Source organism: Musa acuminata, chromosome BXJ1-7 (genome assembly GCF_036884655.1).
Source record: "Musa acuminata AAA Group cultivar baxijiao chromosome BXJ1-7, Cavendish_Baxijiao_AAA, whole genome shotgun sequence".
NCBI lineage: Eukaryota > Viridiplantae > Streptophyta > Magnoliopsida > Zingiberales > Musaceae > Musa > Musa acuminata.
Window position 1 is genome coordinate 36,274,757 of NC_088333.1, and position 72,089 is coordinate 36,346,845.

General features: G+C 39.2%; 3 protein-coding genes and 3 non-coding genes across 6 annotated transcripts in view; all 6 read right to left on the bottom strand.

The window, feature by feature from the left end:
* LOC135679177 (ethylene-responsive transcription factor RAP2-13-like) overlaps positions 1–465 on the bottom strand; it is a 2,038-nt gene extending 1,573 nt beyond the window's left edge. Inside the window, exon 1 of the mRNA XM_065192652.1 lies at positions 1–465. This exon is cut by the window's left edge and continues 1,573 nt beyond it. The gene's annotated coding sequence lies outside the window, so the exon portion shown is untranslated.
* Positions 466–19,925: 19,460 nt separating this feature from the next.
* Positions 19,926–21,152, bottom strand: LOC135679178 (chlorophyll a-b binding protein CP24 10A, chloroplastic-like). The gene is made up of 2 exons (XM_065192653.1): positions 20,686–21,152; positions 19,926–20,588 (listed from the first exon to the last, which is right to left on the bottom strand). The coding sequence occupies exons 1-2, from the start codon at positions 21,135–21,137 to the stop codon at positions 20,039–20,041; spliced, it is 1,002 nt and encodes a 333-aa protein (XP_065048725.1). The 5' UTR covers positions 21,138–21,152; the 3' UTR covers positions 19,926–20,038.
* A 14,895-nt stretch (positions 21,153–36,047) lies between these two features.
* Positions 36,048–36,131, bottom strand: TRNAY-GUA (transfer RNA tyrosine (anticodon GUA)). The gene is given in 2 exon segments: positions 36,048–36,083; positions 36,095–36,131. It is a non-coding gene; the product is annotated as a tRNA-Tyr (tRNA).
* Positions 36,132–36,384: 253 nt separating this feature from the next.
* TRNAY-GUA (transfer RNA tyrosine (anticodon GUA)) lies at positions 36,385–36,468 on the bottom strand. The gene is given in 2 exon segments: positions 36,385–36,420; positions 36,432–36,468. It is a non-coding gene; the product is annotated as a tRNA-Tyr (tRNA).
* Positions 36,469–36,734: 266 nt separating this feature from the next.
* On the bottom strand, positions 36,735–36,818 carry TRNAY-GUA (transfer RNA tyrosine (anticodon GUA)). Its single transcript is given in 2 exon segments — positions 36,735–36,770; positions 36,782–36,818. It is a non-coding gene; the product is annotated as a tRNA-Tyr (tRNA).
* Positions 36,819–42,202: 5,384 nt separating this feature from the next.
* LOC135679179 (UBP1-associated protein 2B-like) lies at positions 42,203–44,063 on the bottom strand. Its single transcript, XM_065192654.1, has 2 exons — positions 42,537–44,063; positions 42,203–42,413 (listed from the first exon to the last, which is right to left on the bottom strand). Exon 1 carries the CDS (start codon positions 43,974–43,976, stop codon positions 42,537–42,539), a length of 1,440 nt encoding a protein of 479 aa, XP_065048726.1. The 5' UTR covers positions 43,977–44,063; the 3' UTR covers positions 42,203–42,413.
* Between the last annotated feature and the right edge of the window lie 28,026 nt (positions 44,064–72,089).

Here is a 72,089-nt window from a genome sequence, read left to right on the forward strand (position 1 = left end):
GCAATTGGGTTTCCAGAGAGGTTTAGTTCAAAAAGGTGACCTCTTTTAGTTCTAAAGAGAAGAAGTAGAAATCTGAAGAAAAAACAACCACAGGGTACAGAAAAACAGCCCTCTTGGTTGATTAAAATCCAACAAAAATGACGAAAAAAATCCAGAAAAATAGATCTGGATCTCTGTTCTGAAATCTCCGTCTTCCTAAGACAAAAAGGAAGAAAAAAATTGCTTCCAAGGCTTCCTTTTTTGCTGAAACAACCCAAAAGGAGCCTCAAGATGAGATCTTTCTTCCTTCTCTCTTCTTCTAAACGAGACAGAAGACGACAGAGGATGATCCAGACGAGGAGGAAGAGGTCAGAAGACAAACCTGCGCTTTCTTCGGAAGGGGGTCGCTCAGCCTCACCGAAGAGTGGGAAGGGATGATGGGTTCGCCTGTGAAGGTGGCGTTCGCTCTTCTCTGGGGGTTGAATGACAGAGGCTACATAGGTGTATATAAAGCCGACCTCTCGGCGTCGTTAACCACCGTGATTAGCGTTATCCTGTTATTAATTAAGCCTCTAATCCCACGCGCGTTGGGGTCGCGTCAACCCAACGTCACCACGAAGCAATGAGTGAAGCAACTTCCAATCGGAACCCGCCACGTGCAGAAGTTTACCGGCAGGTGTCCCGCGGCTTACCGGCTAGCGTCGGGATGTGTATACATGACCACAGCTTCGGCTTGTCTTTTTCTCAATTGACACCCTCGTCTTCACTTAATTAAAATAAGCCCCCTGAGGTTTCTATTTTTTTCTCAATGAGGTCCCTATGGCTTACGTAATCTATCATCAAACTAACATCCATAAATGTTGATATCAACACAATCCGACATCACTCATTGTTGTTGGTTTATTTCTCTAAGCATCCACAAATAGTGAAGTTTTTTGGTCATGATAAATGAATGAATTCATGGAAACAAATATGAACTTAGAAGCTATTTGTTAAGATAGTGTAGCAACAAAACTATGGAGAGACACCTAAAGATGATTCCTTTCCTCTCCTTTTGTCCCATGTAAAGAAAGCAATAGGAGAAGTAGGAATAGAAGGCGTGAAACTTGAACCATGTGGATGTCATTTAAAGTGGAAATTGCTATCATGTCATTTTCTTTTGTCTTTGTTTGTAGAGCATATATTCCCTCGTGAAAGATTAGGATTCGATTGATTTTTTTTTGTGTGTGTGTGCATTGTGATCTTTCTTTTATCATCAGGATGAATAATATTCTCCTTGTGAATTATGCATGTCAATATATTTAGACCTCATTGATTCCCTTTTAAGTGGTCGGTATCTGAAATATCATCATATGTCACACTTCAAAGTGGATGTGAATATTACATTCCCTTCTTCTTTTTTTCTTTTTTCTTTTTCATGTGTTAGAACTATAGATGCAACTACTAAAAAACACATACAGTTGTCCTTAGTAAATTATATATTATACTTTGTTTAGGATAATCTTATGACAAATTGTAGTCTATGATTTCTATTTTATTTTTTGGATGAAAAAAATGAAAGAAACGAAAGGAATCACGTAAGTATCCAAGTTTGAAAATTGGTCATGATCATGAAACAACAGTACTCTTTTTTCTTTTTTTTGTTTGCTTTTAATGTTTGAATGTTTTAGATTGGTACCCCATGGTCCCTCCATGTGAATCATTATGTTGCACTTATGTGGTTATTATTACACCAAATATATCCCATATATATATATATATATATATATATATATATATATATATATATATATATATATATATATATATATATATATATATATGCTTGAAATCAAAATATTTGAACATTTTCATTAGAAGGGGTTAAGTTTATTAGTTACTAATTGCTTCGACATCAACTTCAATTTTATTTAACAATTGAATCTATCCCGTAAGATCGATTATATTTAACAATTGACTCTATCGATTTTCGAATAACCTAAATGAATCTACTAGATTGAAGAAAACTGATTCGATCTTGTAAATATAATTAGAATTAATTTAAAAATATGTTTATATCGATTTTTAAATTATACTTAATGTGACAAAAAGTTGTCTCTCATGCACCTCTTATGTTGGATAAACTATTTCTTTTGTATTATGTAAAAAATTTATCTTTATTTTATATTAGATTTATATCTATAATATTAGGTTGATATTATCATTTTTATCATATTCTATACCATTGAAGTTTTATTTTTATTGGTTTAAGATTTTTTTATATATTTTTTATTATTTTAAATATAAATATAAATTATTTTGGAGTATTTATAATTAGATGTGATGTGACGAATTGTCCTCTCCTCTCTTGGTTCTGAAAGTTATTATACATAACGTATGATATATATATATTTTTTTATGGCAACGTGATGCGTGTTTATATATTTTTTTTATTTATCAAAAAATCTTCTATTAAGTAAATCGATTAACCTTTCTTAGAAAATGGGATTCAAAAATGGATCATCAATAACCAATCGCAAAATCATGCCAAGTAGAAAACTGTGATGATGACAGCAATCATGCGCCAACAACCAAAAAAAATAAAGAACAAAATTGTGATGCAATGAGTTGCGATCATCCGACGACAAAGTGGACGCGCATGACAAGCATGCATGTCTCACGCATGGAGCCGCCGTTGACATCGATGTAGCTCAAGCCAATTGCACCCTTTATATATGCCTTCTTTAATCACTGTTGTTCCCAACACCAATATTATGGTTGTCAATCGAGAGAGATTCTCTCTCATGTCTATATATATTTCAATAATTTTTAGATTTAATCCTTCGAAGCTAAAAAATAGTATATACATTTTCTCTTTCTTAGTCTATTGGTTTTTTGGGTGATTTTTTAAAAAAAATCTCCTTTAGTCACCTATTATTATTATTATTATTATTATTATAGAAATAATATTATTAAAAATATTATAATTAAATTGATTCATAGGAAAAAGGTAGATGGCCGAGGGAATTCTTGATATACATTATTAGGAAATTATAAAGATAAGGGGTATATTCTTAAAAAAAATCTATAAAGAGAGATTTTTTTAATAATTTATTATTATTTTTAATATAATAATGGGTGGGAATCTTAATGATTAAAGAGACATATATGTTATATTAAAATGTATAGGGGCAAACATGAAAAAGAAAACCTAACCCCGCCCGGTTAACTAAACCGCGGTCCCGTTCACCCCCTGCAATTGGTCAAAAGTTGGTGGGACGCAAAGAGATGTTGTCTTCCACCCGAAGCGATGCGTCGACCAGAGCGTTGGATCTACCCCACCGCCGCCGACGCCGTTGGGAACGGGACTCCCACCTTCTCCTCTGCCTCTATCCGACGGTCGGATCTCGAGGAGAAGGCAACGGCGTTGCCTCCGCGGTGACACGTTGCGTGGCTGCAATAAACTCTTCCGCTGTTGAAGACAGAGAGAGGTGGAGAGAGAGTGAGCGAGCAGGAAAGACTTGCGAGGTGAGTCGACAACAGAGTCAAAAGGCACGGAGAGATGCGCTCGTACCGCGTGCAGTGCAACTTCCACGGCTGCGGCAGCTCAGCAGCACATGCAGTTTGCCTGCGCTTGTCCTGTCGCTCTCTCCTTCTCCTTCTCCCTCTTCCTCTCTCTCACTGCTTTCATCCCAAAAAAAAAAATCAAAGAAAATATTAAGTTAATCTTAGTTTCTCAATCCAATACAATAAAAATCATGGAAAATTTTTATTGATTTGTATTATTTGTTTGAGAAGGCTTCGATCATCCCTTCCAAACATTTAAATCGATAGCTGAGACAGTATCTATTAATTCATAGTCAAATAAAATGTTCGAATACGTGCAAATTTCTACCCACATCACATGAGATGGCTGAGGTGGAACTTTCGAGCTTCTTTTTGTCTTGAAACGCAAGTTGGTTATCATCCTCATCGGATTCCGAGAACAGCCACGTCGGAAAAGTACTTTACTCCGGTTCTCCTGGTAATATCTGAGTCAGCATGTCATGATTCCTACGTAATTCCAGCTCAACATAGACTTTGATGTCCTGAGAAGGACAGCTCCAAAAAGAGGTTACCTGTGAGTCATGCAGGGAGGAGGCGTTCGATTGCCACCGGAACTTCTCATCTTTGTCAGATTTGGATGGACATCGAAGACGATGGCAATGCCAGAATGGAGTTGGGCCAACCAAAATCTTGGCAGAAGATGCAAGGTTGGGCGTGACCAGAGTTCAATTACATGGAGTTAGGCCAAACTAGAAAGCTTCATCTCCAAGATGCCTGCTTGAGAAGCTACTTTCCAATGTTCGACCACCAGATGACATGGATACACGTGATACACTTTGAGCAACATCAATACCACGACGAGGACCAAAAAAAGGTTGAAGTTTGGCATATAGAAGGGCATATCCCCTCTCTCTCTCTCTCCCTCTCTCTCTATATATATATACACTCAAGGTTGGTATGCTTGTATTATGATAAGGGGGTTTTAACATGCAGATAGTATATGTTGACACATCAATCAACTCTTTTATTTCGGTCAAGCAAAGTCTACTTGAAATAATTCTTCACTTAACTTCGAGAATCTCCTGTAGGATGCATCTTTAGGATGCTCTCGAATAATTTGAGTATATAATATTTTTCTTTCATGAATCTTTAACTATTTTACTGACTTAAGTATCGAAAAAACCTTCGTAAAAGTTTATAAATCATCTCACTTTCAACTCGTGTAACTTATGATAAGCTTGGCCTCTCAACTCGGGTTGGCTTCAAACCCTAGCATATCAAAATCTCAACTTCTTATAAGCTTATTTTGGAACCCAAGTCTTTTTTTTCCCTTACTAAAGAAAAAGTTGGCAAACTAACTCATAGAAGAGAATTTGCTGTGGCTATGCTGCCAAGATCGTGCTACTTGCTTGTCTTCATGGCAATCCAATTCCAGTTGGATGTTCTAAAGGTGACAATCCACCAACACGCAATGGGCTAAGTAAGCCATTACGCAGGGCCTTCGTATCTCGAAAGCACAAGCACAATGGGTGCATCTTGCGACCCATAAGTGATGCGAACCCACCCATACTGCAACACTGCAGCCATGGAGCAAAGCAATGCATGGTTTGAGTACACGGCGGTGCTGTTGGCTAATGAAGGCAAGACTTCACCGGAATGAAATCTTTGCCGGCTAAACTAATCGATATATTTGAATACTTATAATATGTAGTTTTCAAAGTTTTATTTTTTTTTGTTTGTTCAAAAAGCTCATGTTGGTGTACAAGATACAATATGTTGGGTCCAGCTTATATGGGCTTGGAATTGGGTATATTGAACCCAAATTAATTGAAAGAAAGGATAAAAAAAAGGTGAAGGTAGCAAAAATTAGAGCGTGTAGCCAGCGACGACGCACGGATAGAAAAGAGGAGAGAGAAAGATTAGAATTTTGAGTTTTCTACTAAACGATTGGTGGCCAAACATTATTAGTTTTGATCCAAATTTTACGTGGAGAATTCTTATAGCAAACTCTACAATCCTAACGGTGTTAATCTACAGTGTACCCTCTCTAAAGTACTTTCTTGCTATATCCATTTTGTGAGACCTAGAATTCTCTTACGAGTAGATCCACCCTATGTGATGAAGATATGTTATTCTTGAGCCAAGATTTATCATCTTGATGTTATTTTGATCCTCTAGTTATTCTAGAGAAGACCTACTGTAACTGTTATTATTACTATTGATAGTGAAAGTTTGAGGTGGACTACGATCCTGTGATTTCTCCCACATTGGGTTTTCCACGTTAAAAAGATTTGGTCTCACTATGTGATTGATTTTTTACTCTATTATTTATATTGTGCTGGTTGATATTTTCATTTGGATATCAAGTTGGTATTTTGACGAGGAACCCATTTTGATACACAAAGAAGGAAAAGAATATTCCGCTTCAATAGGTTTTTTTTTCCAACAAGTGGTATCAGAGCTAGGTTGGTTGGTGCTAGTTTTTATTGTGTGATTGAAATGGAGCAGTCAGATGGTATGATTAAATTGAACTCATCAAATTATTCCACTTGGAAGCGTCTAATGGAAGATTTGCTATATTGCAAAGATTTGTATAAGCCTATCAAGGTTAAAGTTAAACCTTCTACTATGGATGATGAAGAATGAGAAGTTTAACATAGAAAAATCATTGCCTATATTAGAAGATGGATGGATATAAACTTGCATGAGCATATTTCTGATAAAACTAGAGCTGATGTTGTTTGGCAAAGGTTAGAAAACCTCTTTGCGAAAAAGATAGTGGGAAATAGAATTTCTCTCCTTAGAAGACTTGTAAATTTGAAGTATAAAGATGGTGATAATATTGTTGAGCACATAAGCCTATTTCAGAGTCTTCAAACAAGTTGGTTGCTACGAAAATGAATATAGATGATGAGATGTAAGGATTATTACTTCTCAACTCTTTACCAGAAAGTTGGGAAACATATGTGGTGACTATTTGCAACTCCACACCAGAGGAAATTCTAACTATAGATATGGTTAAAGACAGTTTGCTAAATGAAGATGCCAGAAGGAAAGAATAGGGTGAATCTTCTTTTGGGTACTGAAAAATAAGAAAGTCGTGGAAGAAGTCATAGTAGAAATCCACATGGTTTTAGAGGAAGATCTAAGTCTAGAAGAGATATAAATGTTTTCACTGTAACAGGCCAGGTCACATGAAGAAAGAGTGTAGGTTTTGGAAACGAGAACAAAATGAAATGAAAAAAAATGAGAAAGAGACAAATACAGTTGCTGCTGAAAGTAATATCACTATTGTTTGTGATGACAGTTGTGTCAGTCTTGTAGCTCAGGATAATAACTAGGTAATTGACTCTGGTGCTTCATTTCATGTTACTTCTGGTGGTGATTTCTTTAGATTTTACACTGTTGGTGATTTTGGTAATGTCAGAATGGGAAATAATGGTACATATAAGATTATGAGTATTTGAGATATTTACTTGGAGACTAGTGCTGGAAGCGAATTGATACTCAAAGATGTAAGGCATGTCCTAGATATTCGTCTTAACTTGATATCTACAGGTAGACTTGATGATGAGGACTTTGCACACTATTTTGATGAAAGCAAATGAAAACTCACTAAAGGTTCTTTGATTGTGGCAAGAGGAAAGAAACTTTAACTCTTTTTATGTCATGGAAGCTAAGCTACACAAAGGAGAGATTAATGTAATTCAAAAAGGTAAAAGTATATATCTTTGGCATAAGAGGCTTGGACATATCAGCGAAAAGGGACTTCAAACTCTTGTTAGAAAATGGTTTTTACCAGAGTTGCAAGGTACATATCTTAAATCTTGTGATTATTGCTTAGTTGGAAAAACATATAGAGTTGCATTTGAAACATATCCATCATCTAGAAGATCAAATGTTATTGATTTAGTTCATACCGATGTTTGTACTATACAAACTAGAACTTTGGGAGGTGCTCTTTATTTTGTTACTTTTATTGATGACCATTCTAGAAAAGTGCGGGTTTTGCTTTGAAATCTAAAGACCAGGTACTCGATGTTTTCAAGGAGTTTCATGTTAGTTTTGAAAGAGAGATTGGCAGAAAATTAAAGTGTATTCGATCAGATAATGGTGGCGAGTACAGGGGTCCTTTTGAAAATTATTGTAGGTTCTATGGTATTAGGCTTAAGAAAATAGTTCCTAAAACTCCTCAACAGAACGGTGTGACAGAAATGATGAACATAACCATTAAAGAAAGGATTAGGTGTATGTTTTCCTATGCCAAGTTACCAAAGTCATTTTGGGGGGAGGCTACGAGAACTACAGTTGATCTGATAAATCTTTCTCCAGTGGTTCCTCTGAAAGGTGATATTCCAGAGAGAGTATGGAGAGGAAAAGATATATCTTATAATCACTTAAGAGTCTTTGGGTGTAAAGTATTTGTTCATATTCCTAAAGATGAGAGGTCCAAGCTCGATAGTAAAGCAAAAGCATGTATCTTCTTGGGATATGGTCATGAAGAGTTTGGGTACAGATTATGGGATTCAGTGAACAAGAAGATTATTAGAAGCAGAGATGTTGTGTTTCTTGAAGACCAATTGTTTGATGATGGTGATAATATTGAGAAGCCAGTGTTGGGAAATCATAGGGGGGGCGACATCATATGCGCAGCGGAAGAACAAGAAAACAAAAATCCCCGATTCCCAAAAAGATGTTCATCGTCGTGCGAAGATTGGTGCGCAAAATCCGCAAAAACACAAAACTGCGTATAGAGATTGTGTTACCTAGGGAGATCGTATATCCCTGTTTCCTTGCAGATCCTTAGGAGAGGGTGAAGGAGGTCAAGCGTCCTCCTCTCTAGCGGTGATCCACACAGCAGGGTTGCGACGACGCTCCTCAAAAATCCAGGCCTACTCTGAGGTGGAGAGGGAGAGGAGAATAGGAAGGGCAAGCAAAGACTCTAGCCTATGAGGCTGTGAATCCCTCCTATTTATAGAGATCCCGTGTCAAAACCCTAATGGGTCCTTTCCCTAGTGGGTATTGGATCTGCATCCAATAAGACAAGGGCTCCGTCGGATATCTTATATCCGAACCTCTACTCATCGCAATGCCTACCATATGTGTGTGACCCTCTAGGCCCAATATCGAGCTGGCCGTGAGTCATACCTGTCAGAACTCCTTCTAACTCAGTGAATTATTATCTCTGTAATAATTCACTAGACTCATCGACTACGGAAGTACTAGGCCACTACGCCGTAGTCCCCAGACGATACAGGGGAATCCAATCCATTGGACCTGTCTGTCCTCAGTTACCATGTACCTATAGTCCCTCATCCATCTAATATCCCAGAGACCGTATATCGAGCATGGTGCTGTCAGACCCATACGGTTTCTACTCGAGTCTCGCTCTAATCGGATTCTCCCGAAGAACTCTTTCTCTCTCAACCCGAATGACCCTGGCCAGGGATTTGTCTGAGCAAGAACACATGGGATATTCCTCTCATGATGCCGAGAGTGGATGATCCTCTGTCGACACTCAATAGCCCTCGTAAGGTCGACTACCACTCCCAATGACCAGCTGTACTAGATCTGGGAACAGCCAAACCTATAAGTCTGGTATCAAAGAGTGGAGCACTCATACAGGACATCCTTGGTGTCTCAAGTCTAAGAACCAGATACACCACTAGGACTACGGAATCGTTGTCTGACAATAAGGCATCATCAACCATCCAGCATTCCGTAAGCGGATCAATCAGTGAACTCATTCTCCAATGAGCACTTGTACTGTATCCCTAGTGTCCCTACACGAGCAGCTATGAGATCAGCTGCATCCATCATATGAACGGGTATACAGCACACCAGTCTATCCGGTTATCACGATGTCCCTCTCGAGTAACCTATGACCGGGATTATTTAGGATATGTGTTTAAAGGTGAATCGATCTCATTATCGTGATCTCATCACGATCCGATTCCCATTGCACAAATCCAAGGACATCACAATATATGTATGCATTTATGTAATAGTTATAAAGTGATATATGCCAAAATATAATAAGCAAAAAGATTCTGTATCAAGTCACACGTGCCATCACTCACGTGATTGGCTTGCTGGGCACCTATGACTAGCAATCTCCCACTTGACCTAAAGCCAATCACCTATGTGTCTGATCCCCATCAGACCCCTGTGACGCTCAAAGACAATCTGAGACAACGGCTTTGTCAGTGGATCTACAATGTTATCGTCGGATGGAACTCTTTCCACTGCTACATCTCCTCGGGATACGATCTCTCTTATAAGCTGGAACCTCCTCAGAACACTTCTGATAAGACCCGGGTTCCCTTATTTGAGTAATCACCCCATAGTTGTCGCAATATAAGGAAGTCGACTTGTCGCTATCTGTATCGACTCCCAAATCTGTGATGAACTTCTTCACCCAGACTCCCTCCTTTGTTGCATCTAATGCAGCAATGTACTCCGCCTTTGTGGTCGAGTCAGCAGTGGTATCTTGCTGGAACTCTTCCAACACACTGCTCCTCCATTCAAGGTGTACACATACCCTGAATTCGACTTGCTATCATCGACATCAGACTGAAAACTTGAGTCAGTGTAGCCTTCAACCTTAAGGCTATTACCTCCATATACTAGTAAAAGATCCTTAGTCTTTCTCAAGTACTTAAGGATACACTTTACTGCTTTCCAGTGCTCCAAGCCTGGATCTGCCTGATACCTGCTCGTGACACTCAGAGCATGCGCTATATCAGGCCTAGTACATAGCATGGCATACATGATAGACCCTATTGCTGAGGCATAAGGTATCATATCCATGTTCGCCCTTTCTTCTGGAGTCTTTGGGGACATACTCGTAGAAAGCGATATCCCATGTCTCATCGGTATGAGACCTCTCTTGGAATTTTCCATGCCAAACCTTTTGACAATAGTTTCTATGTACCTGGACTGGGACAAGCCAAGCATCCTTTTGGATCTATCTCTATAGATTCTAATCCCCAAGATATAAGATGTTTCTCCTAAGTCCTTCATGGAGAAGTGTCTAGATAACCAAGCCTTTATTGTGGATAGCATTCCTATGTCATTCCCAATGATGAGGATGTCATCCACATATAACACCAAAAAGCTAATAGCGCTCCCACTTACCTTTCTGTATACACAAGGCTCATCTTCGTTCTTAACGAAGTCATAAGATCTGATTGCCTCATCAAATCTTATGTTCCAACTTCGGGAAGCTTGCTTTAGTCCATAAATGGATCTAAGCAACCTACACACCTTATCTGGGCAGTTCTTGGACACGAATCCCTCAGGTTGCATCATATACACCTCCTCCTCCAGGTTCCCGTTGAGGAATGCGGTTTTCACATCCATCTGCCAGATCTCATAATCATAGTGTGCTGCAATAGCCAATAGAATTCTGATGGATTTTAGCATTGCTACGGGTGAGAAAGTTTCGTCGTAGTCAACACCTTGCCTTTGACGATACCCCTTAGCCACTAGCCTTGCTTTATAGGTCTCTACATTTCCATCTACTCCGATCTTTTTCTTAAAGATCCACTTGCAACCGATGGGTACAATACCTTCGGGTGCATCAACTAGGTTCCAAACCTTATTGGAGTACATAGAATCCATCTCAGAATTCATGGCTTCTTTCCACTTCCCGGAGTCTATACTCATAATAGCCTCCTCGTAGGTCTGAGGATCAATATCCTCTACATCCTCTGCTCTAATATGTCCCACATATCTCTCAGGAGGATGGGATACTCTATCAGACCTGCGTAAAGTTGAAACTTGTGTATTAGATACCTGAACAGACTCGGGCTGTAGAGTGGTGCTTGAGCTTGGTTCTCCAACCTCGCTCAATTCTATCATTCTCCCACTGTCTCCGTCAAGAATGTGTTCCTTCTCAAGGAACACTGCTCTCTTAGCTACAAAGACCTTTTGGTCCTCGAGATGATAGAAGTAATACCCACAAGTTTCCTTGGGGTATCCCACAAATTTACATCGCCCTGTCCTTGATTCTAACTTATCGGGGTTGTGTCTTTTAATATGGGCAGAGCAGCCCCAAATCTTAACAACCTTAAGATCAGGCTTCTTCCCTTTCCATATCTCATATGGTGTAGACACCACCGACTTAGTTGGAACTCTGTTCAGAAGGTAAGCTGCGGTTTCTAGGGCATATCCCCAGAATGAGATGGGTAGGTCAGCGAAACTCATCATGGACCGTACCATATCTAATAATGTACGATTTCTCCTTTCAGAGACACCATTGAGCTGAGGTGTATAAGGAGGTGTCCATTGGGATAATATCCCATGGTCCTTGAGGAAGTGAGTAAACTCTGTACTTAAGTACTCACCTCCTCGATCTGATCGAAGAGTTTTAATACTCTTTCCAGTCTGGTTCTCCACCTCATTCTTATACTCTCTGAATTTCTCAAAGGCCTCGGACTTGTACTTCATTAAGTACACATATCCATACCTTGAGAAATCATCAGTAAATGTAATGAAGTAGGAGTAACCTCCAATGACATGAGTTGACATGGGTCCACATACATCACTATGTATGAGTTCCAACAACTCAGTGGCTCTCTCTCCAGTTCCACTAAATGGAGAGTTGGTCAGTTTTCCACGAATGCAAGGCTCACAAGTTGCATATGACACATAGTCGAATGGATCTAGATATCCATCATTTAGCAACTTTTGAATCCTTCTTTCATGGATGTGACCTAGCCTATAATGCCACAGGTATGCACTGTTCAACTCATCTCGTTTCCTTTTGGACACATTTATATTCATGATATGTGGAGTGGTGTCTAACATAAATAAACCATTATGCAATGTTCCTTTCGTGACGATCTTATCATCTAATAATATCGAACAACCATTGTTCTCAAAAACAAATTTATATCCACTAACTGTTAAACATGAAATGGAGATAATGTTTTTGATAATAGAAGGAACAAAATAACATGCATCTAATGCAATAAAAGCTCCACTAGGCAGATGTAGGGCGACCTCGCCAACAGCTAATACAGCAACTTTTGCTCCATTACCCATCTTGAGGTCCATCTCGCCTCTCTCTAGTCTCCTAGGCCTTGCCAGAACCTGCAACGAATTGCATATATGATAAGCACTACCGGTATCTAATACCCATGTGTTATCATAAGAGTCTGACAAATGGAGACTGATCATGAATGTACCTGAAGCTTCATCAAGCTTTTGTTTCGCCCTTTCTGCAAGGTACTCTTTGCAGTTTCTCTTCCAGTGCCCATCTTTACCACAGTGGAAGCACTGGCCTTTGTCCTTTGTTGGGTCTTTCTTAGCAACCTTTGCTTTACCTTGTTTGCCCTTGCCCTTTCCCTTCTTAAGGGACCTTTCTGCTTTCCTTTTCTTTCTGGTCTCACCAGTGTAGAGAACTGGCTTCTCTTTCTTAATAGTACTCTCTGCCTCCCTCAACATATTGAGGAGCTCTGGGAGAGTCACCTCAAGCTTGTTCATATTAAAATTCATTATGAACTGTGAAAAGGAATCTGGTAGGGACTGAAGCACAATGTCCACACACAAGTTATCCTCTAGGACCATTCCTAGACCTGTGAGTTTCTCTATCCACTCAATCATCTTTAGGACATGGTTCTGAACCGGTGTCCCCTCAGTCATCCTAGCGCGGAAAAGGCTCTTGGATATCTCATATCGTTGAGTCCTTCCCTGTTCCTCAAACAATTTACGGACATGTAGGAGAATGGATCTGGCATCCATCTTTTCATGTTGTCTCTGTAACTCTGGAGTCATAGAGCCCAATATATAGCACTGAGCAAGAGTGGAGTCATCAATGTACTTCACGTAGCGAGCGATCTCATCCTCGCTTGCCCCTTCTTCGGGCGTAGGCATCACTGTATCAAGGACGTACACGATTTTCTCCGCTGTGAGAACAATTCTCAAGTTACGAAGCCAATCCGTATAATTTGGACCAGTGAGGCGGTTGACATCAAGTATGCCACGTAAGGGATTTGAAAGCGACATTTTCTGAAAATAAAGATGTAGCAAAAATGAATAACATGCAGATTTTGCAAGAAATAAACTATCAAGATATGGACTTCTATCTTAATATGCTCCCACTATTTTACTAACGAGTCACGCGACACCCTCAGCACGTGAAACGGAAGTCTCCGGCAGACTTCTAGTGGGGATCAGGATCCAATCAGCGTCTTAGTGTAACCTCGAGGGACTCGACCAATCACACTAAGCCTAAAAGGTAGGCAACTCTTGCCAATCACAACTCCTTGTGATTCCCGTCCTGTTCGGCCTCCGAATCACCATGGCCTCGAGGGACTCGACCAACCATGATGCTCGGTTAAGTCAACACCTTCGTTACAAGATGAGTCTGATTTGATGATATACCCTCGAGGGACTCGACCAAGCATATCATGCCCTCAGGTCACCGGTGACATCTCTATATCGTAAGCAAGATAGCGAATCGCGATATAGGTGAGTCTCGAGGGACTCGACCAACTCAACCTACACCGGGATTCGGTTCCTACTCATAACGATGGAAGGCCACGTGGGTCAATCTAATTGCCTCACGTTTACCGACTTAATATTATCGAGAGATGTTTATATGATTTGGTCTCCTAATATGACATGTCACACATATGCATATTTAATATATATCTACATCGCATGCAAATATATATACATATCTAGTATGTGTATAAGCAATCACACCAGATGATCATGGACCACAACCTAATATGATTAGGCCCGAGCCAGTAGGCCTAATCACTCACATCAAGATCTATGTGTGCAACGGTGCATCTCCATGCCCTGTGATCGTCCATCTCGTCCTCGTCGGTTTCGTCGACATCTTGATGCATCTCCATGCAACACGATCGTCCGTCTCGTGGGTCCCGCTGTCGCATCCACGCTCCCGCTGCGCCTCCTCATGTGATTACAACTTAATCATAGGCACGCAGGCCCGACAATAAACGAGAAATATAATGGAGGTTCGCAGACCTCAATAATAATAATCACAAGTACACACATCACACGGTCCATGATCATCCGTCCACACATCATACATCACATGTATAAATAATCATCATCATGTAGGACTACTAGATAATAAAAAAAATAATAATCAACTAAACCTTTTAATTAATTAATATTTTTCTGAAATCAGGGACATGTAGGGAATTTCTCAATTCCTAAGGGTATTTTCGTAATTTGGACAAAAGACAGAAACTGGAATTTCTCAAATTCCGAGGGGCAAAACTGTCTTTTGCCGAGAAAACCCTAATACCCTTTGCCCTTTTTGCTGCTGCCGCCGTCGCCACCCTGCCGGCGGCGGCCTGTGCGGCGGGGCGAGGGCACTGCCCTCGTCTGCAGGCGGCACGCCCGCTGGGGGCGCTGCCGCTGCAGGTGGGCGCCCCCGCGGGCGTCGCCGCCTCCGCGGGCGGTTCTGCCCGCGAGGCAGCGCCCGCAGGCGGTGCTGCCTTGCTGGCGACCGCCCCTGCGGGGTTTTTGCCAGTGGGAGCAGCGGCCACAGGCGCCGCTGCCCTGCGGTGCCTCAGCCCTCGCTGCTGCCCCGCGGCGCCTCTGCCCGCGGGCTCAGCGGCTGCAGGCGCCTCTACCCGCGGGCTGCCAGCCCTGCCGGCCGCAAGCCTGCTGCAAGCAGACCGCCGGCCGGCTGCTGCAGGCACAGCGCTTGCGCATGCGCCGGCGCTGTGCTGCCTGGCTGCGGCTGCAGTTGCGGCTGCCGCTGCAGGTGGCTGCAGGTATGCAGATCGAGGGCAGCAACTGTTGCTGCCCTTCCTCGCTTTTGCGTCAACGATTTTGACGTCAATATTCTTCCTAAACACAACACACGCAGTTCAAAACCAATCATTCGCATGAGCAACCTGGCTCTGATACCACTGTTGGGAAATCATAGGGGGGGCGACATCATATGCGCAGCGGAAGAACAAGAAAACAAAAATCCCCGATTCCCAAAAAGATGTTCATCGTCGTGCGAAGATTGGTGCGCAAAATCCGCAAAAACACAAAACTGCGTATAGAGATTGTGTTACCTAGGGATCGTATATCCCTGTTTCCTTGCAGATCCTTAGGAGAGGGTGAAGGAGGTCAAGCGTCCTCCTCTCTAGCGGTGATCCACACAGCAGGGTTGCGACGACGCTCCTCAAAAATCCAGGCCTACTCTGAGGTGGAGAGGGAGAGGAGAATAGGAAGGGCAAGCAAAGACTCTAGCCTATGAGGCTGTGAATCCCTCCTATTTATAGAGATCCCGTGTCAAAACCCTAATGGGTCCTTTCCCTAGTGGGTATTGGATCTGCATCCAATAAGACAAGGGCTCCGTCGGATATCTCATATCCGAACCTCTACTCATCGCAATGCCTACCATATGTGTGTGACCCTCTAGGCCCAATATCGAGCTGGCCGTGAGTCATACCTGTCAGAACTCCTTCTAACTCAGTGAATTATTATCTCTGTAATAATTCACTCGACTCATCGACTACGGAAGTACTAGGCCACTACGCCGTAGTCCCCAGACGATACAGGGGAATCCAATCCATTGGACCTGTATGTCCTCAGTTACCATGTACCTATAGTCCCTCATCCATCTAATATCCCAGAGACCGTATATCGAGTATGGTGCTGTCAGACCCATACGGTTTCTACTCGAGTCTCGCTCTAATCGGATTCTCCCGGAGAACTCTTTCTCTCTCAACCCGAATGACCCTGGCCAGGGATTTGTCTGAGCAAGAACACATGGGATATTCCTCTCATGATGCCGAGAGTGGATGATCCTCTGCGACACTCAATAGCCCTCGTAAGGTCGACTACCACTCCCAATGACCAGCTGTACTAGATCTGGGAACAGCCAAACCTATAAGTCTGGTATCAAAGAGTGGAGCACTCATACAGGACATCCTTGGTGTCTCAAGTCTAAGAACCAGATACACCACTAGGACTACGGAATCGTTGTCTGACAATAAGGCATCATCAACCATCCAGCATTCCGTAAGCGGATCAATCAGTGAACTCATTCTCCAATGAGCACTTGTACTGTATCCCTAGTGTCCCTACACGAGCAGCTATGAGATCAGCTGCATCCATCATATGAACGGGTATACAGCACACCAGTCTATCCGGTTATCACGATGTCCCTCTCGAGTAACCTATGACCGGGATTATTTAGGATATGTGTTTAAAGGTGAATCGATCTCATTATCGTGATCTCATCACGATCCGATTCACATTGCACAAATCCAAGGACATCACAATATATGTATGCATTTATGCAATAGTTATAAAGTGATATATGCCAAAATATAATAAGCAAAAAGATTCTGTATCAAGTCACACGTGCCATCACTCACGTGATTGGCTTGTTGGGCACCTATGACTAGCAGCCAGAAACCTATGTTTATATTCCTTGGAGTTTGGGTCCAGTTCCTTCACTTGCAGTTCATGATGATCACAGGGGAGATGAACAAGAAGATTATGGTGAGAATACTAGTGATGATACACCTATAGTTGATGATGCTGAACCAATTGAATAGGCACCTCCACCACCAGTTGAGATTCCATTGAGAAGATCCACTAAAGAGCGGCAACCATCTAACAGATATCCTCCACATAAGTATGTTATGCTTACTGACGCAGGAGAGCCAGAAACTTACCAAGAAGCTATTCTACATGAGAATAAGAATGAGTGGGTTAAAGCCATGCAAGAAGAGATGAGATCCTTGCTTGAGAACTACACTTATGACTTGGTAAAATTGCCTAAAGAGAAGAAAACTCTCAAGAATAAATATGTTTATAAATTGAAGACTTAAAATAATAGCTCACAACAAAGATACAAGGCACGACTAGTTGTGAAAGGATTCAGTCAGAAGAAAGGTATTAACTTTGAAGAAATATTTTCTCCAGTTGTGAAAATATCTTATATCTGAGTTATTCTTGGTTTAGTTGACCGCTTGAATTTAGAAATTGAGCAACTTAATGTAAAAACAACATTTCTTCATGGTGACTTAGAAGAAGAAATTTACATAGAGCAACTAGAAGGTTTCAAAGTCAAGGGAAAAGAAAATATGGTGTGTAAGCTTATGAAAAGCTTATATGGACTCAAACAAGCACCTAGACAGTGGTATAAGAAGTTTGATTCCTTTATGATGAGCCAAGGGTATGATAGAACCACATCTGATCATTATGTGTTTATGAAAAAATTTTCAGATGATGATTTTATTATTTTATTATTATATGTTGATGATATGTTGATTATTGGCTATGATGTTGGAAAAATTGGAAAGCTTAAAAGAGAGCTAAGTAAGTCTTTTGCTATGAAAGACTTGGGATCGGTGAAACAAATACTTGGCATAAAGATTCTTCGTGATACGAAGAAAAAGAAGATTTGGCTATCTCAGGAGATTTACATTGAAAAGGTTCTTGAAAGATTCAACATGAATAAAGCCAAAGCAGTTTGTTCTCCACTTGTAGGTCATTTCAAGCTTAGTTCGAAACAATGTCCTACAAGTGAGAAAGAAAAAGAAAAAATGTCCAGAGTGCCTTACTCATCTGCAGTAGGCAGTTTGATATATGCTATGGTTTGTACTAGGCCAGATATAACTCATGCAGTTGAAGTTGTCAATCGATTTATCTCTAATCTTGGAAAGAAACATTGGGCAACAATGAAATGGATATTAAGATATCTAAGAGGTACTTCCAGGTTATATTTATGTTTTAGCAGTGATGAACCTATGTTAGAAGGTTACACAGATGCAGACATGGCAAGTGATACTGATTCTAGGAAGTCCACTTCGGGATTCTTGATGACATTTGTAGGAGAAGTAGTCTCTTGACAGTCTAAGTTACAGAAGAGTGTTGCTCTATCAACCACAGAAACAGAATACATAGCAATTACTAAAGCCTATAAGGAAGCTTTATGGATGAAAAATTTTCTACAGGAATTGGGCTTGAAACAGGAAGGATATATTGTTTACTGTGACAGTCAGAGTGTCATTCACCTCTCCAAGAATTCAACATACCATTCTAGATCCAAGCATATTGATGTTAGATATCATTGGAGTCGTGATGTGCTTGAGATGAAAGAATTATAGTTAGAAAAAGTGCATACTAATGAGAATGAATCGGATATGTTGACAAAGTTTTTGCCTAAGGAAAAGCTTGAAGGATGTAGGCGAAGAGCCTGCTTGGTACAGTCCACCATATGAGCTAGAGGGGGAGAATTATTGAGTCCAGCCCATATGTGGGCTTGGACAATTGGACCTATTGAGCCCAAATCACTAATTGAAAGAAATGGCAAAAGGTGAGGGTAGCAAAAATTAGAGCGTGTAGCGAGCGACGACGCAAAGAGAGAAAAGAGGAGAGAGAAAGATTAGGTTTATGAGTTTTCTGCTTGACGATCGGCGATCAAACGTTGTCAGTTTTGGCCCAAATTTTATATGGAGAATCCTTGCAGCAAACTCTATAATCCTAACGGTGTTGATCTACATTTTATCCTCTCTAAGGTACTTTCCTGCTATATCTATTTTGCAAGACTTAGAATTCTCTTACGAGAAGATCCATCCTATGTGATGAAGATATGTTATTCTTGAGCCAAGATCTATGATCTTGATGTTATTCTGATCCTTTAGTTATTCTAGAGAAGACTTACTGTAAACTTATTATTATTACTATTGATAGTGAAAGTTTGAGGTGGACTACGGTCCCATAGTTTTTCCCACGTTGGATTTTCCATGTTAAAAAGATTTAGTCTCACTGTCTAATTGATTTTTTGCTCTATTGTTTATGGTTGATATTTTTATTTGGATATCAAGTTGGTATTTTGATGAGGAACCCATTTTGATACACAAAGAGGTAAAAGAATATTCCGCTTCAAGAAATTTTTTTCCCAATACAATATACAGAACAACTCTTGATTTTTTTTCTTTAACGAAGTCATATCAATTTTTGGTATTCAGGCTGTACTTCAGGAGGTGCCGGTAGAATTCTTGGTTACCACCTCTTTGATGTCTTTTAGGAATATGAATAGATTCTTGTTGCTCTTCTCTACTGCTCATGGCCTAATTACTCTGATTCAGTTCTCCTCTCTCTGCCTTAAAAATTGACCAGACTACAAGCTTAAACAGTCGGGCCACCACATCCTGTAGTGAAGACAACATTTGGAGCAGCCATATTTGATTGAGAAGCCGCTTGGGTTTGGTTGTGTTATCAGAGATTGCAGGGAGGAGAAGTGATCATGGTCTTCTTTATGAGAATGGACGGAGGGAATCAACCAGAGACTGCAGAAGCTTTCTGTGACTTCTCTAGCTGTGGTGGACATGGAGCTACAAAGTATCATTTCAGTAGGTTGTGAAGGATAGCAGTCACTGGCAGAAAGCCTATTGAAGTTTAGCCACACACACACAAAGATGTTGATCCGAGGAAGAAGCCCACCACTAATGCCACCACATACAGAAGGACGACTTTACAGCGCCGACAAGTGCAAGAAGGAAAAGCAAAGCAGAAGGAAGGTATATGGGGATGTTTACAAGCCCAGCGCTCCAAGTGGAGTCTTGCCCTGGCCGGCCTCGAAGTAGAAGATGAGCATGGCCAGCATGGCGATCCTGGCATGCTTGATCTCTGCCAACTTCAGCCGCTCCAGCTTCTCCACATCCGGCACGTACACGCCGTCCTGCAAGGTGCCGGCGAAGCCCAGGGGGTCGAAGAACTTGCCGCCCGGGTAACCCTGGTCGCCGGTGGCGTTGGCGAAGTTCTCGGCGGTGCGGGACCACGGGGTGGCCCACTCGACGGACTGCGACTCCGGGTTGAAGAAGTCGACCCAGCGCTTCGACTCCACCCACCCCATGAGGAGGAGTTGGGTGCCGAGGAGCGAGCCGAAGGAGAAGGGCGCGATGGCGCCGGGGTCGGCGCCGGCTTCGAACCAGGGCACGCCGCTCCACGCCTGGCCGACGAAGATGCCGACAACCGCCGCCATCGCCCAGCGGCCGTGGATCAGCTCAGCTTCCCGGTACCACCTCAGGAAGGCCGGGTCCTTGCCGAGGCCAAGCGGGTCGAACCCGTAGTCACCCGGGAGCCTGCACGGGGCAGCGAGGAGAGATCGGACGTCAGTAAACCCCGACAACGAGTTGTAGAGCTCGTTGCTACTGCCAGCGAAGAGAACGAGGGACTTACGAGCCATCAAGCCATTCCGGGTCGATGAAGTTGCCACCGCCCTTGACCGCCGGGATCCAGGACTTCTTCGGGGCGGCGGCGGCGACGACAAGGAGCCTCCTCGGAGAACCTGCTGCTGCTGAGGAAGCCCTGCCGCCGGCGGTGGCGTTCAGAAGATTCCGGGCGGCCCTGGAGCCCGAGAGGAAAGGGGTGGAGATGCCTTGGAGCACTGCAGCAGAGGTGGAGGCCATGACCATTGCTCTTGGCTTACAAGGGAAAGAAACACCGCCTGAGACAACTGGGTTGCTGTGCTTGATGATGATGAGGGCCTTGGCGTTCCTCTGTCGCTGGTTGTGTGGCGTAGTTGTGTTATACTGCAGTGTGTGCGAGAGAGAGTGGGAGCCACCAAATCTGAAGGAAATCTGAGAACGCAAGAAGGATAGATTGCTGACCAATGGGAGTGAGATATCCATCCACCTCCTGGGCTTTCTGCCTTACATATGGATGGCATCTTGCCCTCTTATTTTGATTGATTCATCTATTATCTACTGACTCTCTCTCATTTGGCTCTTTGTCGAGATCATCTGTTGTCACAGGTTTCAGGGCCTGACTGCAAGCACAAATCAACCACAAAGTATACTGTCCATGGCCCACTTTATTTGGACTAAAACCGTAATTTCGTACCTCATTGCTTGCTGTTGTGTGGCCTACACCCCGTGAAAGCGGCAGTTAGGCCAATTCATTACGATGCATGTAAAATATGCTTGAGAGGAAGATAAATGAAGCTCAGGATCTCGATTAACGATTTTACTTATATAACTTTTTTACTGAAGGGATGTATTAACGGCTTCAATCTTTTCTATCGGGGATATGAACATTAGGTTTGAAGATGATCGCACTCTAAAATGGTGAGATCAATATCCTCTCAATATATACATAATTATAAAACGATTAATGCTAAATCGGTGGAGGATAATAGTGTTAACCTATCATATGATGATGAAGTTCCTGACGAGGGTCAACATTGGAGAGTTGATAAGCAACACAAGGGAATCACATTAATGCTACCTTATAGTGATCTTCCTATCAAAGAAGGCACAATCTAAGACACCGCCTATGGATCCTCGAAGTTTTGCCAAATCCCTCCCACACCTAAAGCCAGTGAAATCACTAATTGAGGCACCCATAAACAAAGCCCATCCCGATCAAGCTATCAAGGTCGAGGCGATACTTCCTAAAGAGAAATGAGGATAACTCATCAACTTTCTTAAGGAGAATACCGAGATGTTTGCATGATCGTCAAAAGATATATCGGGAATCAATCCAGATGTGGCCTAGCACCACCTAAATATTTCTCCTAAGACACAACCAGTGAAATAAAAGCATTACAAATTTGCTCCTGAATCAACAAAGAGGTAGACAAGCTATTGGGAGCATGATTTATCACTGAGGTAAAGTACCCCCGGTGGTTCACTAATTTTATACTAATTAAAAAGTCTAATAGAAGCTGAAGGATGTGTGTTGATTATATTGACCTCAATAAAATATACCCAAAGGACAACTATCATCTTCATCATATTGATCATTTGGTTCACCCTACATTGGGTCATGAGCTCCTCACCTTTATGGATATATTCTTGGGATATAACTAAATAAAGATGATACTAGAAAATTGATAACACACTTCCTTTATCATTGACGAGGCATATATTGCTATCGATATATGTCATTCGAGTTGAAAAATATAGGGGTAACCTACCAAAGGATAGTGAACAAAATGTTAAGTACTAAATCGAGAGAAATATAAAGTATATGTAGATGACATGATTGTCAAAAGCAGAATGGTTGACTCACTTTGATAGATTTAGCTGACATTTCGAGTTCTAAAGAAGTTCAATATGCACCTCAATTTAACCAAATGCACTTTCAGAGTCAGCTCAGAAAAGTTCTTCGGATTCATTATTCACTGAAGAGGAATAGATGCAAACCCCGAAAAAGTTCAAGCCATACTAAAAATGTGCCCACCTTGGTCGGTAAGAAAAGTCAAATAGTTAATAAAATGAATAGCAACGGGTGATAAGTGCTTATATTTCTTTTGGGTATTAAAGAATCTAAAAGACTACTAGTTATAGGTATACTATAAGTCAATTACGTTAGTAATGACACATGTTATATGTTGCACAATCATTTTTGATTAATATTAATAATGATATTTTCTCACTTTATATTATATGATGAATATATTATGATATTTTTGGATCTGTGCAATGGAAATTGAATCATGATGAGATCATGATAATGAAACTAATTCACCTTTAAGCATATATTCTAAATATTCCTTATCATAGGTTACTTGAGAAGGACATCGAGGTAATTTGATATACTGGTTTACTATATATTCGTCTATATAATGGGGGCAATTGGTTTCATAGCTACTCGTGTGAGGATATTAGGGATATAATGCAGGTGCTCATTAGAGAATGAGTTTGATCCGTTTACAGAATGCTGGATGGTTAATGATACATCATCGTTAGATAGTGATTCTTTAGTCCCAGTTATATATCTAGTTTTTAGATTTAAGATACCAATGATATTTTGTTTGAGTACTTTATTCTTTGATACCAAACTTATAGGTCTAAAAGTTCTAAATCTAATACAAACGATCATTAAGAATGTCAGCCAATCTTACAAAGGCAATTGAGTTTCAAAAAATGATCATCCATACTCGGTATCATGAGAGGAATATCTCATGTATTCTTACTTAGGTAAATCCCTAGTCAAGATCACTCGGGTTGAGATAGGAGTTTTTTGGGAAAATCCGATAAGAGTAAGACTCTGATAAATTTCGTATGGGTTTCACAGTACTATGCTCGATATATAGTCTTTGAGATATTAGATTGATAAGGGACTGTATATACATGACAACTAAGGGTAGATATGTTTAATTGATTAGATCTCCTGTACCATCTAAGGACTATACGTAGTGGCCTAGTATGTCCATAGTCAATGAGTTGAGTGAATTATTATAGGGATAATAATTCACTAAGTCAGAAGGGGGTTCTGACGGGTGCAACTCATGACCATCTCGGTATTGGGTCTAGAGGATCACATACATATAATGGACAACACGACAAATAGGAGATTAGATATGGGATATCCAATTAGCTCCTATTTTAATAAATCTATTGGGTGAGACCCAATAGAGCTTAGGGTGGTTATTGGATAGAGATCCAATATCCATTAAGCTAGTAGTTATTGGATGATGATCCAATACCCATTAAGGTAGATCTATTAAGGTTAGCAATAGGAGCTCTCTATAAATAAGAGTTGGGGCTTCATGAGTCATAAGCTAGACCACATAGTTGTCGGCCTCGTATCTCCTCCTCCTCATCTTTCTCTTAATCGTGAGCCCCTCCATAGTGTGAGAGGATAGCAAGAGGGTCGGCCCCTCTCTTGATTGCTACTACGTGGTGGTGCGCGATCCCCTGGAGAGAACCCACTGAGTAAGAAGGTGCATCGTCATTACGTCCGCTGTGTAGATTATTGCTAGAGAGAAGTTTGCGAGAGCTCTTTTATCTCATGGACCAAGATTTATGATTTAGGAGATATATAATCTCTCATAGGTGAGAATGTCTTAACCACTTGATGTAATTTTGTCGTTTATAGTTTTACACTCTTGATTATCGCACGATGATCCGATAAGATCTATTTTGAAAATGTTTTTTATTTTTATTTTCAACTATGCATGTGATGCTCTCTAAGGTTTCCCAATAAAAACTTCATGTAGATCGAGGAGTGTTATGAGGCTTTCAAAAAATTGAAGCATCATCTTGCCCAGTTACCACGAGACTCCTCCTCTATCTTGGGCGAAACTCTAAGTCTTTACCTCAATGCCATGGATTCAATTATCACCTTGGTGTTAGTTTGGGATGACTCAGGAGTTCAAAAGCTTATATACTATGTTAGTCATGTTATAATCAGCTTGACAAAAGATACCCGCCTATCAAGAGGTTTGTGTTTGCACTGATGTTGGCAATAAGGAATCTCTACCCCTATTTTCAAACCAACCACTCAAATAGATTCTTTCTTGGTTTAATATCTCAGAACAACTATTGAGATGGTTAATAGAGCTTGGTGAGTTCGACATTCGATATGTATCGAGGACTACTATTAAAGCCCAAGTGTTAGCCAATTTTATATCGGAGCTAACTCCTTCATCAGAAGCTGGCAATTACACCCCCTCAGCATGGATGCTATTCGTGGATGGCTCCACCACCTTGGAAAGAGATGGTGTTAGGCTCATTCTAAAGGGCCCGAACAAATAGGTGTATGAAGAAGCCCTCCGGATTGAATTCAAGATCTCTAATAATGAAGCAGAATATGAAACACTTCTCTTAGGACTCTCGCTCACCTAGGAACTTTAAGTCCAATTGGATATTGGATCTTCATCTTAACCCTAATAGATCCTACCTTATTAGATATTAGATTTTCATCCAATTACCATAGCATATTGGATATTGGATTTCTATCCAAATATGCACTCAAAACTCTTATTGGGTTTCATCCAACGGATCCATTAAAACAAGGGCTTATTAGATATCACAGGTCTAATCCTTTATTCGTCGTGACATCCACTATATGTGCATGACTCTCTAGGCCCATACCGAGCTGGTCGTGAGTTTTACCTATCAGAACTCCTTCTGACTCAATGAATTATTATCCTCAATAATTCACTTAACTCATCGACTACGAACGTACTAGGCCACTACGCCATAGTCCCCAGATGGTACAAGGGGATCTAATCCATTGAACATGTTTGTCCTTATTTATCGTGTGTCTACAGTCTCTCATCTATCTAATATCTCATAGATCGTATATCGAGCATGATATTGTTAAGCCCATATAAAATCTATCCGAGTCTCATTCTAATCGGATTTTCCTAAAGAACTCATTCTCTCTCAATATGAATCTCACCCTTATCATATCATGAGTAGATTGACTTTGACCAGGGATTTGCCTAAGTGAGAATACACAGAATATTTCTCTCATGATATCGAGAGTAGATTATCCTCTATTGACACCCAATTGCTCTCGTAAGGTTGGCTATCACTCCCGATAACTGGTTGTGCTAGATTTAAAACTTTCAAGCCTATAAATTTGGTATCAAAGAGTGGAGTACTTATATAAAACATCCTTAGTGTCTCAAGTCTAATAACTAGATAGATACATAATTGGAACTACAAAATTGCTATCTGACGATGAAGTATCATTAACCAACCAGCATTCTATAAGTGGATCATTTAGTGAACTCATTCTTTAATGAGAACCTGTACTATATCTATAGTATCCTAACACAAGCAGCTATGAGACTAGTTGCCTCCATCATATGGATAGGTGTATAGTATATCGATCTATCCAGATATCTTCATATCTCTCTCTCGAGTAACTTATGACCGAGAATATTTAGGATTTATGTTTATATGCAAATTGGTTTTTGTTTATCGATCTCATGAGATTTAATTAAGGTTTAGGTAGGTAGCTCATTCTCAAACCAATAGTTTTGTCGAAGTCACTGACCAAGCCATTCTCGAGGGATTAAAGAAATGGGTTACTGAGGCTAAGGGTACTTCGGTGGATGAGCTATCAAGCATCCTATGGGCCTCCTAGATGATACCTAAGATCGGGTCGGGAGAATTATCATTCAGCTTAGCCTTTGACACTAAAGCTATCCTACCACCCGAGATAGCCTTTCCAATACCTTGGGTTGAGAACTTTAATAAAAAAAATTCAAAAAAGGATTTTGAGCTAGACTTAACCTAATCAGCAAAGTCAGAGTCGAGGCACATTATAAGCATTGAGATATAAAAAAGTGATGACAAAGTTATAAAACTAAAGTGTCCACCCTCGTGGAGTTGGATTAGGGGATCTAGCACTCCGTAAAGCTGAGGTTAATGACCCGACTGGCTCTTGAGAAATGTTGGCACTAAACTAAGAAGGGTCATATTGAATCATCCAGGTCGTCCGAGATGGAATGTATCGTCTCGGGACAATAGAAGGTGTGTCGTTGCCGAGAACATGACACATTGTAAACTTGAAAAAGTTATATCCCTAACACTCCTCTTAGGATCCGATCAGGAAAAACTATACTCTAAGCAATGGATATTGATCTACAAAGCTCAAGGCACTGGTTGTGGAGTTGAGTGTATCTTCAAGACACCATCATTGTAAATTAAGAAAAAGAAACTTTATTTCATAAAAAAAATTACATCAATTCAGTAGAGCCTCTACATTCAAAATGAGATCCTAACATATTAAAATAAAGGATTGATGAGACAAATATGCATGACATAAAGAACAAGTCGAGTAGACTGATCCAACAACTTAAAAATAAAAGATCAGCATAATGAAGGATGATAACTTAGGTGTTGGGACAAGGCGGTAGGTTGATACTATCATCAAAGGACACTTTGGCTGCCATCAAGATATTATAGTCATCGAGGAAATCAATGAACGAGTCCTCTTGAGCTTCAGCTTGGGATACCTTGTCTTGAAATGGGCCTAGGCAATTTGGTCCCTGAACTAATATGAGACAAACTTCGTCCTCTCTAAACCCTTTTTAAACTTGGCTGACGCTTTATAATCAGTGATTGCCTCCTCTCGATATTTTGACATCATGCATCGTTCGGCTCTAATGCATCCTTCAGTTCCTGAGTTTGTTCATTGGTTGCCATAACACTCTTAGTTGTGCGCTCTCATCAAATCTAGCTCTCGAGTGAGCTACAACATATCATCCTCCATGGCCTGGTTATTGCTCCAGACCTCCTTCAACTGGTTGAGGAGGTTAGCGAGGCATAGCTCGACTGCCTCAAGTTATTGTGCCAACTCAACCCCTCAAGCATCTACCTCTACAATAGTAGCAAGAGCTCCATCCTTCATTAGCCCCGCAATCTCTTCCTGAAGATCATTGATTGTAGGGGCTTGCTGATGGATAATAGAACCAACATTGTGTGCATAATCAATGACGGTCATCACATAGTGATAGTGCTACAAATAAAAAACAAATGGATGAGTAAAGCAAATCTGAAGGAGCTAGCCACACCTAACATTCCAACACTTCGTTATAGAAGTAGATGTCGTTCTACGATAGTATTATTTTGATGTCACACTATCGCTCCATACCTTTTCCTTCTTACATAAATCCTCCCATCTTGACTATAACAATATAGTCAAGGCCAGATATAGTAGGTTAGCTATTTGAATAGCCACGAAGGGCAGGGGCTCGCCCCTGCATAAATCAAACATCGAACTTGGTCTATCTCATTTTTTCCCAAAGAGGATCGAGAACTTCAGTAGCCCTCTAAAGGCCCTAGTACTGCAAAAGTAGGAGGCTCCTTATTTGGAACTAGCTCCGCGGGTTCCAATCTCCTTTGAGATACTTTTGTCACAATAATCTTCTACTTCTTTCTTGGCTTGTTAGTGCTAGCATTGGTGGTTAGACCGATTGGACTTGATGTCTTGAGTGGTGGCGGCTCGTGGACAGTGGCTGGAGTAGACAAGACAAATGTCATGCCCGAAGAAGAGTCAAGATCCTTCCTCTTAAAAGAAGACATATTAAACAACCACAATCATAAGATTATAGAGAATTAAAAAGAGGTATGAGATGAAATAATTGGGGGTTAGGGTCATACCCCGAGGAGTCGAGCTGAGACTCGCATCGATTAACCAATCATTATTCATTTTCTAGATGACCTTAAAGGAAGAGAATATATCTGTCTATTGAAGCATCCGACCCACCTCCTTATCTATGCAATGTATTAACTATGTGAGATCAAACTCTCAATCTCGACTTGGACCTATAAAAGAAGAAGTGCTCCTTCCAACTCTTATGGTTGGAAAGGGCTCCTTTAACTTTAAAGCACCCATAAGCAGCTAAGTAGTAGTGACTTCTCCCCTTACATAGTTGAAAATAAGTTACAAAAAGTTTGTGTGTCGGAGTGATGTTGGCGCGCCAACATTCCCGATAAACACAACTAGATAGCGCCACGAGTTGGGTGCCACATGAAAAGGTGATATCTACTACTATTATAGGCGGAGCATTGACCAAGTGAGATCCAACCCTTAATCTCGTCTTGGACCTATAAAATAAGAAGTGCTCCTTCCAACTCTTATAGTTAGAAGGGGCTCCTCTAACTTTAAAGCACCCCTAAGCAGCTAAGTAGTAGCGACTTCTCCCCTTATATAGTTGAAAATAAGCTATAAAATGTTTGTGTGTTGGAGTAATGTCAACATGCTAACGTTCCCTGATGAACACAACTATATAGCATCACGAGTTGAGCGTCACATGTGAAGGTGATATCTTTTATTATTATAGGCAAGATACTATCACTGAATGGAGGGAAAGATAAAGTCCAGCCTTGAAGGAGTTACAGGATAAGCAAAGAGACATCGACACAGGATTGAATGGACATTGACCGGGTTGAGTGACTTGGAAGTTGAACTCGGTCAAGATAGAATATATAACTCACAAGTGATCTAAAAGTGATGCAAGTACTACTAAATCATAGTCATGTGAACTTTTTATTAGCTCTAAATCCTAAAAAACTTTTGGGTTAACGGGAATTGCCTCCCTCGATGAAAGGGAGGTCAAAACTTTCTCCACCCTTGAGCTATCTAAGGACAAAGCGTGGACCTAAACTACCGGTGGCTAGTAGATCGAGAGGAACTTATACAAGAAAAAAGAGATATCTTGACCGGAGGAGATAGAAGAGTAGAATGGTAGAATATTGTCATATAATTGAACCAACCCTGAGACTATGAGTGACTCAAGAACCAACTCACCTTGTAGGGAATCAAGACAAAGTATAGAAATTTTCTAATGAGGCCCTGGAGGCTCAAACGAAAGAATGAGTCTCACCTATAAGGAAAGGAGAATTTATAAGGAGGAAATCGATCTCTCTCCTCTTGATTGAGATAAGTATCCCTTTGGGACACTTCAAAGGGACGCTAGTGAATTAAGAATTCATAAAGCACTAGATAAAAGATTCAAAATATGCCAGACGAGGGATTTGAAAATGTGCTAGATGAAGGACTTGAAAAATGAAGAAATCCACTATAGCAAAGGCACAAGATCAACGTGCTAGCGCTGTCTATGGGAACATTTTACCTACCAAGATCAACGTGCTAGCGCTGTCTGTGGGAACATTTTACCTACCAAGGTAAAAAGACCCAACCCGCATGAAGAAATTTGCCACGGTAGAGGCATAAGGTAAAATGTGGCCCAAGATGCATGAGTAAGAAAAATCTAACCCACATAAAGAAATCCACCATGGTGAAGGCACAAGATAAAATACTTCCGATGCATGTGAGTTGAGAAAAATTATCCCTTTTGAAGAAATCTACCACAGCGAAGGCAGAAGGTAAAATATGCTCGAGATACATTAGTTGAAAAAACCCGACATGTGTGAAGAAATATTTCATGACAAAGACATAAGGTAAAATGTGCCCGAAACCCTGAGTCGGGAAAACCTAACCCATGTAAAAAGAAATCTATCATAATAGAGGCACAAGGTCAATATGCATGAAACGTGTGAATTGGGAAAACCCAACCTACGTGAAAAAAATCCATCATGGCAGAAGCACAAGATAAAATATGCTCAAGGCGCGTGAGTCGGGAAAACCCGACCCATGTAAAGAAATCCACTACGATTGAGGCATAAGGTAAAATATGATCGAGACATGTGAGTCGAAAAAATCTAACCTGTATGAAGAAATTCGTCATGGTGGAGGCATAAGGTAAAATGTGCATGATGCACATGAGTTGAGAAAACCTAACCCGCGTGAAGAAATCCACCATGGTAGAAGCACAATGCTAACGTGCTTGAGTTGTCATATCTCAAATTTATAAAAAAGTAATAAATCATCATTTTATTATTCATAATTTATAAAAATATATTCATTTTTCATCCTTGAATTCAAATCCTTATCTTTACAATAGTAAGTATTTTATTAACTAGAAAAAGGATGACATATTCTTAGTAGGGCCACAAGTGATAAAAAAGGTCTCTTCCACCCAAGCCTTAGATCTATTACTAAGTAATAGATTACTTTAAAAATAAATATAAAATAAAAACATATCAACAATCACACATGTTGGTAGGAACCTCTGAAAAATCATAAAAATAATCTTTAATATTTATAAAACATATACATATATTAATAATTTAATAAATAATAATAATATATCGACTTATTATAAAACTCATGCATAAAAAAATGATAATTTTAAGTAATAAATAAAATCATCAATAAGCCATATGTAATACTTACATAATACTCAAATAACAAAGGTGTATATTACACCCGATGGTGTATTCATATCGTGGATGGAGAGGCATACTTTACGAGTTAGATTCCTCCCAACAACGGATCGAGAGAACCCATATCGCACTCCCAACAATGAATAAAGTAGTATATCTCATCCGCCCAAGTAGGGACATGTTCCTCTCGACAATAGATGAAGGAAAAATCTAACTGTTACATTTGATGGCTTACTAATTCCAGAAGGGAATCGCTCTGCGTGCCCTCAATAGGGATACATAAATAACCATGATCATTCATTCATCTATTCATTCATGATGCATCCAAGAAATAGAATGATAAAATACTATAAGGAACCATGCTTGATGTATGATCTACCATATTATATCCATTGGTGACAACTTCTTCCACGGGTTGCACTTCTAATATGAACTACTAACATAATCACATATACTTCACAGTAACAACCATATCAATACCATAAATTTAAAATGTAAAAAATCAATAATCATTTCCAAATTTAAAATTTTTAAGTTTGTCAAATCATAAAGACATGAGACATCGATATCTCAAAAATCCTTGATCAACCAGAACCCTAATTAAAATAGCTCAATTCAATTAGACCTAAGGGAACTAACATCAAATCCTTATAAAACTGATTTGGAATCATTCTAGAAAGTCTAATTTAGATTTGATTAATTTCGATTAGGTAAAGTAGGTTTGCACTAGTCAAATTGGTCTGAAATCACCCTAAACTAGCTTAAACCGATCAAACTTGTCTGATTTAATCAATTAGTGAACTCAAACCAATAAAGAGAAAGAAAATTGGACTATGTTATTTAGTGCTAGCCTAAACTAGACCGACCCACCTAAGTCTTCGATGAGTTATGTGTGTTGAATCTCGAATTTTGATGGTGAAATCAATTGATGAGTTTACAATCTAATCTATGTTTTGAGTGACGTAGGACTAACGTCGATCAGAAAAGATAAATCAATTAAAGCAGGAGGAATCAGATGTTGGACCGGAGTGGAACATGTTAGAAGATTATACGTTGGAGGATCAATCGACGTATCGATAGAAGGCTTCGTGCTATGAGTTTAGGAATTAAGCTGAAGGATCATACATTATGCGAAGGAGATCAAAAGTTACAGAAGTCAATATGTCGATTGGGTAATACACCGAAGGAGAGGATGATGCACCGGATGAACTAATGATATGTTAGACAACATAAGATTCATGCTTATAATTGTGTGTCTAGATCGAGTTAGTTTAGGTCTAATTAAGTCGGTATTTGGCTGAAACAATGTCAACTCAATCAGAGGCCAATTGAGCCTCAATCAGGGCTGAATTAAGCCTATTATTTGTCCCATTCAATGTCCTATAGTAGGGTTTGGCGATGGTACCGCCCAGACACAGTCTTCAAGATTGTGTCAGATAGTGGTATCGCCAAACTGGGCGGTGGTACCGCTTAGACACAGTCTCCCAGATTATGTCAGGTGGTGGTACCACTAGATTGGGCAATGGTACCGCCCAATGTTAGTGCAATAGGTGATAGGTAGTACCACCCAGGTGGTGGTACTGCTAGGACCCGGGAAACCTAGGATGAAACCTTTTTTTGCTCTAATTTTGAAGTCATTTGGGGTATATAAATACCCCAACTATTCCTGCATGGAGATGCAAGAATTAGCACGAAATTAAGTTAAAAAAAAGGGGGAAAGAATACTTGAGAAAAATTGAAAACTCTCTTAGGATTTAGAGTCTCTTCCTCCTAGAGTTAGAAGTTTTCTAAGGGAGGAGTGAGGTCTAAAAGAGAGGTTATAAAGGTTCTCCCCTGAGCCTATCAAAAGGAGAAAGAGTATAAAATGTTAGTTAATCTTTACCCATTGAAGAAAGATCGGTAGTGGAAGCCGGTGGCCTCGAGTGAAAAGGAATCGGGAGTGGATGTAGTTCACGTTGACCGAACCACTATAAATCTGGTTTGCATTTACTTTAAGCTTTCCATCTTCATATTGTAAACTAATTCACTATGCTTACGAATGCTTTCAAGTTAAACGTTTTCCGATATTGGATTTTATCGAACGTAAGATTTTTGAACCAACGTGATTTTATCGCTACACTAATTCACACACCCGCACCCCCATGCGCCACCCCCCCACCCCGCACCCCCCTTTTTAGTGTCATATTGATCCTAACAATGTGCATCATACATACTTGTCCTAAGTAATAGGTTGGGCTGAGATACAATGGGTTAGATAGAAGAGCAACGATGTAGGCCTAATTTCGCAAACTGGGCTAACTCTCACAAACAAGTTGGGTTGAGTCTTACCACTGAATTATGCCATGTTTGTCTTGCGGGTTGGGTCGTATCTAGACACATGAGTTGGGGTTGTATCTAATCATATGTATTAAGTCTTACCTACCCACATGAGTTGGACCATGCCTACCCACATGAGCTTAGTTGACCCGGCCTAACAGATTAATTTGACCCAAGTTAGACCCTAGTTAGACTCCTCTTATTAAATTATATTATAATATATTAAATTATTAAAAAGTAACTCAAATCCATGAATTAAGGAATTTAAATTCATCTTAAATTTAAAGCTAATTAAATCATAAAACATCACACATAATTCTTGAAACATACACATACACACACATATACATACATACACACATATATATATATATATATATATATATAATTAAATAAATAAATAAAAACTATTATATTAATTTAAAAATAAAAATAATTAATTTAAATCAAACTTGAAATTCACTGAAGCTTGAGAGACTATTATAAGTCAAATAATCATTTTAACATCACAAATCAATTATCATTATTTATTAATCATAAAATTTTAAAATTAAAATACTATTATGCATAATAAAATTATCACAATCCTATTATCAAAGATTTCAATCAAAGTTAATTAGAAAAGAATAAAGGATCCTACCTCTCATTAGGAATTCTCTTTTTGAGGAATCCTCTTCTCAATCCTCTCACCACCGAGCATAGTGAGAAATAAGTGAGAGGAGCCTCCTTTAAATAAGAGAAGATGAGTTCTCCCGAAAGATAAGTAATAATTTAATTTATTTTTATTTTACCTTCACACACAAATATAGAAATATAATATTCATTTCTTATAGTTACATTACTCATCAGAAAATAAATTAATTAATAATTTAATCGATTGACAAAATTTTTAACTTGTCCATATGATTAAGAAAATTAATTTTAACCATTTCCTTAATCATACTACACAAATAAGGAAGCTAATAATAAATAAGATAATACATTATTTATAATAATTAATTTATGTTAAGGAAGAAAATTATCGATAACTATATAAGATGTATGAGTTAGGAAAATCCGACTTATGTAAAGAAATCTCCTACGGTGGAGACACAAGGTAAAATATGCCCAAGGCGTGTGAGTTAGGAAAACCCGACCTACGTAAAGAAATCCACCATAATGGAGGCACAAGACTAATATGCCTGAGATATGTGAGTTGAGAAAACCCATCCGAATAAAGAAATCTACTATGATGGAAGCACAAGTTAAAATTTGTCTAAGGTGCACATGCCGGGAAAACCCAACCCATAATAAGAAATCCTAAATGCTCACATGTTAGATAAAATAAACGTTACACTTCAAGCCCCTCTCTTGAAAGAGTCTCAAAGCGAGCCCCGAAACACGTCTTCAATGGGAGAACAAATGATAGAGGAAATAATGTCAACTAATCATCCGATATATCACCGTTGCATGGCGCCCGATGAGGGAAGATAAAATGAAGCTTCCTTCTTATCATTTATGACAAGTAAAGTAATTGCAAGCTTCCTTCTTGCCATTTATGACAAGTAAAGTAATTGCAAGCTTCCTTCTTGTCATTTATGATGAGAAAGATAATTACAAAATTTATTTTTTCTATTTATGAAAAGAAAGATAACCACAAGCTTCTTTCGTACTCTTTACGACTATGTATAAAAGCTTAAGGAAAAAATATAAACCTTTTTCAACCACTCGTGTCTACACTTAGAGACTTAAGATTGCTAACTTGAGCATCGGAGAGATCAGATCAAGAAACATCTTCCGACCTTAGTCTTTATATAGGTGGCACCTCGGGAGCTCTGTATTTTCATCTCAAAGACACCTCGGATAATCTTATGCATACGAGTCCAAACTTCATCGAGTTGACCAAGATATCAATAATATTTTCCTCTAATAGATTGAAACAAAAAAATATTAAATCTCTAAGGGTGTCGTACTCTACAAAATTGTATCATGGTGGGGGTGGTGTATCAGGTAAAACTTAGATTAAGTTAGTTTAAAGAGTAAGGTATCGAATGCATAAAAAAATTATGAATTCTTGTATATAGTGGAAAAAACTTGAAGGAGGTTTTTTTTATAGTGCGACTTTAGATTATTACGTACGTAAATGCACATTAAAGTTGGGGATGGTAGGTGCATCTCTCAAACTTGATGGAGTTATGATGCGTTGAATCTGTAGGACATGTTTGTAACACAATTGATAATGTTCGATGGATGATGGTACAATGGTCATGTAGCCAATGAGATATTGGTCACATTAGATGTTGATAACATAGCATTAAGGTATTGTCCACATAACATCGAGGAGTTGAGTATATAACATTGAGATTTTAGCATCGAGGTATTGAGCATATAACATTGAAATTTTAGGTGTTGAGTATATAACATTAAAATTTTAGCATCGAGGTGCTAAACATATAACATTAAAATTTTAGCATCGAGGTGCTAAACATATAATATTAAAATTTTAGCATCGAAGTGTTAGTTATATAATCATATAATACTGAAGTGTCAATCATGTAACACCAAGGTATCGACCATGTGACAACTATGGTATCAATTATATAATCATCTTCTTGTCAAATAAAAAAAAAAAAAAAAGATAAATCAGTACATCATGTGTTAGTTACATCATCTTCTTATCAAATAAAAATAAATAAAAAAGGCAAAATAGAAAAAGAGGACCAATCAGTACATCAGCATCAGATTGACCAAAACAAATAAAAATATAAAGTTTCCGACCTGCCGGATTCGAACCAGCGACCTAAGGATATCTGAAACCACTACAGTCCTCCGCTCTACCATCTGAGATAAGGTCGGAGTGCTATCACTGAAGTGTCAATCATGTGATACCAAGGTATTGACCATGTGACAACTAAGGTATCAATTATATAATCATCTTCTTGTCAGATAAAAAAAAAAAAAAAAAGATAAATCAGTACATCATGTGTTAGTTACATCATCTTCTTATCAAATATAAATAAATAAAAAAGGCAAAAATAGAAAAATAGAAAAAGAGGACCAATCAGTACATCAGCATAAGATTGACCAAAACAAATAAAAACATAAATTTTCCGACCTACCGGATTCGAACCAGCGACCTAAGGATATATGAAACCACTACAGTCCTCCGCTCTACCATCTGAGCTAAGGTCGGAGTGATATCAATAAATTTTGTTAAATATTAAGGTGTTGAACAAATAACATTGAAATTTTAGAATTGAAGTGTTGACCATATAACAGTGAGATATTAATCATATAATACTGATGTATCAAGTAACAAATAAAAAAAAGATAAATCAGTACATCACGTGTTAGTTACATCATCTTCTTATCAAATATAAATAAATAAAAAAAGGTAAAATAGAAAAAGAGGACCAATCAGGACATCAGATTGACCAAAACAAATAAAAATATAAAGTTTCCGACCTGCCGGATTCGAACCAGCGACCTAAGGATAACTACAACGACTACAGTCCTCCGCTCTACCATCTGAGCTAAGGTCGGATCCGTATTAGTGAGTTATGTAATAAAATTTAGTAGGATAGTTATATTTGCATACTGCACACCGAGCCAACTCGGCAAGTAATTGACATTGAATTAAACTTACGATTTCAGTAAACAAATTGTTCGACTCGGGCAAGTGTTAATTTACAGTACAGTTGGAGTGTCAATTTTCAGTCCAAAAACTTGGTACAAAATTAATACCTTGATATGTCCATAAAAAATAATCACTCTTCAACATAGATAAGTGCAAGATTTCTGAAAAAATACAACTTAAGTTTATAACACTTCAAATATTTTGCACGTTGGTCTAGAAATATCTTTATAACTTGCATATTGTTCAGTGAGTTCAGCTGGACCTTAAGATCCAAAACCATAAATATCAAGTCCCTTCCCGTGGTATCAGTAGTAGTTATTCGTAGCACTGTAAGTAATCGTTGTAATATCATACCTTATCTATCCTGCAGTCCGCATAGCAGCATTTGTTATCTCCAGCTATAAGCTCAAGACGAACGGACGTCTGAGACTGTCAGGGAACAAAAAAGAAGCGTCAGAATAATGAATTGCGAAGACAGTGAGAACGAAGATTCACGTCAAAGCCTTGTCTGATACAGTTAACACCCATCACCGACGGTGACTTCGAACTGCATGTCATCTTTATACCACTCACTAGTGCATCGTCCTCACCTTTATCTGGAGGAAAATACGCTCCTCTTGTTTCCTATGGTCATACGTCGTTGTTGTCGTGGCCTCATTCCTCTCCGGGAGGACATGAGTCTCTTTAGCTGCTACATGCATGCCCCTTCCGGTAGTATCAGGAACACAATAGGCAATGTATAAGCGAAGAATAAAATCAGAAGCAATGGAAGCATATGCAAACTTAAAATGACCAAACTGAAATAGGGCACAACCAACAAGGGAGCACATCATAAGCTCCAACATCAAAATTAACTTAAAACACTTTATCTAGAAAAGAAGTATACCAAACACCTCAGTTATGATTATTCGTTTTCATCTTCTTACCATCTCTACCTGTCTTGATTTTAGTTATCTACTGTTGTTATAATCCAGTAATGTTGATTCATCACTAATATCCTAAAGAAAAGCCAACATGTCTTATTGTTTGAAACACCACAATGCCTTGCAAGCAAACAGAGAGAACCATGTCAAACAGATGTTTCTGAAAATAATTTGTATAACAGTTTTGTGTTGCATGGAGGATTCTGACAAGCTCTCTGCCGAAATCAATTTTGGTGCTAGCATAAACCCAATACAAGAGTTAAAGGAGGATCTTAAAGAATAAAGGTAACAGTTGAAAAACCAAATCACAAATTCACTTGACAACATTGCCCTCGTGTTTTAGCAGCCAAGAGCAAATGCGGCGATATGTTATTTCCTTACATAAAGGGTCTCTTTTCTACCAAATGGTTTCAAATAACCAAGGAACACAAAGAGCACAATATTTCCTTATCAATTAAATTTACATTTAAAATGACCATTTGTATATTTCTTCTTCTGTGAAAAGAAGTGCCTCCGGATAATTTGTGTTGAACCACATGCTAAGCAAGTAGTTGGAGCTATAACATCTAATAGCATCTTCCAAAAAGCATGTAAAAGCTAGGTGGCTGAGTTTTAATAGCCATCAGAAAAAAAATATGTAAATGTACTAGTCTAGTCTGATTAGGTGAGAAAAAGATGAAATGCAGCAACTCAGGGAAGAAATCTATATGACAGGAAATCCAGAACAAAAATTGACTTGGGCATTCCATCTTGATATAACATTGACAAGACGACTTATTTTCCATAGTATAACTCTCCATCATGCAAGTGTTAGAATTCTAACTTCAATGTATAACCAACTCAAATGTCATACACCCAACAGGAAACCTTGGAGGTAAAATGACAGCTTAAAGAAATCTGACCACATCAGATTAGAAATATGCATCTCATCAAGGTGGAAATTAAGAAACAAAGAACAGGGAAAATACTAACAGGAGAATTATTCATTACTCATCTATATTCTGAAACCAGTACAAAGTAAAGATCTGTTTATACTTTGAGCAGACCCACAGGGTATGAAAAACAGATACATGTTCTTTATTATAAAGCTAGCTCCCAATCCCCAACACTTGATTGAGACATGTAAAATTATAACAAGCACCATATAATCTATCAGTAAAGGTAATAATGCACAACAGAAATAACTGCATACCTATTAATATATTGTCCAAGTCAAGGAAAACCTTTTTGTTAATGAAAGTAAGACTGGCATATATATCACATCAGAATGTGACAGATAATCCACAAGGCTCCTTGTCTAAACTAAAGCTCATAGTATCAAGATTAGCCAAGGGATTTGAGAGAGACGAACCTAAAGGTGTCAAATAGATGGAAAAGGAATCGTATTATACGTAATAGGAAAAGAAAATCTTTAAGCTCATATTTTTAATTTTTGTGGTTTATTTTTTATTTTAGAAATTCTTAGCACGCCACTTCATTGAAAAACTAAATTATTCTTATACTTCAATTATTACACTGTAACATGCTCATCTTATAACCACCATTATATGCCTCTTAATTTGAGTGCTCTTAGAACATGGGGCATCTCAAGAAAAACCTAACTTTTAATAAATGTCTCATTTTTCTGTGATATGTGAAAATATGATTCATTATTGCAGCTAGAACAGAAAGCTCCTTCCTGCCCATATATTTGCAAACTTACATTCTCTTCCCACATACTTCTCTCCTCTCTGTTCGTCTCTCAACTTTCTCACCTTATACTCTACTGTATTGCACTAGACAATATTATACACTGTAATAGAATAGAATAGTACAATATGGTGAATTGTACACTCTAAAGTATAGTCTACATTTTATTAATATTATATTCTACACTAAATTCATTTTTTTTTCATACTATAATAAGACTATGATGCTCATATTGGCATATTATTCCACCATACTCACATCGATGAATGACAGATTCTAGTATGGGTTTTCTCCAACTCAACCAAAAATTGTCTGCACTCTGTTAGTCTAGGCTAAATTAGATTCTTCTATATCATTGACTACCGTTGATGAATGACAGATTCTGGTATGGGTTGTCTCCAACTTGACCCAAAATCATCTGTGCCCAGCGATCCTAGGGTAAATCAGATTATTCTATCTAATCAGTTACTGAATAAGAGAAAAAAAAACAGAAAGCAGCTATCATTGGTTGCATCATTCCTCTAACAAGAAGAGAACAACATAAGAAGGGCAAGAGAGATGATTGAAGGGGAAGAGGAAGATAAATGGTGCCCTGCTCTCGGAGCCAATTGGAAGGACCTTTTAATCAATATACAGAATATATAGATCATTTCAATTTCTGTCCATCACTGCTAAGTGACAAATAGAGAAATAATTCATGGGATTTAACATCATGCCCTCTGGTAACCTACCCCCTTGAAGCAGATCCCATGGTGTGAAGGAAACAGAAGCATAAGAGGAGACGATAAATACAAGATAATAAAGTACCAAGGAGAAAAGATATGATAAAAAGAAAGAAAATAGTTTTAATATAGTAATAACTATTTTTACAATTAGTTTTATTTTATTTTAAAATACATAATGTACTTTCAAAGTTAAATTTTAAAAGTATATAAAAAGTTGTTCTGACCCATTTTAGATCAAATCCCCATTCCTGTATATCAAATGCTGGACCATAGCTAGTACAACAACCATGCAGAACAATTAGTTCCCTATCACATTCAATACACCACACCCAAATTTGAGCAACAAAGACATATGATACAATATAAAAGAGTTTAATATAAAATAATATGGTCTATGCATATAGCACATAGTAGGCACAGGAACGTGCAGGCAGGCCAAGGAAACTGAACATTTGAGTCAAACTTATGTATTTAATTCAAATGATATGACTCAGCTCTTATAGATAACAGTTTAAATTAGGATGCTTGAATTAATAATTGTCTTAATCAGAACTTAATCAAATACTTGAGATTAATTAAAGCCTTTCATCTTTTCCAATGCCATAAGCTGCGATACCCTGACAGCCAATTGACTTTTCGTGCTGCCTCTTTCCCATGACTCTAAAATTCTGACAGCTAATTCAACTTTTATACATCACTAGCATCTAGAAACACCACAGATGAAGCACCAGAAATATTCAATTTTCAATTCCATCTTGAATCCCATGATCTTGCTCTAGCCACATCAACTTCTCACCATCAGATATTGTCATGACTCTAGTTGCCAAATGTAGCTATGTCAACTGTGATGTCAGTCCCACTTGTGAACTTGGAAACAGAGACATTTCAATCAAACTTCAAGAAATGGAACCTAAACAGTTTCGTTTCAGTGTTCTTCAATGCCCATTTTCTAACTCTGGAGTAACAGCATGTGAATGAAAATAAACTGCACGCTATTGATGCTTATCAAATTAAAATAATCTTCACAGCATAAATCATTAATCCAGAATAAATTGCAATTCTATTGTGCAATGCAATATTCAAATGCTAAAAGACATTAATACAGAGGTCATAGCTAAGAGAAAACAATTATTTAGCAGAAAGCATTGGTATGAAGTCAAACAAGGATTATAATAAAATCAACAGTGCAAGAGATCTACCTTAAACCATAATGATGTAGGGATTAGGGAAAGCATGCCGAGCATCCACGAAGCAATCATTTATCAATGTACATGGTCAAAGACTGAAGGAGGATATGTTGAATTGACAATGATCAAACACCAGCAACTAACAGAAAACAAAGCTGTAAGTTTGATCAAATGTTAAATCAAACATTCACTAGAGATCTATTTAACTAATTCAGAATTCACATGCTTAAAAGAACCAAGTGACTCCTGAGGTAGAAACCTTTAGTGACACTACAGAAATTTTACTCCATAAGCAGGTACCTAAGTACAACATGTCCAAAATGCAGTATATATCATAGCATGGTGAAGCATAAAATTAAACAGCAGTAACTTAGTCTGCAGATCACATCTCAGAGAAGATGTGATTACTCATCAAGCTCCAACCAAAACAAGCTACCATAATCCTCAAATCCAAACTGACAATCCATAATAAAAAGATAGAATCCAGACTAAGTTCCAAGAAGAGGACAACATCAAAATAGAAGTATAAGGTCCAAAATACATACATCCATAATCAGAGAGAAAAATAAATAGAAATAGTCACCATATTCAAACAACTGCTGAATTGGAAGCCTTTCGCGATATCCAGCACCAATAGACACTAAAACCCATGTAAATTGGTCATCAAGCTCCAATCAAAACAAGCTACCGTAGCCCACAAATCTGAGCTGACAGTCCATAATAGAAAGATAAATTTTGAACAGCATTGACTGTTACACAGAACATGGGGACTAAATTCCAAGGAGTGGAGAAACATCAACATAAAAGATAAGGTCCAAAATCCATACATCCATAATCAATGAGAAAACTAAATAAAACTAGTCGCAGGACTCAAGCAACCATTGCATTGGAAGCCTTTCTCAATATCCAGAGCTGATAGACATTGAAAACCCAGGTGATCTCTAAATGACATGAATAACCACGGTCTCAGTATGAAACTAGAACAGAGGGAACACCAATCAGCGAGACAATCCAACAACAAGAAACAAAAATTAACAGAATAGATTAGTGCTTTAGACCAAAAATTTCTGAAATATTGGTCTATTGCATATATTATATACCTAAAGTGGTCCATATCCACCCATTGGTCCAGTTGGTGGCCTCGAGATTGGACCTTGCCCTGTTGGAACTCCTTGATAAGAACTGGCACCTCCACCTCCTTGTTGAGCAACTGACTGAGCTCCCTGGAAACCTGGAGGGCCCTGCAACCCTGGTGAACCTTGAAAACCTGTAGGTGCATGATACCCTGGAGGTCCTTGATATGCAGCATTTCCCATTCCGTAGGTTGGCACCTGTGCTACCTGAGGACCGGTTGGAGCAGTTACAGCTTGCTGACTCCCTGCTGCACCAAATGCAGCTGCAAAAGCAGGGTTCAAAGAAGTAATCATGGCCGGCGTGATCCCAAAAGCTGCAGGATTTTGCCCAGCTGCTGCCAGTAGAGCCAGCACCGCAGCATTTTGTTGCATCCCCTGACCAAAGGCTTGTGTACCGCCCATGCCAAGGAGACCCTGTCCTAACATCGCAGCTTGTTGTGCTAACCCCATATCTGGGGTCCCTGCATAACCAGACCCATTGAGAGCCCCTGTGCTGGAAGCCACATTTGGCGGAGCAGCAGGAGTTTGAATGGGCGCCGCCTTACTCTTGTTATCAGTGGCTCGCTGACAGTAGAGCAGGTGACCCTCAAAATTCTTGTTTGGCTCCTCGAGGGCCCTTAGAGCGCCCTCCACGGTCTTGTAGACAAAGAGGGCGTACCCTTTTGGCTTCCCCGTGTGACGATCAAAGCCAATGGGCCCCTCCTCAATCTCGCCGTACTGGGAAAAGAAGGCAAGGAGGCGGCCACCGTCAACGTCAGAATGAACGTTCCCCACGTATATCTTCCTCGAGACGTTGTCCTGATGAGAGGCGGGGCCAGGGCTAGGGTTAGGGTTTTGGTGGTGGTGCGGACCCGGGTTGTGGTGGTGGACGGAGGGGGCGGAGGGGCCGGAGGAGGCCAGTTGGCAGGAGGTCATGCGATTCTCGATGACCTTCTGGGGGCAGTGGAGGGCACGTCGGGCAGAGCTGCGGTGGCGGAAGAGGACGAAGCCGTAGCCCTTGGATCGGCCGCTTGCCTTGTCGACGATGACGCGGCAGTCGTCAATGTCGCCGTAGCTGGCGAAAGCGGCACGGAGGCCCTCCGCGGTAGTGTCCCAGCCGAGGCCGTGGACGAAGAGCTTGCGGTGGGAGGGGTCGAGATCGGCGACGCGGCGGATCTCCGCGAGGGTGGCAGGGTCGGAGGCGGCAGCGGTGCGGAGGAGGCCGACGAGCTGGTCCCTCGACAGCGGCTCCAGGAGCGTCCCCACGTCATCATCGTCGTCCTCGCCACCGTCGTCGTCGTCAGAGGCCGGGGCCGGAGTGTAGACGACGGGCTGGTGGTGGGCCTGGGAGAGAGGATCGGCGGCGTGGTTTAGGGCGCCGGATAGAAGCTCATCCTCTTGGTCGACCTTCCTCTTCTTGGTAGCCATGGATGCCGACGGCACGGTTGCTCTGGGTTTGGTTCGCTTTTTAGGGTTTTAGAATCCCTCTCTCTTGTGGGTCATTTGCCTCCTCTTTGGGCCTTCTTGGGGACGGAGGCCCTTTGTTGGAGTCTTATAGGGTCCCGTGCAAGAGCACACAATTAATTTCCGTTTGACAATTTTATTTTATTTTTGTTTCTGAAAACTTGAAAAAATGGGAATCAATTGCAGAAAAAAATGTTTTGGAAATTTGCTTTTATTTTTTCTTTATCTGAAGTATTTCAACGTTCCTGAAACTTTTAGAAGCAATTCCAGTGAACTTTTCACTAGTTATATGACCGAGATGTAATTTTAACATGGCTTATGTTTTAATATTTTCAAAAATTAGAAATACAAAATGATTTGTGCACTCTATATTTGTTTTTTCTATTTATAAAAAGTTTGTTTAGTGTTCATCTTTTATAATTTTTGCATTCTAAAATTAGGAAGCTTTTGGATTAAGGCAAACTCAAATATAGTTGAGTTCCCACCACTATATACTTTATGAAAACAATTAACAAATATCAAAATTACCAACATGCTTTTTTTTCTCAATAAATATTTTTTTTTTACTTTTGGAGTTAAAGAAAACATAAGACATGAATATTAATAAATAATAAGATTTATCGTATCGTAACGTATCATTTGATATGTACAAGAGATCGATATAGGTGATACATCAATATACATCATATATCATGTGTTCATACTCGGTATATATCATATCAATAATTAATCAATACATCAGTAAAAATCGGTAAAAAGAATCATGCTAAATATATAATTTAAAAAAAAACCTAATAATAATAAATATTATTATTATTATTATTATTTATTTTGAACAACAAATAAAGACATGCAAAATAATCTTTGTGTACTTGGAAATTATTTCATGCCTTGGGGTTAGAACCTTTACATTGCTTGAGATTTTCTTACAAAGAAAATTTGCATCAAAATTTGTAAAATTGAAAAGTTTGTTTTTGAGATAAGTTATCATTATATATAATCCAGAAGATAAACATTATTTTATAAAGAAGAATGCTTATTTAGAAATGCACTAATGATATTGATCAAGAATCTATTATCAGCAAACAGGTGATTGCCACATCACTCTCAATCCGGATGAAAATTAAAAATAAGACATAAGTTTCCTTCTCATCCATTACAATAAGAAAAGACTATTACAAACTTTCTTTTCATCTTTTATGACAAAAAAAGATAATTACAAACTTCGTCTTTCCCTTTATGACAAGAAAAATAATCGTAAACTTCTTTCTCTTATTTTATTTTGTGACACATTATAAACTTCCTTCCTCTCTTTCACTGTATAAAAATACATCATAAACAGAAAAATAAAATAGGACTCTCTCCTTTCTCAAACTTCTCGAGCTTATATTTAAGAACATCATATTATTAACTTGAGTATCGGATGGATTGGACTAAAAGACCTCTCCCAACTCTGGTATTCATGCAGGTGCCATCTTAGGAGCACAATACTTTCATCACGGGAGCTCGATACCTCCACTTTAGAGCCACCTCAAATCCACCTTAGAGCCACCTCGAAGCCATTTTAGTCAATCATATGCATATAGGTCTGAATTATGTCAAGCTGACCAAGACGTCAATAACATTTTTTTCTAATAATTTGATGCTAGAAGAATGGCTCGATGTTGTAGAAACATCTATCTACCAAATCTCTCAACAAATACTCTAGTGAGGAGGCTTCACCTCCAACCACAATACTTTTATTCAGGAGGGCAATTGCCATAATTCCCATATAAGGATATATCCACCTTAACACAAACACCGATGAGACACTAGAATTTGTTTATCGACCTAGGTCCCTTACCCCCAAAGGATAAACTCGAGCCGCTTGCTCGTTCCCACCAAAGTGTTCTTGCTAGTCATAGATGCTTTGCAATCTAATCACTGATGACAGGTATGACATGATACATATTTTTTTACTTATTAAATTATTTGATATTTTATCACTTTATATTGCTTGTTGCATATATATATATATATATATATATATATATATATATATATATATATATATATATATATATATATATATATATATATATATGTTGTAATGTTAATGGATTTATATAATGGGAATTGGATCGTAATGATATCATGATAATGAGATCAATTCACCTTTAAACACAAACCATAAATAATCCTAGTCATAAGTTACTCGAAAGAGATATTGAGATAACCGAATAAATTGATATGTTATATACCAGTCCATATGATGAAGGTAACTGGTCTCATAGCTATTCATGTGGGGACACAGGGCTACAGTGTATGTGCTCATTGAAGAATGAGTTCACTAATTGATCCGCTCATAAAATATCAGATGGTTAATAATACCTCATTATCAGTCAACGATTCCGTTGTCGTAGTGGTATACTTGGTCCTTAGACTTGAGACACCAATGATATCCTATATGAGTACTCCACTCTTTAATATTAGATTTATAGGTTTGGAAGTTCTAGATCTAGTACAACCGGTCATCGAGAGTGGTAGTCAACCTTACGAGAGCTATTGAGTATCGATAGAGGATCATCTGCTCTCGGTGTCATGAGAGAAATATCCTATATGTTCTTCCTCAAACGAATCCCTAGCTAGAGTTATTCAGATTGAGAGAGAGAAAGAATTCTCTAGGGGAATCCGATTAGAGCGAGACTCAAGTAGAAACCGTATGGGTTTGACAACACCATGTTTGGTATACGGTCTCTAGTATATTAGATGAATGAGGGACTATAGGTACATAGTAACTGAGGACATATTGGACCAAAGGATTGGATTTTCTTATATCGTTTCAGGGTTACGACATAGTGGCATAATACGTCCGTAATCGATGAGTCGAGTGAGTTATTATGAAGATAATAATTCAGTGAGCCAGAAGGAGTTATAATAAGTATGACTCATAGCTAGCTCGATATTGGGCCTAGAGAGTCATACACATATGGTAGGCATTGCGATAAGTAGAGGTTCAGATATGAGATATCCGTTGGAGCCCCTATCTTATTGGATATCCAATAAGCCCTTGAATTATTTGATCCTATGAATAAGATCAAATAAGAGTTAATGAGAGATTATTAGATAGAGATCCACTAATTTAAGAGGCTTGGGTAGTTGGATGAAGATTCAGTACCCAATAGAGTATGATCCATTATAGTTAAGTTGATAAGGGGTCTCTATAAATAGGAGAGAACCAAAGGCCCATAGGCTAGAGACTACTTAGTTGTCACCTCCTATTCTTCTCTCCCCTTCTTCTCATATAATAGGTGCGGAGATTTGTACAACAATTTGAGGAGCGTCGTCACAACCCTGCTATGTGGATCACCGCTAGAGAGGAGGACACTTGACCTCCTTCATCCTCTCCTATAGATCTATAGTGGTTCAGGGATATACGATCTCCCTAGGTAAAACACAACTATCTCACACGTGAATTTAAGTTTCGCGAGTTTTTACACACCAATCTACGCACGATGACAAATGCCTTTTTGAAAAATTTGGGATTTTTGTTTTCTATTCTTTCGCTGCGTATGTGATGCTACATTTAGATTTTTCTATAGTGGTATCAGAGCCAAGTTGTTTGTGCAAAAGATTGGTTTTGAACGTGTATGTTTTGTTTTAGAAAAGCTTTTGACATCAAAATCGTTGATGAAAAAGATGAGAAAGGGCAGCAACTATTGCTACTCCCGTAGGTTGGCCAAAGGCTGCTTGCAACCTTAGCTGAGAGCTCTAAGGGAGGTCTCGCCCATTTGCAACAGGCCACCTACATGTAGGGGCCGCAAGCGGCCGGGAGGTGACAATGGTCTGCTCATAGGCAAGGCTACTTGCATGTGGGCACTACGCTCGCCTGCAAGGGTGGCGCGTGCGGGCGCTGGGCCCTTGGGCGAGCCCCCTTACAGGCGGTGCTCGCTTGCAGAGGTGGCACCCGCCGCCCAAGGGCGAGCCCTTGCGGGGGCGCTTGCGTGTGCTGCGCCCATGGGGGGTTCGCTTGTTGGGGCGGTGTCGGCTCATTGCGCGCGTCGCTTTGGGCACTATCGTTGAAGGGGCGGCGCTTGCCCACGGGCAAAGGGGACGCTTGCTTGCTGGGATGGCGTCATAGGCATACCGCTCACGAGCGAGCTGCCCGTGGGCAAAGACGGTGTCCACACCTCCCCCACACACCCCCCCTCCTCGACATAGTGACCACCGCCGGTAGGGTGGTGACGTGTTAGGACTATAGCTTGGAGAGTCCTAATTGAGAGGGACATTCAAGTAAAACTGTTAGGACTCTAGCTAGGAGAGTCCTAATTGAGAGGGACATTCTGTTAGGACTCTAGCTATGAGAGTCCTAATTGAGAGGGGCATTCATGTAGGAGATTTTTTCTTAGAGAAGAATTAGGAGTTGTAAGGGAATAAGAGTCTTGAGTAGGAGTCCTATTATGAGTTGGTTAGAAGTAAGAGTCTTAAGTAGGAGTCCTATTAGGAGTTAGGGTTTAGAAGCCCTATAAATAGCCATGTATTCCTTCTCTTTTCATAAGCAATAGATGAATCTTTTCTGCAGCTTTTGAGCAGCAACTTGGAGGGAGGAACCCCTATAGAGTTCCAAGGAGGCTGATCCCCTAAAGAGATCAATCCCAAGTATAGAATTTGCAAGGGTTCTAACACCTGGTATTAGAGCAGCGTTCTTGGTATCTCGCTGCCCTTCCACTACCATCCATTAGCCCTCCACAACTGCCCAAAGCAATTCCCACAATTGCTTAAAAGATCGTCGCCGAATTCCTACATCATCTCCACCACCGCGGATCATCCTTTGATCTCCCCGTGAATTGCAACAGGTTCTGATTTCCTACCTTACTTCTGCTGCAATTTAGTTATCCTTATTCGAAAATCCAAAAAAAAAAACTGTTCCTATATTGCTGCATAAACCTTTCGTCACAAAGTTTTCATCTCTACGACGAAAGATACATTGCAGAATTCCAACCGCATAGTACCATCTGTTTGATCTTGCTACTATGTTTTTTCTATCCAAATTTCTATGAAATTTTTATGACATCTTTAACACTTCCTAACAGCAGATTTTCCTTTTGTTTTTTCAAAAAATTCTCAATATAAACCATTGATCTTTTACGTCAAATCTGCTATACTTGAAAATATGCACTGTAAAATTTCAGCCGTATAGCACTGTTTGTTTGATCTTGATACTACATTGTTTCTATCCAAATCTCTACGAAATTTTTATGATAGCTTTGACACTTTCTAACAGTGGATTTCCCTTTAGTTTCATAAAAAAATTCTTAATATAAACCACTGATCTTTTATGTCTAATCTGCTATACCTAAAAATTTGTGCTGCAGAATATTTCAGCCACATATTGTTCCCTTAACCCATCTATTTGCAATCTTTTTTGAATGAAATTTCTTATACACTTCATAGATCATCTTGGCTTCCATCTAAGATTGATCTATTAAGAAATTCATCTCTAAATACGATTTTATGTTGCTGCAAATTTTCATCGTAACCCGTTGAAATTTTTCGACAAGAATTCTGCAATCACAACTTGCACCAATTTCCTTGCTGTTATACCGCCAAAAGTTTCTTGTTTAAATTAGATATCCTTGCTGTTATATAAACTGTGATTTTGCTATCAATTCTCTCAAGTTTTTGGTAGAAATTGCGTCGAGAAACCGTTGTTTCTTCGACGACAATTCTACTCTTACAAGACAGCACATGCTTGCTGCAACTTCCACTGATTTCTATCAAACCTTTGCTACCATCTACCACAGATCCAAAACATTCATCCATAGCCCTAAAACTCCACTAAACCACACCCTCAAACTGCACCCAAAACAGCCACAAAACAATCCTAAACCGTAGCCTACATCCACCAATCCACCAACCCTTTCGACCATCACCTCTCTCAACCAATCCAGACCTTTAACCCTACAAGAAAAAAGAGATCTTAATATCACAGATTTGGTGGCATATACTATGACATCTGAGAAGGTAATCAATGCTAAATTCGAAGCCTTCGAGGAGCGAATGGAGGATAAGATTTGGACGCTCTTTACTGAACTCAGATTGGGCCGACCACTAAGCCCAAAAAAATCATATCACGGAGAGAGCTTTGCTCAATCGCACCAAGCCCGAAGATATGACTTCCAAGAGAGGGAAAGCTTTATGACCAACCCCAACTATCCATGCATGAGAGTGGACTTCCCTAGATGGGAAGAAGGAGACCCGATTGGTTAGATCTCGTGCGCGGAGCGATATTTTTGGTACCACAAAACCGCAGATGCATCTATGGTGAAAATTATAGCTATACATCTTGAAGGGGATGCTAAACAGTGGTTTGACTGGTTTGAACATACTTATGGAGTCTTTTCATGGCCACAATTCAAAGAAGGACTGCTGATCCGCTTCAGACCAACCGATTACAAGAATATTGACGGACAACTAGCAAAGATCCAGCAAACCTCCACCATTCAGGAGTACCAAACCAGGTTTGAAAGGTTATCTAATCAAACTCATGATTGGTCTCAAAAACAGCTATTGAGGACCTTCATTGAGGGCTTGAAGCCGGAGATCCGAGGAGAAGTTAAAGCACGACAACCGTACATGCTTATGGCAACCATCTTTTTCGCACGACATCAAGAGGAGCAATTGAACCATGAAGCTCGCAGGACTAGGGTCACTCCTCAACCAGCAATATTAAAGCCCTCAACCCCCCCTATTGTCGATCGAGTCCCTTCACCAAAGAGGTCGACAAGAGAAGAGCCACAACCGACCGACGTTACAGTACACACACTAGCTGGCTACTCAAACCCGCAAACGATGAAAGGGAGACTTCTTGTGATTGAACCAATAGAAGAAGAGGTCATTGAATATTTAGAAGAGAACCTTGAACATAAAGAAGATGTGGAAGAAGAGTCACAATCGACTGACGTTATAGTACACGCACTAGTCGGCTACTCAAACCCGCAAACGATGAAAGTTGGAGGCCTTCTCAAACAACAACCGATCACTGTTCTCATCGACCCGAGCAGTACTACTAACTTCCTAAATAGTAAACTTGCTGTTCGGATGCCATTACCTATCAAGAATCACTGCAGGTTTCATGTTAAGGCCACCGACGGATGGATTTTGAAGTATGATCATAGGCGCCCGCAAGTGAAACTGTTGCTGATCATGAGGCCTTACCAAGAGATAATTGCATATTTCTTCCTTCTCCCTCTTGATGATCATGAGGCCATACTCAGAATTAAATGGTTGACGACATTAGGTGATAATTCTTGGAATTTTATGCAACTAATTATGAAATTTTATAGTAAGGAGAAACATGTGATACTGAACGGGAAACGTGGGAGCGACGTAACAACGATTTGCACACAACAAATGGAGAAGGTTTTGCATAAAGCATGCAGCGGCTTTTTGGTATAACTTGAGCAGCAAATTAAAGGAGAGCCAATAGAATTTGAAGTTCTAAACCTATTTCCTTTGCTTACTAAATTTTCAGATATATTTGATAAGCCGCACAACCTACCTCTTAGTCGTCGGCATGATCATTATATAATGATTTTTTCAGTCAAATCTCCAGCAAATACTCAGCCATATCGGTATCCACATCTCCAGAATAATGTTATAGAAAGGATTTTAAAAGAGATGCTTGAAACAGGAGTTATTCGGCCAAGTTGCAACCTCTACTTTTCACCGGTGCTACTTGTACACAAGAAGGACGGAACATGGCGAATATGCGTTGATTACCGAGCTCTCAATGGCATAACCATCAAGAACAAATACCTTATTCCAATAGCAGATGAATTGCTAGATGAAAGGGAGCACAAATATTCACAAAGCTGGACCTTCGATCCGGGTATTATCAAATACGAGTGTATGAAGAAGTCATACCGAAAACCGCCTTTCGAACACACAACGACCACTACGAATTTTTACTTTCTTCAACAAAAGGTGAAATATCTTGAGCATATCATATCAAAGGAAGGTGTGACGGTGGACCCCTTCAAAATTAAAGCAATGCAAAATTGGCCTACCCCGAGGAACATAAAATTGCTACATGGCTTTTTGGGTTTAATAGGCTACTACCGTAAGTTCGTGAAAAACTATGGAAAGATCAGTGCACCACTTACTTCCTTACTAGAAAAAGATGTCTTCCAATGGTCGGACAGAGCCTCCACTGCCTTCGACAAACTTAAGGCAGCCATAACGACGACCCACTAATGAAGTGCTAATACAATGGGCGAACCTACCAATAGAAGATGCCACTTGGGAGAACTATGACGACTTGAAGATCAAATTCCTAAAATTCACGAATCATCAGCCTCAAGGATAAGGCTGATTTGAAGAGGGCGGGTCTGTTAGGACTCTAGCTTAGAGAGTCCTAATTGAGAGGGACATTCATGTAAAACTGTTAGGACTCTAGCTAGGAGAGTCCTAATTGAGAGGGACATTCTGTTAGGACTCTAGCTATGAGAGCCCTAATTGAGAGGGGCATTCATGTAGGAGGTTTTTTCTTAGAGAAGAATTAGGAGTTGTAAGGGAATAAGAGTCTTGAGTAGGAGTCCTATTAGGAGTTGGTTAGAAGTAAGAGTCTTAAGTAGGAGTCCTATTAGGAGTTAGGGTTTAGAAGCCCTAAAAATAGCCATATATTCCTTCTCTTTTCATAAGCAATAGATGAATCTTTTTTGCAGCCTTTGAGTAGCAACTTGGAGGGAGGAACCCCTATAGAGTTCCAAGGAGGCCGATCCCTTAAAGAGATCAATCCCAAGTTTAGAATTTGCAAGGGTTCTAACACGACGGTCGCAACATAGTAGAGGAGAAGGAGAAGGGTTTAGGGTTTTCTGGACAAAAGATAGTTTTGCCCCTTAGAATTTTAGAAATTTTAAGTTTTGTCCTTTCTATATTAGATTACCAAAATGCCCTTCATAATTCAGAAAATTCCCTACATGTCTCCAATTAAAAAAATATTAGTTTAATTAATTATTATTATTATTATCTATTAGTCCTATATTATGATATGTACATGTGATGTATGATGTGGATGAATGATTATGGATTATGTGATGTGTGTATATGTGATGTGATTATTATTATTGGGGCCTGCGAGCTTCCAATTTTATTCTCGTTTATTGTTGAGCCTACATGCCTATTATTAAGTTGTAATCATATAAAGAGATGTAATAGGAGCATAGAAGCGAAAGCGGGACCCATGAGACCGAGACGGACGATCATGACGCATAGAGATGCATTGAGATGTCGACGAAACCGACGAGGATAAAATGGACAATCACAAGGCATAGAGATGCACCACTACACACATAGATCTTGATACGAGTAATTAGAGCCTAATCACATTAGGCCCACTAGCTCGAGCCTGATCACATTAGGTTGTGGTCCATGATTATCTAATGTGATTGCTTGTACACATACTATATATATATATGTGTGTGTGTGTGTGTGACACGACATATTAGGAGACCAAATCAAAATCTCCTCTCTCAATAATTTTAAGTCGGTAAACGTGAGGCAATTAGATTAACTCACGTGGCCTTCTATCGTTATAAGTACGGATTGATTCCCAATGTAAGTTGAGTTGGTAGAATCCCTCGAGGTTCACCTATATCGTGAACTTAAGGACATGGTATGCTTAGTCGAGTCCCTCGAGACCATGGTGGTTTAAAGGCCGAACAGGATGGGAATCACAAAAAGTTGTTATCAGCAAAAGTTATCTACCTTTTGGACTTAGTATGATTTGTCGAGTCCCTCAGGGTTATACTAAGATATTGATTAGATCTCAATCCCCACTAGAAGTCCATCGGAGATTTTCATTTCACGTGTTGACGGTGTCGCATAACTCGCTAGAAAAATAGTGGGAGTAGAATAAGATATAAGTCCATATTTTGATTATTTATTTTTCTGTAAAATCTATATGTTATTTATTTTTGTTGCATCTTTATTTTCAGAAAATGTAACTTTCAAATCCCTTACGTGGCATACTTGATGTCAACTGCATCACTGGTCCAAATTATACAGATTGGCTCCACAACCTGAGAATTATTCTCACGATAGAGAAAATCATGTACGTCCTTGATATAGTGATGCCTACGCCCAAGGAAAGGGCAAGCAAAGGGCAAGCAATGATGAGATCGCTCGCTGCCTTCACTTTTGCTCAGTGTTACATGTTGAGCTCCATAACTCTTGAGTTATAGAGATAACATGAAAAGATGGATGTCATATCCATTATCCTACATGTCCACAAACTGTTTGAGGAATAAGGAAGGACTCAGCGATATAAGATATCTAAGAGCCTCTTCCGCATTAGGATGACTAAGGGGACACCGGTTCAGAACCATATCCTAAAGATGATTGAGTTCATAGAGAAACTTACATGTCTAGGAATGGTCTTAGATGATAACCTATATGTGGATATTGTGCTTTAGTCCCTATTAGATTCCTTTTCACAGTTCATAATGAATTTTAATATGAACAAGCTTGAGGTGACTCTCCTTGAGCTCCTCAATATGTTGAGGGAGGTAGAGAGCACTATCAAGAAAGAGAATCCAGTTCTCTATACCAGTGAGACCAGAAATAAAAGAAAGGTAGAAAAGTCCCATAAGAATGGCAAGGGCAAGGGCAAACCGAATAAAATAAATGTTACCAAGAAAGACCCGGTAAAGGATAAAGGCCAATGCTTCCACTACGGCAAAGATGAGCACTGGAAGAGGAACTGTAAAGAGTACCTTGAAGAGATGCCAAAATAGAAGCTCGGAGAAGCTTCAGGTACATTCATGATCAATCTCCATTTGTTAGACTCTTATGATAGCACATAGGTATTGAATACTAGTAGTGCTTATCATATTTGTAATTCGTTGCAGGTTCTAGCAAGACCTAGGAGATTGGCGAGAGATGAGATGAACCTTAAGATGGGCAATGGAGCAAAAGTTGCTGTAGTAACTATTGGCGAGGTCACCATACATCTACTTGGTAGAGCTATTATTGCATTGGATGCATGATATTTTGTTCATTTTATTATCAAAAAAATTATTTCCATTTCATGTTTGATAGTTAGTGGATATAAATTACTTTTTGAGAATAATGGTTGTTCAATATTATTAGATGATTGGATCATCACGAGAGGAATATTGCATAATAGTTTGTTCATGCTATACACTACTCCACATATCATGAATGTAAGTGTATCCAAGAGAAAATGAGATGAGGCGAATAGTACATACTTGTGACATTGTAGGCTACGTCATATCCATAAGGGAAGAATTCAAAAGTTACTAAAGGACGGATATCTAGATCCATTCGACTATGAGTCATATGCAACTTACGAGCCTTGCCTTCGTAGAAAACTAACTAACTCTTCATTTAGTGGAACTAGAGAGAGAGTCACTGAGCTGTTGGAACTCATACATAGTGATGTATGTGGACCCATGTCAACTCATGTCATAGGTGATTACTCCTACTTTATTACTTTTATTGATGATTTCTGGATATGCATACTTAATGAAATATAAGTCCGAGACCTTTAAAAAATTTAAAGAATATAATAATGAAGTGGAGAATTAGATTGAAAAAAGTACAAAGACACTTTGATCGGATCGAAGAGGTGAGTACTTGAGTACTGAGTTCACTCAGTTCCTTAAGGACCATGAGATTCTATCCCAATTGATACCTCCTTATACATGTCAACCCAATGATGTATCTAAATGAGGAATCGTATACTGTTAGACATGGTGTGATCCATGATGAGCTTTGCCAACCTGTTGGAAAATCTTGGGGTCGACATTACATACGTAGCGGAAGAATATTAAAAGCAAAATCCTCAATTTCTCAAAGATGTGTTCGTCACCGTGCAAAGATTGGTGCACAAAAATCGTGAAACTTAAAATTGCATATAGTAAAGATTGTGTTACCTAGGGAGATCGTATATCCCTGAATCCCTACAAATCTCTAGGAGAGGGTGAAGGAGGTCAAGTGTCCTCCTCTCTAGTGGTAATCCATATAGTAAGGCTGCGACGATACTCCTCAAAACTTCAAGCTTGCTATCTAAGGAGGAGAAGGGGAGGAGACTAGGAGAGGCAACCCAAAAAGGTTGTAGCCTATGAACCATTAGTTCCTCCTATTTATAGAGGTCCCATATCAACTTAACCCTAATGGATCTTGCCATATTGGGTATTGGATCTTCATCCAACTACCAAAGTCTATTATATTAGTGGATCTCTATCCAATAATCTCTCATTGGCTCTTATTTGATCTCATTTATAGGATCCAATAATTCATGGGCTTATTGGATATTCAATAAGATAGGAGATTCGACAGATATCTCATATCCGAACCTCTACTCATCACAATGCTTACTATATATGTGTGACCCTCTAAGGTCAATATCGAGCTGATAGTGAGTCATACATGTCAGAACTTTTTTTGACTCAGTAAATTATTATCTCCATAATAATTCACTTGACTCATCGACTACGAATGTACTATGCCACTACGCTGTAGTCCCCAAACGATATAGGGGAATCCAATCCATTGAACTTGTCTATTCTCAATTACCATATACCTATAATCTCTCATCTATCTAATATCTCAAAGACCGTATACGGGGCATGGTGTTGTTAGACCCATACAGTTTCTACTCGAGTCTCTTACTCTAATCGGATTCCTCCGGAGAACTCTTTCTCTCTCAATCTGAATAACCTTGGCTAGAGATTTGTTCGAGCAAGAACACATGTGATATTCCTCTCATAATATCGAGAGTGGATGATCCTCTATCGACACTTAATAGTCCTCATAAGGTTGACTATCACTCCGGATGATCGGTTGTGCTAGATTTGGAACCTCAAGACCTATAAGTCCGGTATCAAAGAGTGTAGTACTCATATAGGATATCCTTGGTGTCTCAAGTCTAAAGATTAGATGCACCATTGGGACTACGTAATCGTTGTCTAACAATAAGGCATCATCAACCATCTAGCATTTCGCAAGCGGATCAATTAGTGAACTCATTTTCTAATGAGCACACGTATTATATCTCTAATGTCCTAACATGAGCAACTATGAGACCAATTGTATCCATTATATGAACGGGTACACAGCACACCAATCTGTTCGATTATCTCGGTGTCCCTCTTGAGTATCCTATGATCGGGATTATTTAGGATATATGTTTAAAGGCGAATCAGTCTTATTATCACGATCTCATCACAATATGATTCTAATTGCACAGATCTATGGATATCACAATATATTCAAGCAACAAGCAAAATAAAGTGATAAAATATCAAATAATAATAATAAGCAAAAAGATTGTGTGTCAAGTCACATATTCCATTACTCACGTGATTGGCTTACAGGGCACTTATGACTAGCAATCTCCCACTTGACATAAAATCAATCACCTATCTATCTGATCCCCATCAGACCCTCATGACACTCAAAGACAATATGAGTAAATGACTTTGTTAGTGGATCTGCTATGTTATCTTCGGATGAAACTCTTTCCACTACTATATCTCCTCGAGTCATGATATCTCTAATAAGTTGAAACCTCCTCAAAATACTTCTGATGAGACTTGAGTTCCCTTATTTGAGCAATCGCCTCGTAGTTATCGTAAAATAAGGGAATCGACTCCTCGTTGTCCATACGACTCCCAGATCTGTGATAAATTTTTTTATCTAGACTCCCTCTTTTGTTGCCTCTATTGCAGCAATGTACTCCGCTTTTGTGGTCGAGACAGCAGTAGTATCTTACTTAGAACTCTTCTAGCATACTGCTCCTCTATTTAAGTTGTACATATACCTTGAATTTGACTTACTATCATCGACATCAGATTGAAAACTCGAGTCCGTGTAGTCTTCAATCCTAAGGCTACTACCTCCATATACTAGTAAAAGATTCTTAGTCCTTCTCAAGTCTTTAAGGATATACTTTACTGCTTTTCAGTGCTCCAAGCCTAGATCCGCTTGATACCTACTCATGACACTAAGAGCATGCGCTATATCAGGCTTGGTACATAGCATGACATACATGATAGACCCTATCGCTGACGCATTGGGAATTCTATCAATGTTCGCCCTTTCTTCAAAAGTCTTTGGGGATATACTCCTAGAAAGCGATATCCAATGTCTCATCGCTATGAGACATCTCTTGGAATTTTTTATGCCAAACCTTTTGACAATGGTGTCTATGTACCTAGATTGGGATAAGCCAATCATCCTCTTGGATCTATCTCTATAGATCTGAATCCCTAAGATATAAGATGTTTCCCCTGAGTCCTTCATGTAGAAGTGTCTAGATAACCAAGCATTTATTGTGGATATGATTCCTACATCATTCCCAATGATCAGGATGTCATCCACATATAACACCAAGAAGGTAAGAGTGCTTCCACTTACCTTCCTGTACACACAAGGCTCATCTTAATTCTTAACGAAGTCATAAGATCTGATTGCCTCATCAAATATTATGTTCCAATTTCGGGAAGTTTGCTTTAGTCCATAAATAAACCTAAGCAACCTGCACACCTTATCTAGGCAGTCCTTGGATATGAATCCTTCTGGTTGTATCATATTCACCTCCTCCTCGAGGTTGCCATTGAGGAATGCAATTTTCACATCCATCTACTAGATCTTATAATCATAGTGTGCTGCAATAGCCAATAGAATTCAGATGGATTTCAGCATTACTACAGGTGAGAAGGTTTCATCATAATCAACACATTGCCTTTGACGTTACCCCTTATCCACCAGCCTTGCTTTATAGGTCTCTACCTTTCCATCTACTCCAATCTTCTTCTTGAAGATCCACTTACAACCGATGGGTATAATACCCTCGGGTGCATCAATTATGTTCCAAACCTTGTTGGAGTATATGGATTCCATCTCAGAATTCATGCCTTCTTGCCACTTCCTAGAGTTTATACTTGTAATAGCCTCCTCGTAGGTCTGATGATCAATATCCTCAACATCATCTCCTCTAATATGTCCCACATATCTCTCAAGAGGATGAGATACTCTGCTAGACCTATGTAAAGTCAAAACATATGTACTAGGTACTTGAACATACTCGGGCTATGGAGTGGTGCTTAAGCTAGGTTCTCCAACCTTGCTCAACTCTATAATGCTCCCACTGTCTCCGCCAAGAATGTGTTCATTCTAAAAGAACACCGCTCTCTTGGCTACAAAGATATTTTAGTCCTCGGGATGATAAAAATAATACCCATAAGTTTCCTTACGGTATCCCACGAACATGCATCGCTCCATCATCGATTCCAATTTATTAGAGTTATGTCTTTTAATATGGGCAGGTCAGCCCTAAATCTTAACAACCTTAAGATCGAGCATTTTTCCTTTCTATATCTCATATAGTGTAGACACTATCAATTTAGTTAGAACTCTATTCAGAAGGTAAGCTATAGTCTCAATGGTGTCTCCTTCGAATGAGATGGGTAGGTCAGCGAAACTCATCATGGACCGTACCATATCTAACAGTGTATGATTTCTCCTTTCAAATACACCATTGAGCTAAGGTGTATAAGGAGGTATCCATTAGGATAGAATCACATGGTCCTTGAAGAATTGGGTAAACTCTGTACTTAAGTACTTACCTCCTTGATATAATCGAAGAGTCTTGATACTCTTTCTAGTCTAGTTCTCTACTTTATTCTTATATTCTCTGAATTTCTTAAAGGTCTCAGACTTATACTTTATCAAGTACATATGTCTATACCTTAAAAAATCATTAGTAAAAGTAATAAAGTAGGAGTAATCACCTATGGCATGAGTTGACATAGGTCCATATACATCACTATATGTGAGTTCCAACAGTTCAGTGGCTCTCTCTAGTTCCACTAATAGGAGAGTTGGTCAATCTTTTATGAAGACAAGACTCACAAGTTGCATATAACTCATAGTCGAATGGATCTAGATATCCATCCTTTAGCAACTTTTGGTTCTTTCTCTCATGGATGTGACCTAGCCTATAATGCCACATGTATGCACTGCTCATCTCATCTCGTTTCCTCTTCGATACACTTAGACTCATGATATGTGGAGTAGTGTCTAGCATAAATAAATCATTATGCAGTATTTCTCTCGCCAATCTCCTAAGCTTTGTGAGAATCCATAATAAATTATAGATGTGATAAGCACTATCGGTATCCAATACCCATGCACTATCATAAAAATCTAATAATTGGACACTAATCATGAATGTACCTGAAACTTCTTTAAGCTTCTGTTTCACCCTCTCTGCAAGGTACTCTTTGCAGTTTCTCTTCTAGTGCCCATCTTTACCATAGTGGAAGTACTGGCCTTTGTCTTTTATCGGGTCTTTCTTAACAATCTTTGCTTTACTTGGTCTGTCATTGCCCTTGCTCTTCTTAAGGGACTTTTTTGCTTTCATTTTCTTTTTGGTCTCACTAATATAGAGAACTAGCTTCTCTTTCTTGATAGTGCTCTCTGCCTCCCTCAACATATTAAGGAGCTTAGGGAGAGTCACATCAAGCTTGTTCACATTAAAATTCATTATGAACTGTGAAAAAGAATCTAGTAGGGACTGAAGCACAAGATCCACACACAAGTTATCCTCTAGGACCATTCTTAGACATGTGAGTTTCTCTATCCACTCAATCATCTTTAGGATATGGTTATGAACCGGTGTCCTCTCAATCATCCTAGCGTGGAAGAGACTCATATCTCATATCGCTGAGTCGTTCCCTGTTTCTCAAACAGTTTGCGAACATGTAGGAGAATGGATCTGACATCCAACTTTTCATGTTGTTTCTGTAACTCAAGAGTCATAGAGCCCAACATGTAATACTGAGTAAGAGTGGACTCATCTATGTACTTCACGTGATGAGCAATCTCATTCTCGTTTGCCCCTTCCTCGGGTGTAGGTATTACTGTATTAAGGGCGTATGCGATTTTCTCCATCATGAGAACAATTCTCAAGTTACGGAGCCAATCCGTATAATTCGGACCAGTGAGGCAATTGACATCAAGTATGCCATGTAAGAGATTTGAAAGCAACATATTTATGAAAATAAAGATACATCATAAATAAATAACATACAGATTTTATAGAAAATAAACAATGGACTTCTATCTTAATATACTCCCACTATTTTACTAGCGAGTCATGTGACACCGTCAGCACGTGAAACGGAAGTCTTCGGCAGACTTCTAGTGGGGATCGAGATTCAATCAGCATCTTAATGTAACCTCGAGGGACTCGATCAATCACACTAAGCTCAAAAGATAAGCAACTCTTATTGATCACAACTCCTTATGATTCTCGTCATGTTCGGCCTTCGAACCACCATGGTCTCAAGGAACTTGACCAACTATGATGTGTGGTTAAGTCAGCACCATCATTACAAGATGAGTCTGATTCGATGATATACCCTCGAGAGACTTGACCAAACATACAATGTCCTCAGGTCACTGGTGACATCTCTATGTCATAGGCAAGATAGCGATTTATGATATAGGTGAGTCTCGAGGGACTCAACCAACTCAACCCTCATTCAAGGTGAACACATACCCTAAATCTTCGCATGATGAGACCGAGACAGATGATCGTGACACATGGAGATGCATCGAGATGCCGACGAAATCGACGAGGATGAGATGGATGATCATAGGGCATAGAGATACGCCGTTGCACACATAGATCTTGATGTGAGTGATTAGGCCCATTAGCTCAGGCCTGATCATATTAGGTTATGGTCTATGATCATTTGGTGTGATTGCTCATATTATGTGTGACTACTTATATACACACACACACTATATATATATATATATATATATTTGCATGTGATGTAGATATATATTAAATATGTATCTGTGTGACATATTATGAGACCAAATCAAAATCTCCTCTCTCGATAATATTAAGTCGATAAACGTGAGGCAATTAGATTGACTCATGTGACCTTCCCTCGTTATAGGTAGGAACCGATTCTCAATGTAGGTTGAGTTGGTCGAGTCCCTCAAGGCTCACATATATCGTGAATCGCTATCTTACCTATGACAGATAGATATCACCGGTGACTTGAGGACATGGTATTCTTGGTCGAGTTTCTCGAGGGTATATTATCGAATCAGACTCATCTTGTAATGATGATATTGACTTAACTGGATATCATGGTTGGTCGAGTCCTTCGAGACCATGGTGGTTCGAAGGCCGAAAAGGATAGGAATCACAAGGAGTTATGATCAGCAAGAGTTGCCTACCTTTTGGGCTTAGTGTGATTGGTCGAGTCTCTCGAGGTTACACTAAGATGCTGATTGAATCCTGATCCATACTAGAAGTCTGTCAGAGACTTTCGTTTCACGTGTTGAGGGTATCACGTGATTCACTGGAAAAATAGTGGGAGTAGATTAAGATAGAAGTCTATATCTTATTTATTTTTCTATGAAATCTACATGTTATTTATTTTTGTTGCATCTTTATTTTCAAAAAATGTTGCTTTCAAATCCCTTATATGACATACTTGATGTCAACTCCCGCACTAGTCTGAATTATACGGATTGACTTCACAACTTGAGAATTATTCTCACGGTAGAGAAAATCACATATGTCATTGATATAGTGATGCCTACACCTGAGGAAGGGACAAGCGATGATGAGATCACTCACTACGTGAAATACATAGATGACTCCACTCTTGTTCAGTGTTACATGTTAGGCTCCATGACTCTTGAGTTATAAAGATAACATAAAAAGACGGATGCCAGATCCATTCTCCTATATGTTTGTAAACTATTTGAGGAACAGGGAAGGACTCAACAATATGAGATATCTAAGAGCATCTTCTACACTAGGAAGACTGAGGGGACACCGCAGGAGAAATTACACATCACACTAGATGATCATGGACCATAACCTAATATGATCAGGCCAGAGCTAGTGGGTGTAATCACTCACATCAAGATCTATGTGTACAGCGGTGTATCTCCATGACCTATGATCGTCCATCTCATCCTAGTCGGTTCCGTCGGCATCTCGATGCATCTCTATGTGTCGCGATCGTCCGTCTCAACCGTATGGGTCCCGTTATCGCTTCGATACTCCCGCTATACCTCCTTATGTGATTACAACTTAATCATAGACACACATGCCCAACAATAAACGAGAATAAAATTGGAGACTCGCAGACCCCAATAATAATAATAATAATCACATGTACACACACATCACACAATCCATGATCATCCGTCAATATCATACATTACATATAAATATCATGATGTAGGACTACTAGATAATAATAATAGTTAATTAAACCTTTTAATTAACTAATATTTTTCTAAAATTAGGGACATACAAGGAATTTTTTTTAATTATTAGGGTATTTTTATAATTCAGATAAAAGGATAGAATTCAAAATTTTTGAAATTCAGAGGGGCAAAACTATAGTTTGCCCAAAAAATCTACTGCCCCTTCTCCTTCTCCCCTGCATTGCGGCCACCGCCACCCTATCGACGGCCGCCACTATGAGGGGAGACCCACCCCTGCCTACAGATGGCTCGCTCACGAGCAGTGTGCCTATGGGCGATTCTGCCCATGAGCATAGCACCTATAGACGACACCCCCCCTCGGGCTGGCGCCCTTGTAAGTGTCGTGCCCACAAGTGGCTCGCCCGTAGGCGGCGGTTTTCCCTGTGGGCATCGCCCGAAAGGGGGTTCGTCAGTAGGCCCAGTGCTTGCAAGCGTCGCCCTTACGCATAGTGGTCATGCGCAGGCGGCTTGCACTGCAGGCGGCCCTACTTACGGGTGGACGACCGCCGACCGCTTGTGGCCCCTGCATGTAGGTGGTCGATGTTAGGATCGGAGCGGCACTGAGAGGGGGGGGTGAATTAGTGCAGCGGATTAAAACTTCGGTTTTAGAAAATCTTTCGTACGATAAGAACGGAACTTGAAAAGCTTAACTTGAAAGAAGGTTTGCAGTAATGTAAACAGCGACAATGAAAAGCAAACCAGAGATTACGCTGATTTTAGAGTGGTTCGGTCAAATGACCTACATCCACTTGCGAGGCCCCTCTTCGATGAGGCTCCCACCTTCCACTAGCAAATCTCTTGAAATGGAAGGGTAAATACCCCTCTTACAACCTTTTACAAGCAGTTCAACCTCTTACAAATTTTCAATAAAAAAGGAGGAGAACTTTCTAGCAAATTGAAAACAAGACTTGTTAAGACTTTCTAAGACTTTTCTCTCAATCAAAATGCTTCTCAAAAGTTGTAATCTCAGCTGAGATTTGAGGGGTATTTATAGGCCTCAAGAGGATTCAAATTTGGGCTCTAAAATTTGAATTCTCTTTGGGTTCCCGATGCTGGCGGTGCCACCGCCTGTAACTATCAAACGTTGACAGTGCTGGGCGGTGCCACCGCCCAGCCCAAGCGGTACTACCACCTAGCTCTCGGGCACTGGGCGGTGCCACCGCCCAGCCCAAGCGGTGCTACCACCTACAGTGTTTTCAGCCCAACTACAGTGTTTTCAGCCCACTAGTTGGGCTTCAATCTTGGCCCAAACTAGTCCGAACTCGAGCCCAATTGGCCCCTACTTGGGTTATAGAATTAATACCTAATCCTAACCCTAATTAACATGCTAACTACGAATTTAAAGACATTTTATAAGCTATTACAAAATCCAAAAGTCAAGACTTCTTCCGGCGAGCTTCCGACAAACTTTCGGCGGTCTTCCGATAAACTCTTGGAAACCATTCTACGGACTCCCGGCAAGCTCTTAAACTTCACGATTTGATCTTGGCGAGTTCCAATGAGCTTCTTCGGCAAGCTCCGATCTCTCTCAGCGAGTTCCGGCAACGCTCCCGACGAACCTTCGGACTTCCGTCAAACTCTTGAACTCCCAACGAATCCTTCGCGCTTGACTCCGCACTTTGTTTCGCTTTATGTCTTCATCGTTATCGTAGTTAATCCTGCACACACAATCCAAAACTCTACTCCGATCTAGATAATTGTTACAACGCGAATCGACATTCCGTTGCCCGGCACGTCATTGGTTGGCACTTCGTCCGATTCTTCAGCGCATCATCCTCTCTTGCGGCTTGTTTCCCAATCAGTGGTTGACCTCCGCAACCTCGATATCCTTGGCGCAGTTCCGCTCTCCTTGGCCCGATGCCCGACGTCCGAAGCCTTCTGCCGTCCAATATCCTGACGTGATCTCCTTCGGCGCAACGTCAATTCCTCCTGCGTCAACTGTCTAATCCTGATCGAGTAGACCTGCATCACTCAAAATGCAGTTAAACATCTAAACACAATCAATTAGTTTCATCATCAAAATCCGAGATTCAACAATCTCCCCCTTTTTGATGATGACAATTAATTGATGACTAACGGAGTTAACCTAAACTCCCCGGAGTTTAACCAAACTCCCCCTATCAATATGCCATATTGATAGAATCTTGAATTCAAACTGAATTCAAGTCATTGCAATATTCATCATGAATACTTGCAACACATCATCATGAACATATGCATAAACTTATGCATATCATGTCATCAACATACTTCTCCCCCTTTGTCATCAACAAAAAGGAGAAGTACCACAATCAAGTGTTTGTTATATGGGTTCAACTCATTGCATGAAAAACATAATATCAAGTTTTATCATCATGCAGTTTTGAAGCTATAAAACTTTAGCAATTATTACATCATGCTTAGAACATTCAAGCTATCAAGTTTTAGATATGCAAGTTTTACAGCATACATGATAGCACTTTTGGTAATGTTCAAGATAGCAAGTTCTAGCAATATTATAACATTTTAGAACATGCAAACTAGCAGTTTTGAGATGTTCAAGAAAGCAACTCTTGCTTCTTGAAATATGCAAATTTGTCAAGTTTTGCTAGATGTGCAAGTTAGCATTTTTGCCTCTTAAGATAGGCAAGATAGCACATTTGCTCTTTTTGAGATAGCAACTTTTTGCTCTCTTTAGACTACAAGCTAGCAATTTTTACGATATGTAAGTTTCACAATATATAAGCTAGCAAAAATGCCAAACTAGCAAGAGATAATATTTTACATGAGGCAAGCAAATAATTTGGCAAATGTTACATTTGCATCTTCTCTTTTGAGAAGTGCAATTTTTGCTTTCATCTTGAATTGTGCAAGCTAGTTAGTTTGCTTCTTTTCATGATGTCCACGTAGAAATTCTTGCTCCCCCTTTGTCATTGTCAAAAAGATGGGAAGACCCTTATATTAATTTTCATATTATGACAAAGGTAAGTATCATTCTTATTTGTGCATCATTATAAATTCAAATTAAAACATACATAATTTCAAAAATCTTATTTTTTATGCACGATACCGAATAACAAATCAATCATCATTAATAGGCATATCATACATGATACTCAAACATTAAAATTTTTAAGCATTTATCAACACGTTGATCATGATACCAATCATTCATCATTTAAAGCATTTATGATACACATCATATGCAATAAATACATCATGTACATCATTATCATAAGTATTACATTCATCATTTTAACTTTATGAATATTTCATCATTGCATGCATCATGCCAAAAACATTTCAAGCCAAGTAAGCCATAAATACAAAGAAATCATATCTTAAAGGAATTCAATATGAAAATTCAGCAAGAATCACATGATACAATCGCAAAGCATGATATCATTGTGTGATATATGATGAAATGATAATTTATCATATCAATGAAAGATATCAATCGTGAAACATGAAATGATAATAGTCTTAAAATTTTCAATTTGCGATACATGTGATACATTGCGATACACTAAAAAATTTAATGTGATGCTTCTAAGGATATCAACCTATTTTCGATACAAAGCATGGCTAGAGCAATTATATTGTTAGGCAAGATCTTTCTTCTCTTTTTGAGAAGTGCAAGCTTGCAAGTTTTACTTAGCATGCTAGGAAGTTTATTTTCATTTTCAATGCACAAGCTAGCAAAACCTTCTCCCCCTTTATCAAAGTAAAAAAGAAAGGGAGGACTCAATGGCTAAATATTTCAACCGTTCGACAAGCCAAATATATAAAGAATTCATGAAAGATATCAATGAGGATCAATTCATGAATACCAAAGATATGATTCACGATTCATTAAAATTGTTCTTAACAAGTTCATGATTCAGTTGAAACAAAGTTTCATTCAAGTTAATTCATTAACTCAAAAAAAAATCATAATCAAATTATCATTTTTGAGATTCATAACATGAATAACGTTATTACCATTTCATCAAAATCAATTTCGAGATTCACACAATATCATGAAATCATTAATCTCGCTAAGATGGGAAAAACATTTTCTTTTTAAGTGATTCTTTAACACATCATCAAAATCTCATTCATAATTCAAGTGATTTACAAGATATCATAAATGAATTTATCACTTGTATTTCATAAAAAATCGAGAACTTTAGAGATAGAAAATGATTGAAGCATTTAACAAGATTGAAGCATGATTCATATTTAAAATGTATCTAATGTCGTAAATACGAATCAAGCATTTGTCAAATTTGAAATCATCCTCAAAATTACATTCAATAAATTTATATATGACAAGCATAGATTTATTGAAAAATCAATAACATAGAGGATTGTATTTCATTTTTATAAATTTCTATTCATGTGTTTTGCTTCTTATAAGCATGCCTTTGCTTTAAAAAGAAATGTCAACATTCAAGATAGAAAGGCAAATAAAGATTTATTAAGTCGAATCGCATTAAGCATGTGGCATTTTCCAAAAGATTTGATTCAAGATATTCACATAATTCATGAAATGAGTTCATTAATTTCAATAGGATAGAGAATCCATTTTCATATCATGCAATTGATTTCATATGAGCATATTTAAAATTTTCATGTAAAAACTATGCATCATGTTGAGAGCAAAATCATCGTTATGTTTGCTTCTATCTATTAATCACATTTGGTGTGTAAGCATTATCATAAAACATGCCATTATCATGATGTTTAATTTGTAGCAAACAATGCATCTTGTTTTGAAACTAAAATCAACATGAATTTATCACGATCATACATATATATTTATTTTTGTTTGTGTTTCATTTTGGATTGAGTAAAAGAAAATGTTTATGAAAGTGTTGAGCATCATGTTTAGAACCGAAAGCATCATCACCATCAAGGCATCATTCCAAATCATAGGGTATCATCATTTTAAATTCTCATGCATAATATCAAAATACACAATCATAGATTAATCCTATTAAACATAATCATGCAAATTAATTTTATGTCAAAACCATACATCAAAATCCAATACGAAAATCATAAACATTCATGGAATTTTGTATTATCACAAATTAAGCAATCATCATTCATAATTTTTAATTTTTCAAAAATACTAGAAAGAAAAGCATAAAAAAAATCCTACTAACTAAGTTAAGCACTCATGTAATTTCAAAATAATTCAAGAGAGTTGAGTTACTTACCTTGTAGTCGAAGCTCGTCAAAGCCCAATTCACCGTTTCACCTTTGGAAGTTCTTGATTCATCCTTGGTTGCCTTCCTCTTCTTTGGCCTCTTCCTCCGTTCAAGTTCATTGTTTATTTTATATTTTTGTTTAATAAACTTATTAAGATTTAGTGTTCGAAGTTCAAGTTCATCATTGTCCTCATCACTTGAGTCATCGCTCAAGTGGTATTCATTTGTCCAGAGTTCCAAATCCTTCCTGTTCTTTGGAAGGTGGTTCAAGTGTTCATTGTGTTCATCATGTGCATTACGCACCATTTCATATGTCATCAATGAGCCGATAAGTTCTTCAAGTGGAAAAATATTTAAATCTTTTGTTTCTTGTATTGTGGTTATTTTAGAATCCCACCTTTTTGGAAGGGATCTTAAGATCTTGCTTACGAGATCAAAATTCGAAAAAGATTTACCAAGAACTCTTAGATTATTGACGACATCCGTGAAACGGGTGTACATGTCGCCTATAGTCTCACTTGGTTGCATTTGAAAAAGCTCAAAATCATGCAATAAAATGTTAACTTTCGAGTCTTTGACTCTACTAGTTCCCTCGTGCGTGATTTCAAGTGTTCGCCAAATATCAATAGCTGTTTCGCACGTAGAAATCCGATTGAACTCATTGTTGTCTAAAGCGCAAAATAAGGCATTCATAGCCTTTGCGTTTAAAGAAAAATACTTCTTCTCCAAATCCGACCATTCGTTCATCGGTTTAGAGGGAAGTTGAAAACCATTTTCAACGATATTCCATAAATCCAAATTCATAGAAATCAAGAAAACTCTCATTCGAGTTTTCCAATAAGTGTAGTCCAATCCGTTAAACAACGGTGGACGAAAAATCGATAAGCCCTCTTGAAAGTCATAAAGAGCCATTTCTCTCGGGTGTAAATCCAAAATGAGAAATACCGGGCTCTGATACCAATTGTTAGGATCGGAGCGGCACTTAGAGGGGGGGGGTGAATTAGTGCAGCGGATTAAAACTTCGGTTTTAGAAAATCTTTCGTACGATAAGAACGGAACTTGAAAAGCTTAACTTGAAAGCGTATTCTTAGAGTTGCGCAGCAAAGGTAATAAGTAACTAAAGCATGTAAGAAGGTTTGCAGTAATGTAAACAGCGACAATGAAAAGCAAACCAGAGATTACGCCGATTTTAGAGTGGTTCGGTCAAATGACCTACATCCACTTGCGAGGCCCCTCTTCGATGAGGCTCCCACCTTCCACTAGCAAATCTCTTGAAATGGAAGGGTAAATACCCCTCTTACAACCTTTTACAAGCAGTTCAACCTCTTACAAATTTTCAATAAAAAAGGAGGAGAACTCTCTAGCAAATTGAAAACAAGACTTGTTAAGACTTTCTAAGACTTTTCTCTCAATCAAAATGCTTCTCAAAAGTTGTAATCTCAGCTGAGATTTGAGGGGTATTTATAGGCCTCAAGAGGATTCAAATTTGGGCTCTAAAATTTGAATTCTCTTTGGGTTCCCGATGCTGGCGATGCCACCGCCTGTAACTGTCAAACGTTGACAGTGCTGGGCGGTGCCACCGCCCAGCCCAAGCGGTACTACCACCCAGCTCTCGGGCATTGGGCGATGCCACCACCCAGCCCAAGCGGTGCTACCGCCTACAGTGTTTTCAGCCCACTAGTTGGGCTTCAATCTTGGCTCAAACTAGTCCAAACTCGAGCCCAATTGGCCCCTACTTGGGTTATAGAATTAATACCTAATCCTAACCCTAATTAACATGCTAACTACGAATTTAAAGACATTTTATAAGCTATTACAAAATCCAAAAGTCAAGACTTCTTCCGGTGAGCTTCCGACAAACTTTCGGCGGTCTTCCGATAAACTCTTGGAAACCATTCTACGGACTCCCGGCAAGCTCTTAAACTTCACGATTTGATCTTGGCGAGTTCCAATGAGCTTCTTCGGCAAGCTCCGATCTCTCTCGACGAGTTCCGGCAACGTTCCCGACGAACCTTCGGACTTCCGTCAAACTCTTGAACTCCCAACGAATCCTTCGCGCTTGACTCCGCACTTTGTTTCGCTTTATGTCTTCATCGTTATCGTAGTTAATCCTGCATACACAATCCAAAACTCTACTCCGATCTAGACAATTGTTACAACGCGAATCGACATTCCGTTGCCCGGCACGTCATTGGTTGGCACTTCGTCCGATTCTTCAGCGCATCATCCTCTCTTGCGGCTTGTTGCCCAATCGGTGGTTGACCTCCGCAACCTCGATATCCTTGGTGCAATTCTGCTCTCCTTGGCCTGATGCCCGACGTCCGAAGCCTTCTGCCGTCCAATATCCTGACGTGATCTCCTCCGGCGCAACGTCAATTCCTCCTACGTCAACTGTCTAATCCTGATCGAGTAGACCAGCATCACTCAAAATGCAGTTAAACATCTAAACACAATCAATTCGTTTCATCATCAAAATCCGAGATTCAACAGTCGAGACCTCCCTTGGGAGCTCTCGGCCAAGGCTACAAGTAGCCTTTAGCTAACCTACGAGGGCAGCAATAGTTGTTGCCCTCTCTCGCTTTTTGCGTCAATGATTTTAATGTCAAAAGCTTTTCTAAAACACAATACACACAGTTTAAAACCAATCTGTCGTATGAACAACCTGGCTCTGATACCATTATAGGAAAATCTAGGGGGCAACATTACATGCATAGCGAAAGAACAGAAAATAAAAACCTCAAATTTTTCAAAAAGGTGTTCTTCGCCGTGCGTAGATTGATGCGCAAAATCTGTGAAATTGAAAATCATATGTGAGATAGTTGTGTTATCTAGGGAGATCATATATCTATGAATTTCTATAGATCTATAGGAGAGAATGAAGGAGGTCAAGCATCATCCTCTCTAATGGTGATTCACACAGCAAGGCTGCAACGATGCTCCTCGAATCACTACTAAAATCTCCACACCTACTATTTGAGGAGGAGAAGGGGAGAGGAGAATAGGAGGTGGAAACCAAGAAAACCTCTATTCTATAGGTGTTTGATTCCCTCCTATTTATAGAAACCGCCTATCAACTTAACCCTAATGGATCATGCCCTATTAGGTATTAGAAATTCATCCAACTACCAAAGCATCTTAGATTAGTGGATCGCTATCCAATAATCTCTCATTGGCTCTTATTGGATCTCAATCATATGATCCAATAATTCATATGCTTATTAGATATCCAATAAGATAGGGGCTCCGACGGATATCTTATATCCGAACCTCTACTCGTCCTAATGCCTACCATATGTGTGTGACCCTCTAGGCCCAATATCGAGCTGGCCGTGAGTCATACCTGTCAGAACTCTTTCTGGCTCAATGAATTATTATCTCCATAATAATTCACTCGACTCATCAACTACGAACATACTAGATCACTACGCCGTAGTCCCCAAACGATATAGGAGAATCCAATCCATTGGACCTATCTGTCCTCAATTACCATGTATCTATAGTCCCTTATCCATCTAATATCCTAGAAACTTTATATCGGGCATGATACTATCAGGCCAATACAGTTTCTACTCAAATCTCGCTTTAATTGGAT

What these genes read in the sequence shown, in the direction of transcription:
- LOC135679178 (XM_065192653.1), bottom strand. Translation starts at nt 21,137, where the DNA reads ATGGATATCTCACTCCCATTGGTCAGCAATCTATCCTTCTTGCGTTCT. An exon ending in CCGGAATGGCTTGATGGCTC is followed by an intron (nt 20,589 to 20,685) that starts GTAAGTCCCTCG and finishes TGCCCCGTGCAG; the next exon opens with GCTCCCGGGTGACTACGGGT.
- LOC135679179 (XM_065192654.1), bottom strand. Translation starts at nt 43,976, where the DNA reads ATGGCTACCAAGAAGAGGAAGGTCGACCAAGAGGATGAGCTTCTATCC.